At 35.9% G+C, this 66,798-nt stretch overlaps 1 protein-coding gene across 1 annotated transcript; it reads left to right on the top strand.

The window, feature by feature from the left end:
• Positions 1-6,971: 6,971 nt before the first annotated feature.
• On the top strand, positions 6,972-55,524 carry LOC121431035 (elongation factor 1-alpha 2-like). The gene is made up of 7 exons (XM_041628536.1): positions 6,972-7,148; positions 27,387-27,588; positions 30,020-30,199; positions 39,136-39,432; positions 40,200-40,350; positions 52,131-52,387; positions 54,984-55,524. The coding sequence occupies exons 2-7, from the start codon at positions 27,445-27,447 to the stop codon at positions 55,341-55,343; spliced, it is 1,389 nt and encodes a 462-aa protein (XP_041484470.1). The 5' UTR covers positions 6,972-7,148; positions 27,387-27,444; the 3' UTR covers positions 55,344-55,524.
• Positions 55,525-66,798: the final 11,274 nt, after the last annotated feature.

Raw genomic sequence — 66,798 nt, 5'->3', positions numbered from 1 at the left:
CCCCCGATTCGGCCAAAGTTCATTGACCCTAATGACCTTTGACCTTAATCATGAGACCTGAAACTTGCACAAAATTTTCAGTGATGCTTGATTACTATTATGTCCAAGTTTCATGAATCAGATCCATAAACTTTCAAAGTTATGATGGGAATTCAACAGATATCCCCAATTCGGCCAAAGTTCATTGACCCTAAATGACCTTTGACCTTGGTCATGTGACGTGAAACTCATGCAGGATGTTCAGTGATACTTGATTAACCTTATGTCCAAGTTTCATGAACTAGGTCCATATATTTTCTAAGTTATGATGACATTTCAAAAACTTAACCACAGGTTAAGATTTCGATGTTGATTCCTCCAACATGGTCTAAGTTCATTGACCCTAAATGACCTTTGACCTTGGTCATGTGACATGAAACTCTAATAGGATGTTCAGTAATACTTGATTAACCTTATGGCCAAGTTTCATGAACTAGGTCCATATACTTTCTAAGTTATGATGTCATTTCAAAAACTTAACCTCAGGTTAAGATTTGATGTTGACGCCGCCGCCGCCGCCGCCGTCGGAAAAGCGGCGCCTATAGTCTCACTTTGCTTCGCAGGTGAGACAAAAATGTGATTTAAACAATATGAGAGCAACACACTAATCTCTCTCTCTCTCTCTCTCTCTCCACACACACACACACATACACCCTCACGCACACACACACAGACAGGTATATATATATATATATATATATATATATATATATATGTATGTGTAAAGTTATTTCTTCTCCCATACAGGTACTGTATCGAAGCAATAGCTTTGATCCAGCTGAGGCATGGCGGATGGTCATTGTTGTAAACCCACCTTCACCCGACAAAGGAAATTATAATTGGTATAGTGTCGAAAATCTGTCTAGCTGACGGTCAATCGAATGGGGTTCGGCCTAGCCACAAACCCGTCTATGTGTTCTAGTGGTTAAGGCACCGGCGTTCAAATCTGGGGGCCCGGGTTCGATTCGATTTCCGGAAGAGACATTTTTTCGGCATCACCAACTTTTCCAAAGGGTAGATAGCTCTGGGGAACCTTGATTTAAGCTACGCCTACCATTGTCCTCTTCATCAATTTCTTTACAATATTTATATATATTATATATATATATATATATATACACACATTTTTAGTAGCTCTCTTAATAATACCAAAGAAAAGTTGAAAATTCCCCTTAAAAAGTGAACAAATGGGCAAAGAAAAATCACTTTTTCTCATGAGGGGTTAGGTCTATTTCAGTTTGGTTGCAAAAGGGGTTATGTCCACAAAGAATGTTTTTGGAAAAGAATATTTTAAAAAATATGAAGATGAGCAGATTTCATTAAAGGTCAAGTCCACCTCAGAACAATTTTGATTTGAATCAATAGAGAAAACTCACACAAGCATAATGCTGAAAATTTCATCGAAATCGGATGTAAAATAAGAAAATTATGACATTTCAAAGTTTCGTTTATTTTCAACAAAATAGTTATATGAACGAGCCAGTTACATCCAAATGAGAGAGTCGATGATGTCACTCACTCACTATTTCTTTTGTTTTTTTGTTTGAATTATGCATTATTTCAATTTTTACGAATTTGACGATTAGGACCTTGCCTGAAGCACAAAATGTTAAAATAATGGAATTCCACGTGTTCAGGGAGGAATGAAACTTCATTTCACATGACAATGATGAGAAAATCAAAATATTTCATATTTCATATAATAAAATACAAAAGAAATAGTGAGTGAGTGATGTCATCAACTCTCTCATTTGGATGTTACTGGCTCGTTCATATAACTATTTTGTTGAAAATAAGCAAAATTTTAAAATGCCGTAACTTTCTTATTTTACATCCGATTTTGATGAAATTTTCAGTGTTCTGCTTGTTGAAATCTCTATTTATTCAAATCAAGTTTTTGTTGGGGTGGACTTGTCCTTTAATATCCCATTTTATGTTCACATAGTGGGGTATCATAAAAATTTAGTTTCGCATAAGAATATTGAAATATGGAAGAATAAAAAAATTCTTGGAGTGGACCTCACCCCTTTTGCAACCAAACTCTTCTGAAGAGCTCATTTGTCAAAAGGGGTTAGGTCCTTTTTTCATAAATTTTATTGTTTTCTGTCTCAAAACCCTTAGATTTTAGTCGCTCTGATGATCACAAAGAAAAAGTGGCAAAGAAAAATAACTTTTTTTTATTTAAAAGAGATTTGATTCAACTTTTGATTGCAAAAGGGGTTAGGTCCAATATGATAGTATTTTTAAAATATGTATATTAAGAAATTGAAGACAGGTAGATTTCTTTTATATCCAATTTTCTGTTCACATGATAGGGTAGTACATCATGACAATTTAGTTTCTCATAAAAATATTGCAATTAGTGAGATAGAAAAACATGATTTTTCTCGACCTAACCCCTTTTGCAACCAAATGATTCATATATATATATATATATATATATATATATATATACATTTATATATACAAATAATACCATGGATATTTTCAATATACATTACTCAATATTGCTCTAAAATGAGATCAGTGTGCCTGTGACAAGAGATTAGCTAAACTCTTGTCACAGGCACACTACCGAATTGCTTCTTTGATTTTAATAGTTGGAACATCATCTATGCTTTGCTTTACCATGTCTTCTGCGATTTCTTTAATCGCAAATCTCATTCTAGGGAAAACTAAGCAATTAGATTCTGGGTTTTGATTTTAGACTCAGACACCATAAAATTTCGCTATGAACTTTTGAATTTGGGTGCTCTGTACCGTTAATATTTATAAAAAGTGGATTTAACTAGCTAATTTTTTTTTTTTTCACAATATAGGAATTTGTTTACAACCACTTTCTGTTCTTCAAATTTGGAGTGTTGTCAATCGTGAGCATACGAACGCAACAAGAATCATTCGCCAAAGCTTGTACACAATTCGGTGTTCTCAAAACTGTTTTTATTACATTTTATTCATTTTATATGTAAAATTCCGATTATGTGTATAGAGTGAAATTGTATTGTCAATGTTCCCCATATTTAGCATTTAAATGTGTTGTAAGATATTCGAATCCAAAGTGAACTTCTGGATTTGACTTAAAAGATTTCCCCTCTCTTTATCTTTGATTGGAAGCAAGATAAGTAGATTTCATGATCTGTCTTACTTTATAATTTCATATTTTCAATTAATTATGTATGCCAATTAATCACATAATTCACTTCCATGCCCTTTTCCTGACCCCCCACTCCCCTGTAGGTTCTCCGTCTTATTTCTTAGGTATTGTTCGTATTTATTGTTGTTATTTTTTCACATTTATGTACGTTTAAATATTATGTATTTGAGTGTCCCACTCATCGAGCTTTTAGGGGCACCCCAATCATTTAAACTATATTGTACATTCATGTATGATTTTTTTTATATATATATATATCTTGGTTTGTATATTGATTTATAAATGATTGAATGAAATGAATTGAAAAAAATGTCAGGAATGTCTGTACATACCCTGCAGTGCTCCAAATATAAAATGTTTTTTTGTTTATGTTCATTTGTTTTGGTCAATAACTACTGCTGAATAAAGCTCCTAATTTGCTACAGAAATCCCACTTTGCAGTATTTTCAAACCATTAAATTCTGGGAAAGATGTTTGTTTTTTGACCTCTCACTTTCTTATTCGCTCTAAAACTGAAGTACAGAGAAACTTGAAGATTCCATCGAATATTCTAATGATTGTTTTCAATTTCTTATACTTTAGAGTTTTTTATACATAACTTTAACCACAAAAAATATATTTTATCCCACTTTACTCCGTCCAAGTTTATCTGTTTTAAATTCATACTTCTTCTTTTCCATTATTCATAACCAAGATAAACATGTTATTCTAAACGAATAAATGTTAAAGCATAATGAAAAAACAGAATTATTCTAACAATCAGCAGTTTGGAGTAACCTCTGTAGGTTGAATTCAAAATGAATGATTTTGATATTTTAAGGAAATGGGTCTGCATTTTACGTGCTATTTCGTCTGTGTTAATCCCTACTAATTTTTAAAATAATGTTTGTTCTCATATATTGATAAAAAGCATCTTATGCACTAAAAAAAAATGGGGGAAGAATTAATTTATTCAACATTAATTTTACCCTATCTAAATTATGGAGCAATTGTTTGGGGAAACACACACTCAACCTAACTAGATAAAATATTGCTTTTACAAAAGAAGGCATTGCGTGTTATTTTCAACTTGTCCTGGAGATCTCACACAGATGAGTCGTTTTTAAACAATAACATTCTGAAAATAAAAACACTGTACCAATATAATTTAGGTCAATTCATGTATCAGTTAAACAATAATATGTTACCACCCATATTTAATTCTTCATTAATAAAAACAAAACCCTTCACAAATATCCCACACGTCAATCCGATGTATTTCATTTACCACTACCCCGGACCATCCTTGCAAAATCAATGTTTACTTTTGAAGGCCCTAGACTCTGGGGAACTATTAATAGTAACATCAAATATTCTCCAAGCCTTAATTCTTTCAAATATGAGTTCAAAAATTTCTTCAAGATAACCATTGAATTTAACTCTTCATCACTCAAACTCTTGTATTTTATTAATCAAACATGTTTATCATGTCACGTACACTTTTACATCTCTTTCGTTTTCCTGTTGATCGGCGAGGTCCGTCTGTGAGTGCTGGGGCTGGATTCTGGAGACCTTTAATCTCTCTTTTTCTCATTTCCTTTTCTATTTTTATTTCCAATTTTTCCTTTTAATTCAACTGGTCATGCTCAAGTTGTTTTTTTATTTTTTTATATGCTAAACAACTGCAAGAATATTTATTAGGAGGCTTCACTCTACAAGCTCCGCTTTTTAGCAGCCTCCTCCATTTCCAACCTGATTTGTAATAATCTTGAATATAATTTTCTGTACAGGAATATTTGAAATATGTTTAGTTATTTATATATGTCAACATGTACAGAAGAAACTGTAATTGTTGAAAATGGAAATAAACGAATGAAATTATTCCGTGGGAAAATGAGGAGATCGATTTTTGCCGTGTTGTTTGGGCAATAGATGCCTCTCATGGTCATTCATATAGGCTCGATGAGCAGATGCAGTGTTGCAAGTTTTAAAACCGTGTATAGTGTAAAACGAGCTCGTCTTTGGATATATATCGGTAAAGCATGATCATTTCATTAAGTATGGTATAGAAATGCTGACATGCAGACAAAGAAAATTGATGACGTCACACGTCGGTCTTAGAAGAGATCAAGATTTGGTTTTGACTAAATTGAATGTCCATATAACAACACGAGTGTGTGCATGTGAGGGGTGGGTCGCTGGCGTGTGTGTGGGTTTTGTTTTAATAAACTGCTTTTGGGGGTGTTTTTTCTGTTTGTTTACCATTTTAACCCATCAACCGATGACCGTCCCGGTTAAGATAACCATGTCAATGAATTCATCATCTTATTGCAAACCGTTTCATAAAGTAAACGCATGATTTGAAAAGATCCAATTCGGCCAATTAAACTCAAGTTGTTTGAGCAGGGGATAGGAAATATCCTCTACTACGAGACTAAGCTCGCGTTCCATCCGAAAAAAATTTGAGTGCATGCGACCGCACACACACACGCCCCCCATATGCCGAATAATATCATTACAAATGTGTATGGGATGGGATGTGTGCGTGGCCGAGTGGTCTAAGGCACCTGGCTAGAAAGCATTAGAAAGTCCGAGGTTCGATTCCTGGCCACGGCACCTATGCCCGTGAGCAAGGCGTTTCATCGACAGTCCTCTTTTATCCTTCATTCTAAGGAATAGAAATACTGTATGCAGTATTGGTAATTAGGTGTGCACTTTTCGGGGGTATACTGGGGTGTGTGTGTGTGTGGGAGGGTGCATTTGTATGTTTTTGTATAGATGCATGCTTGCTTGTATGCGCTACATAGATGTGTGGGTGCATGATGGTGATGACATTGCATAACGTGCATCTTGTATACGCACGATGGTACAATCAAGCTGGGAAACATACAAAAATATGGCTTCAGTGTGTCTAAATTTAAATAAAAAACATCCAAATAGTGAACTTTATTCTTGCATAGTCAGAAAACCCCCCATCTAATCTTTGAGGTAAACCTATTGAATTGTTTGGGTTTAGTATTGTTACGGATTCCTCCATTTCCATTTCCCTAATTTCAGTTGTAATTAGCCGGTCTTAGTGGGGCAAGTTCACTGCATAGACTACGTAAATCTCTTGGTCTAAATTTTAGATGGAAAAATAGAATTCACCAGCTTTAAAAAATAACTTTTTGGGATCCGTTTCGTAGAGAGGTAGAGCTCTTTTTTTATTATCGCAGATATTTTTTTACTGTTTATTTTTATTTTTTATTGATTGTTTGTCGAACACTGCTACGTCAATAGTATTTTCTAAGCATTGAATGGGTGGAGATGTGCGTGTGTGTGAGGCTGTGTGGGTTGCACGCTTGAGAATATCATTTGAAAAGAATATTCCTGGTGTGTGTACATTATCTCTCATGTATGACTGCCAGACATGCAATCTCAAGGTGAACTATACGGGGGCGAATGCATTTGTTCGCCCATTGCGTGACTGAAAATTATAATAAATCTAATGAATCGTGATCATCATCAATGGCATACAGGGGCATTGCCGGGACTTTTGAATGGTGGGTGGGGGAAGGGGGCAAAATAGCATAAATGTGACGTTATTTTTTTTTCTCTGAATTTATTTCTATAGGGGTATATATGAGTGTAACCTGGCCCTGTCCTGATTACTCCATTTTATACTATTATTTGTTCTGCATTTTTCTTTTTATTTGTGTATAATTATACACCGTGAATGCTTGAACATCATCATAGAGGGGGGGGGGGTCACACCCTGCAGCCTTTCTAGCATCCCCTGTTTGGGATTTTGATCCGGCATTGCGTGGGATAATGCAGGGGAGCGAAACAACCAAACGGTGTAAATTCTCTCCAACTGTTTATGTGACTTTTATTATGAGAGAGAAGGTATGAGCTGATCACAGGCAAATGCAGGATTAGACGGAACTATTATCAACCGGCGTTCAAATTGGAACTTAAAAATCACTCCAAAGCGCAGGTATGTTAAAAAAATATTCATGGAACTTTCTATACAAAACGTTTTTAAAAAATCTTCCGGACGTTCCAAAATGAAACGCACTTTTCCACACCTATTTTTTTTAAAGCATCAGACTGATTAAGTAAAGACTATCTTAGTACTCCATAAAAATACCTTATCTACTTTCACAAAGCTAATTTTAAACAAAATTGTGAAATAGTTCGTACAACCCACACCACAGAAAAGGTTTGATACCATAGGTAGTTAGTATGGACCCTCTAGATCACTGCTAGGTAGGTACTAGTCTCAAATTGTATCACTTTTTTTCTACAGTCGAATTTATAGAACGATGTAAACTTTTGGACTTGTACAAATCAAAGCGATAAGTAGATCCTATATATTTGAAAAAGTCCTGCAAGTTTTAGAATGCCTCAACAAAAATCGCTGCTTCTTTGAGATGCATATACATTAGAATTACCGGAACCTAGAGAGTAATGTTATATTGTTGTGTAATTAAAGGTAAATTTATGAGAAGTCATGACATGACAAAAAAATATAGCTACTATTAAAGGGTAGGGGAAATGAAGTGTACCATACATATATCTGCACCAAAACCGGTATATCTTTGGAGAAAATATGAAAATGATCCTGAATGATATCTCCTGTCATACAGCAACATGTGAGCATATGTATATAGAGATATTTAAGCTCTAGACACAGGATAAACTGACAAAATACCAAAGTTCTATAATAGGTAGATGCAGGAAAATGCAGATGTTGAAATAATTTGATGTGATTAAACATGCCATATTTTATGTAGATACCGTAGCATTAATATTTTTTTGATTGATTATATTATGGAATAATACTTAAAGCGAATGTCAAAAAGTGCTGTCATCAGATTCAATTGGTCAAATACCCTAAACATTAAAGTGAAAGTGTAATCAAAAGTCACACATAGTCAATCAAAGTTTCTTATTGACTACAGTCTCATCTGAATAACTTCATTACTGAACATTAAGCATGTAATCGTTCAAATAAAAACCATTTCAATAGTTATGGGATATCACTAGCAGTCATATGATTATTTAGACTTTCAAAATATACAGATCAATCAGGACTGCGTATGTAAAACACAATATTACATGACACATAATGATTCTTAACAAATAGTATGTTGACTTTACCACAGTAAAAAGGTAAAACTATTGCAACTAATTATTGCCGTTTTTGCACATACATTTAAATATGTAAGGATTAAAAGATATGACTAAGAATAAAATTAACAGAGAATGTATAATTAAAATTGAAAATGATTTCTTTTAGAAAAAAATCCTAGGAGATTTATATGAAGTGCAACAAAAATCTGTAAATGTACAAAGTGGGAAGTTGAAGGATTCCCGTATGTAGAGGACTTTCACGATGAGAAGTTGACTAATAAACATGTTTAATAGTGAATGTATTTCTATACATGCTGTTGAAACGGGTGGACTATCTTTCAGTCAGCTCCAACCCCTTCTGTGTCATACGTGTGTGACAGAGGATTTGACACTCCTCATTTGCCATGCACAGGCAGGCTTCGGTGCACCCTAAGCCATATTCCTTGCAAGTACAGTTGGATCTACTGCAGGTTTTGCATCCACAGCGGGTCAATTGCAATAGACCAGTAGCTGCTGGGTCTATAGTCATGAGAATTTGCTGAAGGGTGCCACTGTTAAGTTCCCAACCATGATTCTCTGCTGGTGGCAAGTCTTGGACAGAAACGAGAGATCTTTTTCATATATAAGCTTGGAAATTTGCCCGTCTCATATGAAGGAGGAAGCTATTTGATGTTGGAGGAAGTCCTTCGTTTCTTTTCTGTTTTTGGCAAAACAGAAAGTATCTGACATCATTCACGCTGGAACCTGCATTTGGGGCAGTGGTGTACAAGTTACAAATGAATTTCTCGCATGTTTTGAGAACATTGTCAGATATATCTTGAAAATTGCCAACTTGTCCAAGAGCTTCTTGATAGCAGATGTGACCAAGAAGAACCTTGAAGGCTTTCTTTTTGCCGATCCCAGCCAAAGAACTTGTCGAGTCACACCCAGTTACTGAATGAAACCCAGGGGTGGTATTCTGTAACTCTGTCATAACTTTTGTCATAAATTTTGTCATTTCTCTCCGAGATGTGACACCGCTATGATTGTCACAAATCGGTATTCTGAACATTGTCTTTTCCCTGTCATATCTCTCAAAGTTCCCAACCATCTTTTCGGAAGCGAACCAATCAAAATCATCGTTAGTTCCCAGTTGGAGCCCTTCTAGCCAATAGGAAAGCCCCGTGGCAGGTAGGGCGTATCCCCAAAACAGTTGCTGGCATCGCGCAACTACGCGTATATTGATGCGCTTAATTACAAAGAGAGACAGGGAGCTGTGAAGAATTTTAGAGGAGAAGTAGAAAAGTAAGGAAAACAGAGAGAGAGAAAAAAAGGAATAAATATGTTGGGCCTAACTAATTGTAGCATGAAAAAATAATTTTGAAAATTGTCATGGAAGATGAGTGAAACTAATACCACAATCTAATCTAAATAATATAATTATTTGCTTGACATTCAGTCGGCAGGGTATGGGGATATTTGGTACTAAAAGATATGACAAAATTTATGATTGCTACCCCCCTGTCATAACTTTTGTCATATCTTTTGCTTGTATAAAAGGATTACGCGCATTTAAAGCCGCGTATTTTTGCTGCACGCTAAAGAGAAGAGACAAAATTTATGACAATTTTGTGACCAAAGTTATGACATCCACCAGAATACCGATTTTGTCATACCTCTGAGATAAGATAAAATATGGAGAAAAGACAATGTTCAGAATTTCGCCCCTGGTCTCCAAGTTGCTCATATATGGAATAAATTGCAATATACCGGAGATTATCTTTGACTCCAGTGCGAAACCAAAGCTCTTTAGAGCCAAGCTGTGCGTAATGAGTTTTGCAAAGCACTGCCACATCAGTGTCGGGTGACTGTATGACAATCCTCTGATGGTCCAGGGATGCATGCTTGGCATGTAACAAAAGGCGTGTATCAGCCTCTTCATGGTTTGAAAAGAGTGCATCTATACACAACAAAAAAAGTAAGTCCCCCCTAAATCAAAGTGCTGTAACTTTTGAACCGAATTATTTTGAGATATGATATTTCATGGGTGGTTTTATACACTCATGAAGCAGCTCCTGGGGAAAAATGAGATTGATCGGTTGAGTCATGCATGAGTAATTAAAGATTGAATTAAAAATGACCATTTTTGAAAGTCACAAGAGTCGTTTTTCAGATTGTGCAAATACAAAGTTGGGCAAAAATTGTTTTTAGGTGAACTTTATAATGTTATGCTGTTTTACTATCCATCATTTAACCATTTCAGACCAAATTTTGATATCGTATGTTCATGGTTGAGTGAGCACGATGTATTGCAGGGGCCGCGGAAGCGGGGAGGGGGGGGGGCTGGGGGGCTTCAGCCCCCCCCCCACTTTTTTCCATAAGCAAGTACAAAAATGTAATACGATTGTGATTTTTGGCATGGTCAGCCTCCCCCCCCCCCCCCACTTTGAAAACTGCTCTGCGGCCCCTGTATAGTGACGTGTCATCATAGGGTTTTGGGGGTATTATCTTTTACAACTTGTTAGATCATGTTAAAATTTGAAAATGTTGATGGCTCCCCGATTATAGGCCCCTCCCCCATTTAAAATTCTGGATCCACCACTGATCTGTCCATACATTCAACTGATCCTGAGAAATTGTTAGGAAAAGAATACATTTATGCAGTATAAAGAGTATTCATTCCTAAATTTTCGAATGTGCTCGCTCAACCATGAAATGGCTAAAGTTCGGAAAGTGTTTGGTGATAGAAATGATGGATGATAAAAACAACAGCAATTAAAGACACCTTTCAAACCAAATTTGCCCCCAATATTCACTTTATTACCCTTTAAAATGAGTCTGTGACATTGAAAATACCAATTTTCCCACTTTGATGCGTGCTCACTCATCCATAAACAAACAAATCAATTTCATTTTTGCACAGAATTCTGCCCATAGGTTGATAAACATTACTGCCAAACGACATTGCTAAAGACAGTCTTGAAAAAAAGTTCCACCATATTGAATAAGGGGTTTACGTATGCTTTAACAAATATGAAATGAGGGTTTGTTTCATGGACGGTTTTTGTTACTTCTGCCAACAGTTATTTCATGAAACTTCGCACATGGCTTCAGAGTAACACTATCCAAAATGTGCGCACACCAAAATAACCATTCGATTCGGTACAGAGCGGGGCCAAGGCCTTGAACTTTCTTCTCATTTGCATAATTTTCGAATATTGTGTGCTCACTGATGCATTAAACATCGGGATTTTCATAAAAATCAAATCAAATGAACTGTGAAAGGAGTTGTGTGACAGATATCCATAGTTACAAATTGCAGTTTTTCCAATAACGTAAAAAAGAGCTAATTACATTCCTCATGTTCATTCAAGCGTAAATGTTTAATTTGACACCTTTGAATCATTGAAGCATGTTGATTGGTCATGAACATAACAAAAAAGTTGAGAAAAGATCATTTTCAGTTAGAAAAATGAAGCAATACTTGCCTACGATATTTGAAAATCGCATTTTTTGTTTCCATTAAATGTTCATTGAACCGTGAAACGGTGAATATTGTTGGAGATAGTCTTCCCAAAAATAACTCATCATATTCTAGCATTTTTCATTGAAAGAAATGTGTAAAAATCCAATTATAGCAAATTTGGACTTGAGTTTATTCAACCGTGAAATTTAGCTTAAAAAGTTGTATCGTCTTTTAGAAAGTACCCTTTCCAAGCCTTCTGACTAGTTTTCATGATGAGAATGTCGAATTAGTTCCTATACAATGGAATCAAAGTCGTGATATTTTGCTTGTGACTTTTGCAAAGTGACATTTTTGCCTTCTGACGGCGCTCACTGAAGCATGACGTAAGATACATCCACAACAATTACTCATAGGGTAGCTTATAAAATTACCTACACGCTCATGTAAAAATATATCAAAAACTCGCATAGGTTCGGAAATTATTGATGTTTGTTTAGGGGGGGGACTTACTTTTTTTGTTGTGTATATATCAGTGTGCTTTCCTCTGGTTATCAAACTAGCCTTGTGACTGTCATCTTTGAGTCCACCACCGATCACCATTTGAAGTCCCTCAGTTAAAAGATCCTGCCCCATCTGGATCCATGTCTTAACCAGGAAATCACAAAGACTTTGCTTATTATCTGGGTTGGCTATGTACTTCTGCCATTGTCTTGGGATTGGAGTGTGTGGCCCTTGGATTCTTACTTCAAGAGCGGAAGATGCTCCCCGCTTTGAACGCTCTCCAGCCTTTATCGATTGTGGAAGATACCGGTCAAACACAATGTCAACTCGAGAACATCCATTCCTTCCTAGTGAAGATGTAATTCTTCTGAAATGAGTAGCTGCAAGTTCCCCAAAAGTTGTTGCTCCTCCAGATTTCATCATTTGGACGACAGCCATTCCATCAATGACATAAGCAGTAGAAACATCAGGTTCAGGGAGTGGAAGGTTAGGCAGCACATCACCTTTCTCCTGTAGCACACCTACATGTAGGCATACGCTCTTGTTTGTCTTTCTTAGACTACCATCCATATGAGCAATTGAGAAGGGAACAGTTGATAATTCATAGCCAAGCACATCCTTCAAGTTTACATCTCTTGCTTTAGCAGCAATCACTAGGCGATTAAGTAGATCTCGGTCTGCATTGACAGTTATCACCTTTTCGGCAGAAGCGTTCACTTTACGTTCCTGTGTCATGTGAGCAAACGTCTTGATTTGAAGTTTTGGAATAGGATTCCAAAATGAGACATTATTGTTGTTCAGCCTTTGGTCAACAAACTGTGTCATTTGCACAGTTCCTGCTTGATAAGCATCAATTAAGCGTGATGCTTCATTGGGGGACATGACCATGCCAGTTGCAAGATTCAACAAAACATCAGAATCATCATATGTGAAAGGATTGGTTATTAATCCTGCAGAAAACTGTTGCAATGTCATCTGAACATCCTCCTCATCTCTGATTATCCTTGATGGTGATCCTTCTTTGTGTCTCCCTCCACTTTCTCCCATACTACACATCTCTTTTACTGCTGCGGTAATAGATCCTCGTTGATGACATGTCAAGAACCACCTCTCCAGTGCCCCAGGCTGTTTGGTGATTCCAACGATTCCACCCCTTGTCTTGGAGTCCAAGTTGATCGACTGTTCGAGAGCCATATCTGTAGATACTTTAGTAAATGGCTGACCAGAACGACTGATTGTGTGGTTTCCCTTCATAAACTCGGCATATACCCGATGGTGTATCTTGTGAAGTTGTTACATATCTGCAACATAGATAGGAAGCCACCGGGAATAGTTGGGTCTATCCCTGGCAAAGAAATGGGGAATCATGGCTGTTCTAGTCGGGAGATGGAGCTGCCAATTTCCTGTTCTCTCTGCACGGATGAATTCAAGGAGAAGTTGAACCATTCTGATGTAATCATTCCAAAATCTGAACAACTTTGAAGATGATTCTCTTTCTTGTTGGAACCTCAGGAATTCATCTTCCATCGCTCGAATATCTGTTTTCAAGCTGTTGAAAGCATCGATGGCCTTTCCTTGGTCGTCCATGGCATTCTGAACAGCTGCTATGCTTTCTACTAAGGACTCTTTGTCGATGGACTTTGACCTATCATCTCTCTGATAATACCATGAGGTGAATGCATGCCACTGCAAACGGAACAGGGCTTCCATCGTCAACTTGTGGGCCCGGACACCACGGTTATAAGCTTTGTCCTTCATGGCAGATGATATTGTAGCACTTCCGTACACACCTGACTCAATCAGAAGATCTTCAAGACTAGAATTTTCAAACTTCTTTCCCAAAAGTGCCAAGTAGCTCAAAATGATGTGAAATCCACCCATCCGCACTACCATGTCACCAAACTCATCATGCCTCCGCCATTGAATCTCTTTGGCTTTCATATATATAGCCAAGTCGAAGGTAATGACGGATTCCTTCTGGCCAAGACTTGCCATCATCTGTTGGAGATTCTTGGTAACAGTGAAAACTGTGTTGAAATCATTTGGCGAGCCACTGATCATAGGACAATATTCAATAGTGGCTTTAACGGAGGTGTGTTGATCAACCAGAGCATTAAACGTACTCCAGGCAGGTACTTTCTGTTCACCTGGGTGACCTTGAGTCAAACTCACTTCAAAAACCTTTGTTGGACACGATCTGACCATAGCCCAAGCTAGGTCTAATGAATGAATCGACTGACAATCATTTGTTATCTTGAACCAGTCAGCACTGATCTTCCCAACAAAGTTTCTTGGTGGGGGACGTTTTCCGTAGAAATTTAATTCTATGAGAGTTTTCTGAATGTTGGTTGTATCCAAAGCTCTCTTCCTCTTCGAATGATCTGCATGCACAGATGTCTTTGGCACATGACCAAAGAAACCTTGCTGGTAGAGGGCCAACGTTGTTGCATGTGTTGTTGATTTACCATCAAGAGTTTCCTTGTTTATGTCATTATTGTCCCCTGCTGTTTGGACAAAAACTCCTGGCATTATATTATCAGGCACTACCACCCCAAACAAGTCTGATTTGGCTAAGATCTCCTTTGCCATACTGGTATCCATCACTTCCACATCATAAAACGAACAACAGTGCCCCGTTCTATTCAGCATTGTTACCAGTTGTTTGGACCCCGTGAGATGACGTAGTGTGATACCCAGTCCCACATGCTTTGGCATTTTAACTTGGGAATGAGATGCACAGTACACAATGTCTTGTGCCAACATCAGTTTACGTCTTTCATCTCCTGTATTGGTGCAAGCTGCTTCTGAAAACTCATCATTTTTTCAGGATTTGCTATAACCAATCGAAGAAGACGGTATAGGCTTTCAGGAATTACAGATTTGGATGTCATCAAAGATACGTCACATGCATTTGGTGGCTTTATTGAGATGCCTTTGCATGTCATGATATCTTTTTTAATGATCTTTGCAACATGGTAGAGAAGCCTATCTGTATCTTGATCATTGATTATGTGCTCTGATAAATCTGATGGGTTAGTTTAAGTAGATGGTTTAAGTGATTTGCGTGTTGTAGCATTGTCATTACCATATGATGATTACTACTATTGTTTGTTTCAGCATATCTGAGAAGCCCACTTGAAGTAGATGTTGTAGAACAACAAGCATCATGGTCAATTGAATGCCTCATATTTGTGGATTTCAAAGATGATCTTTTTTGGTATGCAGTATTTATTACTGCCTGAAGGGAAATGAAACTTGCATATACCAATTCGGGCATGGTTTGGTCATGTGGTTGATGAAATACTACTTCGTTTTCAAAGTATTTTTCAAACGAAGCTTCAGTTTCTGTGTTGTGTAGTTTTGTGCTGTAGGTGCTGATACATCTCTCTGCTTTAAGTAGCCCTGATATTTGACTAATAGTGTCATCATATCAAAGGCTTTTTCAGATCTAAGTTCAGATACTATTTCATGAATTAAGTCTGAAAATTCTACCTTACACAAGTCTTCTCTCTCTTCATGCAAAGAGGTATGCTTTAGATTTGACTTACTAACATATGATGAGTGACAAGTCTTGTGATATTTTGCTTTAGCAGCAATAAGATCATCACTGACGCTATCAAGAATAGCTATCATTCTATCATCTCCCTTCCCTACAGCAGCATCCCTAATAGTTTTGCTCACTTGGAATGTACTAACATTTATCATTTGTTTCACCTTTTTATGTGTTTTCTGTGCACAAAAAATGCACTTTGACCAGTCGATTGGTTCTGATTGTGATCTCAAAACTCTGGTACATTTGGTTGGAGTTTGTGAACTTGCATTGGCACTAATCATGGACTCTTCAGAAGGCGTTGGTGATACAGATAATCTTCTTTTCCGAACGTACTTTAGATTATGTAAACTCGTATATGATGAATAACAAGAATGGTGCCAAAATATTTCAATTGTCGTAAAACCGGGAATGTCATTTTCCAAACGCTCATAGACAGAATCTTGACGCTGATTGAGAGCACCAATAAAATTCTCTATAGAATTATCTTTTGCCTTTCTGAGTGCATCATTATTAGTATCAATCTGACATATAACACACTTCTTGTAATTAGTCCCCTTTTTATTCTTGTGTCCCGGAAGCAGAGATATCGTTGAAGCATCAACACTGGCAGGATCCACTTCAGCATCCATTCGAAAGAGATATCTGCAAAAAAACAAACAAATGTACAAGGCTTATACAAATTGAATTCACACTACTGATTACTCATTTATTATTCAGTAGTCATACATCATATAGTATAATATCCATATTGATTTGAGTGATATTTATTGCTGATAGGAAGTGAAAATATGAAGCTTGCAGAAACAATATTCTTTAATGTTCATAAAATCTAATTTTACCAGATTGACTGATTGATTGCATGGTTACTGAATAGTAAATGATTGATCAAGAAATTAGTATGTGATACTTCTTACCGGCTAACGTCATCAAACAGCAAAAGGCCTTCATCTAATCAGGAACAGGTTTATTGGCTTTAGCTGTGATTTTGTCATTTGTCACTAAATCTACATGATCATCCTAAGTGTAAAAAAGAAAACATGAATATCATTGCCATGTAGGTATAATTTATTAACATATTGATTTATATTGATACCTTTGTAGCACATAAACTCATTAATGAAAATGCCTATATATGTAATATTATTTCATTGATTCAGGATAATAATTCTTTGAATAATAATATCTATATATATTATGGGAAATTGATGGGATGCTGTATCATCTTGTGTGATATTACAATGTGAAAGGCCTTATTGTTTTGGGGTGTACAAAAATTGGTCGGACATATATTTATATGTTCTCTGTGATCCACGCTTGCATTCTCGTTCTTGCCCCCCCCCCCCCCTCTCTCTCTTTATGACCCTTTCTCTCTACATATATATCTATGTGTGTGTGTGTGTACCTACCTCTCTGTCTGTCTCTCCTTACTTATCTTTGCCCTCTCGCTCCCCTTTCAGTACTTTAATCCTTCTCTCTCCCCTCTATTCTTCGTCATGTCTTTATTTTCTTTTGAGTTTTTAGTATCGTCCCATATCTTTTTCATCTTTTTATTACTTCTCGCTTTTACTCACCATCTTATTATTATTCCCATAAAATATTGTATTTTAACTTATCGTATTTATCCTTGCGAATGAGTCCCATTTTTCAAATGTTTAATATATTATCTTAGGGGATCCACGCTCTACAAGCAATGCTTTTTAGTGGATCGCTCATTTCCATATCAGATTTTGTTAAAACTATTTTACAAATGTTTTGGAACTTGTAATTGATTTGTAATCATTGTTATCATATTTCATTTGTATTTGTTTATATCTATAATGTATGATTGATTTGTATTTGCATATAATGTTGATAATGAAAATATAAAATAAACTTGAACTATAACATAGCAGAATATCACACCATGTAATGACATCATGTCAAGGAGACTTAGTTCCAATTTATAACCTCTAATATCGTCATATTATTTTTCCTTTTTTCTACCATCTTCTTAACCCCACCCCCTGACAACCCCCTGCAAAATTTGCATAAGGCCTGGTCACACCGCCCGAGCGTTGTTGGAGCGGTAGGGAGAGAGGGTCGAATTTCGCTCACAAAATTGGGGGGAAAAAAAAAATCGAAATCGAAAATGGTGAACGGTAGCGAGCGGTGGTTATTTTTTCTCTCCGCTCCACGACCGCTCCAACAACGCTCGGGCGGTGAGACCGGGCCTACCTGAATAGACTGAATAGAATATAAATACAACTTAGGCATAATGTTGCTTCTTAACATATTGTGGTAATATTTTTATTTAGTCTATATTAAATCAAATAATATTACTTTCCAGTTATAGGGAGATATAAGATGATTGCTTTTCAGGACACCTCTAATCAAAGCTTCAACATCCTCTGCCATCTCATTAGATTCTGATTTACATAATACAATTCTGGTGTGCCACAATGAAGACCCATGGTGATGACAATAGACATATGGATTAAGAGTGACCTATTCACTGATGTTCAATAAAGAACCCTCCTATTATTCCCCACCCTTCATCAATGAAACTCTCATTCCAGTCAGTTACTTCCAAATTTCTAGTATTTTCCGGTCTCCTACCTGACCCCTAAAAAAATGAGGGCCGCAAAAACACACACAAAAAAAAACAAAAGCAAAAATACAAGCTCATTCCACATAATGCCCCTTGGTCACATTTGCTCAATGGCGGCCGTACGGCGAGTCGAAAACAGCTGTCTTATTCAAACCACCTATGTATAGCTGGTACAAAAATGTTAAACCGGCTGTTTTCGACTCGCCGTAAGGCCACCGTAGAGCAAATGTGACCAAGGTAGTACACACACATTCAATATGCCATATATATGAATACACACAAACATTAATAATAAAAAGTAATTTGAGGAACTTGCCTGAAGAAAGTTTTTGCAGATAACACAATTTCAATTATTTTGTAAATCAAAGCAATTATGGTCATTATTTTTTTAATAAGGATACGGCAAGTCACATTTTACCTTCCGATTTAAGGTTCTTGATTTTTGTTATTTTACGTTATAGAAATATGCCAGTAGAAAAAGATGATACCACAATTTTTGACTACTACCTAGCAGTGATCCAGGGGGCCAATAGTAACTACATATGGTGTCAAACCTTTTCTGTGGTGTGGGTTGAACGAACTCATTTTCAACGGGTCTGTTAAAACGTCATTTTTTGGCTTGCTCGCTTCGCTCTCTCACAGCGTTACACAAGTTTTGCTCCATAGGACATGTCTTGCCCCTCAAAAGTTTTAACTCATTACGCTAGTGGTAATGCATTTAGTTTATATCATATCATAACGCCCGAATACACGTTATTCTAATTGATTCATGTAGTGTTGGACCCCATATACACGGGACCACAAGATTATGAATAGTCGCCCAAATGGTGGTGAAATGTTTATGAAATTTTATATGTTGCTAATATGTTCAACTAGTTATGAATATCATATATTTAAGTCCACTGTAGTTTCTTTTTTAAACGTACTCTTTCCTCCAAACCCGGCTATTAAAAAAACGTAACTGATAAACTTCAAATCTAAGACCAAATTTCCAAAGTTTCACCCAGTAAAAATATGTCTTTTTTAAAGATAATACTACTACCCCTACTAACGCGTGGGTAAAGCAAACATCCTTTCTCCAGACTTGGTTACTATTTGAAAAATAGAATAATTTTTACAAATATTCTAAAACGAATACCATATAGTCTTATTACTGTGGAACAACATGAAGACCGATTGTCGAAGATCGACTTTCCTCCAGACACAATTATTTCAGGAATAAAAAATCAATAAAACTCAACCACCAACAACGAATCTAAGAACCAACAATCCTCCAAATTAAGACCATGCATGTAGAAAAGCACATGTTCAGAGCGTTGTCTTTATTCCAGACCCGGTGATTTAAAAATGATTTAAACAATCCTAAAAACAAAAGACTCATATTCTTATTCTTGTGGAATAACACGAGTATTATGCTTAGTCTTTCGTCTGGACCCGGTTATTCAAAAGATAAAGAAATATTGAAAAAAAAATGACAGGAGACCAATCTTCAAAATTAAACCCACTTAAAATGCTTGGGCTTAGAGTGTTGTCTTTACCCCTCACCGACGTATATTATAACTTTTGAAACGACCGGGTCTGAAAAAAGACTTTGGACTTGCATTATAATTTTTGAATTAACCGGGTCTGGAAAAAAGACTTTGGACGTATATTATAATTTTGAAACAACCGGGTCTGGTAAAAATACTTTGGACGTATATTATCATTTTGAAAAACCGGGTCTGGAAAAAGACTTGGACTTGTACTGTAATATTTCATTAACCGGGTCTGGAAAAAAGACTTTGAACTTTTGTGCTCTTTGAACGCATTACTATAGGATATTAATTTAGAACGAATTCGCCAAAAATCACTTCAAATTTATTACATTTGTGGGTAAAGTCATTATTACATTTGTGGGTAAAGTGCATTATTACATTTGTGGGTAAAGTGTTATTACATTTGTGGGCGTTATTACATTTGTGGGTAAAGTGTTATTACATTTGTGGGTAAAGTGTTATTACATTTGTGGGCGTTATTACATTTGTGGGTAAAGTGTTATTACATTTGTGGGCGTTATTACATTTGTGGGTAAAGTGTTATTACATTTGTGGGCGTTATTACATTTGTGGGCGATTATTACATTTGTGGGTGTAACAGGGCCCCTGTGAGATTTTGGTCCCGGACTAAAACAATCAGGTTTTTTTTCATTTACATAATGCATTTGTTGTTTATGTTACTCATTCTGTTTTAATACCCAAACAACTTCATGACTTTTTAAAATTGCTAATGATGTTTTAACAGATGCACTGTTCGGGTTCAGACCATGTCACTCGGCGATTTCAGCACGTGGCGCACTTACTCATTCATAGCTAAAAGCCATCGGTGAAGGGTTATTAGTCGTAGTGCTCTTTTTATACGTTATATGATAATATGAACAAAAATATCTATAACTGTATGTCTATAGATCAGTAACACATCAATACTTTTTTCATAGATTTCTAATAATTACACATATATACATATATATATATATATATATATATATATACATACACAAAGAGAAATGACATATTGAAATTTGACATACAGAAAGTACAGCATAATGCTATATAATGAAACACAATGCATAAGTTATCTATTTATCGAACATAGATTAGAAAGTAACTAAATGTAATGTTCATGATGTTAGAGATATATCTTTGATGTACGCTGGAGTTTAGATAACTTGAATGACAGAAAGAAAATGTGATTGATGTTAAATTCATTTATTTATAATGGCTTTGATGAACTTACAAACATTATTAATATGTTTTCATTATCAAGTTTCATTATGAATATAAATTTGTCTTCATCGTTGCTGTCTTTAAAGTGTTGATAAATGTGTGTACATTACATTCTATTATTGTGTGATACTCATCCCCAACCCTTCCTGAATTACAATTATTGCACGTTGTTAAATGTGAGGGTATTTTGTCTGGGCATCTATGTCATCCAGGTTCAGTTGGTAAATTAATGGGAACTTATTCTAAATCCATAGATGTTTTCCATATTTTGTAATTTGGACAGTCAATAGATATTTCTCTGTTTGTATATTCTTTTTAAAAAGTTTATAATTTCTATTTTTTTTGTTCAACATCATTTACTCGATTATTACATAAACCCAATAAGAACTGGCGATGAGAAAAATATCTTCAACTCTGTTTCTTTTCTACTACTCTATCAATATCGACTATTTCACCTAGTTAAAAAAAATATTCACATCTAAATATACATCATATTTCTAAAGAAGGTGTTGCAGATTTCCTAGCCAGCATTCGCAATTATTCTCAGTTATCTTTTGTTTTCTTTGAAGGAGTGATGTAGCAAAGAATCTTTATCAATACTTCTCATTCGGGCATAACATTTTCCCTAATTTTCCTTAAATAAATTTTTTCGGTAATTTGTGACAACAATGGATACATTCCAACTTCTGCCAGTGTTGCTAAGTGGCTGCTACTGTTGTTAATTCCTATGACATTATTGTTATGGGCACTTATTTTGTGTTCAATATTTGTCTGAATTTTCCAATCAAATTTCTACATGAATTGATTTTTTTTAAGTTTCTTAATTCTTCATTCATTCTTTTCATGCATTCGATTAAGTTTTGTGTATATTTTGTATATTTGTTTTATATGCATGTATTTATGTTTTAAGGACCCCATGGAAGAACAGTGGTATCTTATTGATACCGCTGAAATGGGCCGTCCTCCATCTGCATGTTATGTTAAATAGATCATGTATATATTTTATCTTTTTATATGGAAATAAATACAAACAAACGTTTGTTTGTATTTATTTCCATATAAAAAGAATGATATTATATAAATGTTAAATTGTAACAAATCGTATTAATCATATAAAATAAGGAGGGTGGCCAATTCCACGATAATAAATGATATGTCCCTCAAAGTTTTTCGCGCCATTTGTTCCCTTTGGCTTCGTTCTATTTGTTCAAATTTTGCTTCCTATTCATCCGTGAATTTTCCTGTGAATAGGGCAAGTTGAACCGTGAAGGTTTTTTTTTATGCCTATGCTTTTGGAATTTCTAAACAGGGTGCCAAATATATGTGTGGTAAAAACATATTTTTCCAGTTATGCACGTTGAATGTAATGCCAGACTGCAATAACATTATCTCTATAACAGGAAAGACACAGTGGGTTCATTATTCATGTCGGTACAAGGTTCAAACTTACTTTATTAATGAATTCAATAATGAAACCATCATGACCATATGTGCTCAAAAGTCAGTCTGCAAATAACGACCGCCGTTAGAATTTCGAAAACATATTTTATATGGGACTAGTTTAGCACAAACATACTAATTGAAATGTGAAATCTTAAAAATTATTTTGAAGTTATAAGTCCCTGTTCTGTTTGATGTGGATATAATGGTTATCGGATATTTCAAAGGCCATCTATAACCAGTAATTTAGACATAGCTTGATATTAAAGTCTATTTAGATTATTCCTGAACTTCCATTTAATTTTCATGTTCAAATTTCTTATTTCATTTAAAACAAAATAAAAAATCAGGAAAATAAAGTTAGGACAAAAGAATGGAGTAATTGCAATAAAAAAATATATGCATCATCATAACAATTTAAAAAGCTCCTTGGCATTTTAAGAATAATATACAATAACAAATATCAATAACAAAAGGAGTATGACATTAAACTTCAGATTTCTATTTTGCGAAACTTTGATTTGCGTTGTATGATATCGTTCATGGATTAAAAAAAAACGAGAAATAAATTAAAATCTTATTCCTGCAGACACTTTCATCATAATGCGACCGAAAATCATCTTTTGATTAATCTCCTATGGAGATTATTGTATCTCGCTGTAATCTTTAGAATAAAATTAGGAAGATGTTTTCGGTCACTTTACTTTTGAATATTTTTAAGCACGTATAGAAATGGTTTTCGGGTGCAATTTTGTCGGGACTTCACTTAAAAAAAAAGATTACAGGCTCTTGCGACAAAGAGGATCTTGCAGCTCAGATTTTTTTAAATCAATTGTTACCAATATCTTTAACTTTCATGAGCATTTTAGAAGAACCAATTTATATATATACCGAAGAATTCCATGACTTTACCCCAAGCGATGATCGATAACAATGACAAAATCACATCTTATACGTGAGAGGATCCATTTTGAATGGATTCGAGCTCAAGCTGGATAAAGCGGAAATGATTTAAAGTGGACTACTTCACCACAAAGATCGAGCTTATGTTGCTGAATAAGCACGATGAATCAGTTACAGGGGAAGTTCACCGTGAAGAAAAGTTTGCTGTAAAAATAGTAGAAAAAAAGATATTGATGAAGGTTTGAGGAAAATCGATTATAAGAAAGTTTTTAGAATTTTAAGTTTTGGATTTGTGACTTCGTAAACGAGCAGCTGCTTCATATGTTATGTAATATAAAATGCATGAACTTAATTTTCTTTAATGGTACCTGGTGACTTATTTTTGCTTTCTTTTCATGATTGAGTGTGAAATGCTTTGCTATTGATATACCAAAGGTACATTTTTACAATATTTTTTGTCAGGGTGAACTTCCCTTTAAGTAAAAAGAGAGAATCATTTGCGCCAGCTATCGGTAGCTTTTCGTCAAATGACCCATTTTGGTTAATATTTTCATCTGACAAGTTGTCTGATTTGACAACTTCCCCCTGACTCTGATTGGCTGTGAACTTCTGTTACTATGGTAACTATCGGATAAAATGGGACTTGTCGGATAAAACATCCGACAAGTCCTTTCACGAAACGCTCCCCGATCACTAACCTGAATATTATCTGGACGAGAGGTCACCCGTTCATTGGTTATTCAGAAATTAAGTCACTGTTGCGGAGCGGCCGCCATCTTGACAACATCAAAAAGCCGTCTGCTTTGCATTAGAAGCAAGGGCGGAAATCTCTCCCCAAAGGTAGGGATGACCAGGGGCTGGAAAATTTGACAAACAGAAAAGACAGATTATCACCCCAAATGTTAGGTCATTTCGAACAAAATAAATTTGACAAGCAAAAAATAGAAGTTATCACGTTTTATTCGATTTTCAATGATGTATATTTTCCATTGTAAAAGACCAAAATTGTAGGGGGACATTTGATATTGTGCCCCCTACTATATTTGTAGGGGGACGCGTCCCCCTGTCCCCCCGCCCTGGGATTTCCGCCAATGATTAGGGGCGGCGGAGCGAAGATGAAACTGGAGGGGGGCACAGAAAAAAGGGCACCTTTTCTTTTGAAAAAAAAAGAAATATAACTTATCTGCAATGGTGCTATGGGGCAATTTTTTTTGAGAGGCTACATATGTCGTATCACGTTCATGTATACGAAGCTGCGAGCAAGCAAAAATTTTGATATTTTTATAATGAAAATCCACTTTTGCGATAGATTTTGACAACTAATAAAAAATGCCACCCTGTTCTTTTTCCTTTCATCTTTTTTTTCGTCTTGAAAAATTTGGGGAAGGAGCAAGAGCCACCCCCCATCTGTACGCCTCTACTTATCTACCCCAACGTAAGTCAAGAAACTAAGGCTTACACGAGAAATGGCACTAAAACCGGTCCTCCTCAGGTGAAAGGGGCAAAGTACACGTTCGTAAGGGGGCATTTTTCTTGCGTAGAAAGGGCAATTTTCAATGCTTCAAGCAGATCGCCGCCTCTGATTCAGTAAGTAAGTTTCTGTGCAAATCGTTTCTGATATGCCTCAATATTAATTGTTTGTAGTCAGTTAAGTGTGAACGATTTGCTAAGCTGTTGGTTTCAAAGAGACAAGTTTCCACTCTTGCCATGCACGAGTATCAAATTTATAGTAAAAGTATTTAATAATTGAGAAATCTATCTCTAAAAACGAGTTTCCTCTTTTCTTTTTTTATGTATACATTATATGATATATTCTGTAAACTCCATTTTTTGCAGCGGAATGTGATGAATAAGGATATTTTACACGTGAACAGAGTATTGATACTGTATATCTTAAACTTCGACACGTTAAATTGCGGGGGAGAAAATGTTCGAATATGAATCGTAAAACTTTTCATGTTAGAGCACTTGAAGGCATGAATTTGATACTACATACATTCAATGAATATACGTCCTTTTTTCTTTGACGATTTTTTTTTTGGGGGGGGCGGCTTAAGAACCCCCCCCCCCGCAGAACCGCCACTATTCTGGCATAATTCACATAAAAAAGTGACTGAGAGTTTTGTCGATTGATTGATTGGTTCAGTTGAAAAGAATATATTTCAGTCTAATTTTTCAACAATGACAAATACAAAAAGGCCAAATATGCTTTCCTAATAAAGGTTTTCCCGTCCAATTTCATCAGAGTTGCATTTAAATTAATGAAGGACGTTCAAATTCGAAATAATTCGTCCACCCTCTGCATACATTCAGTTTCATTTATTCAGCATTCAATTCCGTTCTACTGAATATCATTCCATTGAATTCTGTAGAAATTTAATTCAGAGAGAAATTATTTCAAATTAATGGCCCAAATATGTCATTCAATTTCACGAAGACGAACTGATCGTTTAATTTCGCCTAAAATACCATATTCAATTTCATTTCTCGGCACACATATTTGCACTTTAAACGTCCAAATTCAGATAGCATGTTTCTGTGTTCATTTTCGAAATTACGTAATACAATATTTTTTTTAACTATTCCCATCTTTCTACTTTTTCTGATCTTTTCAGATAGAATAATTTTATTCCATTGTTAGATAAAAACGTAATTCATGTAACATTTACATGATATGGTTGTAAATGGTTATTCTTTCAGTAATTGGTGAGTCGGTGCCGGGGCGGATCCAGAATTTTTCTGAAGGGGGGCACATTTTCACGAGGAATTTGACTAGCAAAAAAGAGGGCTTTAAACAAAGAATAAGGGTATTCCGTCCACGAAAAAAAAATAATAACTGTGCCTCTCAAGGGGGGGTGGGTGTGAACCAGCTGTGCCCCTCCCCCTGGATCCGCCAGTGAGTTGGTGGATGACCTATATAAAAATGGTAGGTATATGAAAGTGGAACAAAAACGAGTTGTTCCGATGATGGTTTGTGAGATGGATGAAACATTTCAGTAAAATTGTAAAGATCCAATTTAGAAGTAAAACCCATTCCATGATTATTGAAAAGAAGTAAAAAAAACAATAAGAAAAACATCAACGAAAACACTGTCCACCACTCAGCATATGTTGAAACGCCATCACTCTTCTGTCAGCACACATATTTCAATCAGTAGGCCTACATATTTCGGCTTAGGTTTATTTTGTACATATTTTCCAACCAATACAGTATTGCAATAACTACTATTTTAGGTAAGGTATTGATATGATTTATCAATTTTTTGTTAGAAATAGTATCAAGCTTTCTGATATGTAATCACTAAATTCGTTAATTGTTAATATCTGATCTTTGTTTTTTTTTTTCATCCTTAAACAATAAAATGGGTTACCGTTCCAGCTCGGTTAGCACCCTGGCTGACTGAAAGCCTTATATAACTAAATCAGAAAAGGTTTATCGGTTGAGCCAAGTTTTGAATTGGAAAAACTGTCACCGACAATCGACCCTTTGAAGAAGATTTCATCAAGATTTCTTTATTTCCTACAGACTTGGGCAAGTTTGGTGAAAAAAGATCGTGCAGTATGTTTTAGACAATGCAGCCAATCCTATACCCATCTGATTATTTTGGCTTACGGAAATAGAATGATATGATAATTGGGCTAATGTGATATTTTCAGTTATGTTATTGTGAAGTTGATCAATAATTAATCTGCCAAATAGTTCAAATACTTTGATTGGTAGGACAGGTATTGGTCTAATATTTTGTCATCACTTTAGCTTCTTTCCATCTAGTGGGGTCGCTACCTGTATCTGCGAAGATGAACGATGTGCTATTAGAATAGCCCAGAGTTCGGTTTGTCTTTTTTTATAAAATTTTGTGGGAATTTTTCAAAAATAACAAATGTTCTTTCTCCGTTGTATTTCCTAGTATTGCAGAAAAAGTCTTCTGATTCTCTGTGTTTCATCTGTAACATCAAATATCTATCATGGTTAAAGAAAAGATTCATATCAACATCGTGGTTGTCGGCCACGTCGACTCCGGGAAATCTACCACTACCGGTCATCTCATCTACAAGTGTGGTGGAATCGACAAACGTGCCATCGAAAAGTATGAGAAGGAAGCTGCCGAGGTATTGACCCAATTTACGTCGTTCAGTATGAAACTGGTCTTTTTACACAGTGCAAAGTATTATTATATTCAAGTTTTCCCATTTTATTCTATTTCTATTCAACATTCCATGTACAAATAAGTAATAATAGCAATTAACAATGAGTAACAACATCCAAATCTAGGCTGCATGCTATTTGGGGAGAAAAAAATCATAAAACCAAATTATTTTTTTGTCAATATGTCGTGTTTACACACATATACACTCTCCCTCACACACGCACATCTTCATACATTCACATGTACACACACTCCCTCCCTCACACACACCCTCCCTCACCCACACACCTTTTTACACACAAATACACTCTCCCTCTCACACGCACATCTTCATACATTCACAAATACACGCCCTCTCTTCCTTACCCATACCCTCACACACACACACACATTTGAGGTTCTTTGCAGAACGATTCTAAAGGACTGTTTAGAACACCTTTCTGCTCTTTAAACAATCTGAAAAGGTTCAAAATACGGGACAGAGAAGGGTTCTAAAATCTATAGCAGTGTATTATATGCAAAAAAAAAAGAACTTTCACATGAAGTAGAGAGTTATGAAGAGATGTTAAAGAGGCTATATAGCAATAGACCGAGGCATAACACCTAGGAGGTGGAATAGAATTCCGGGAAACGAATAGCGCAAGGTGGTTTTTCCATGACAAGCCTACGCACATTAGAATAGAGGCAAAATAATCATTAAGGTAATTAGCTATATCACTGATGGGTAATAGTTATCACATTAATAGATAGGCTAGGAGGAGTGGAGGCTGCCTTCTCTCTTCAGTCAAGTCCACCCCAGCTTTTTTTATTTGAATCGAAAGAGAAAAATCTAACAAATATAACGTTGAAAACTTCATCAAAATTGGATGTAAAATATAAAAATATTTATGACTTCTTTTTTACGATTTGCTTATTTTTCACAAAAAGTTATACGCACAACTCAGTGATATGCAAATGGGAGGGTCGATGATGTCCATCATTCACTGTTTCTTTGTTGAATTATACTATTGTTTGGATTATACAATCTTTTAATTTTGACATATTCAACAATACGGACCAATAACCATAAACTGTTTAAAATAATGGTAATTCAATATGTTCAGGGAAAAATAAAATTTAGTTTCACATAACTATCAAGATAAAATCAGATTTTTTGATATTTCACATAATAAAATAGATACATTATAGAACTAGAGAGTGAGTGACGCCATCAGTCTCGTCATTTGCATACCGAACAGGATGTGCATATAACCATTTGTAAAATTAAACGAAACTTAAATATGTCATAACTTTTTTATTTGGCATTCAATTTTGATGAAAATTTCAGTGTTATGCTTGTTGGATTTTTCCCCTTTTATCAAATCAAATTTTGTTGGGGGTGGACTTGTCATTCACAAACACCCAGAAATTTTCAATGTTTTCATTGAAAAAAGGCAAATCGTATGCTCGGTTCTGTATTGTCAGTCTCTAAGTCTTTGACCGCATCTTCCATATTCTCCTTGTTCAAAACAATCGTTCTTCGATTCTTAAGTACGGTGAACCAGCTTGGCACTTGCATACGAAATACCTATCCCAAAAGGTCGAAACAGTTTAGAGACGAGCCACCCGCATAATACTTAAACAAAGAAGGCAAGAAATGTCCTATCATGAAAGATTACTAAAACTCAACTGGCAAACATAGTCACGGAGGAAATTTTCACTACTAATTTATGTTGTTTTGGCTTTCTATGGTATTGTACGTTGTGATGCAGTTAGGTGTTCCGTTGTGATTAACATTCGGCATTTGGAGGTCGTGCAGTTCAACCACCTCCGAGCGCGAACAAATCGACTTCATCTATCAGCTATCAATTCTTTTCCCCGTTACTGGGATGAATTGCCGGCAAGTTTGCGCTCTGGGGTGGTTGTTAACTCACTTGTTTCCCGGGCTTGTTTCATGGACAAATGAGCTAAGGAACAATTTATGCTCACCCAGTAATGAATGACTGTATTCATCTTTGCACGAGTTTATTATTTATTTAAACAGCTAATTTTGATATTCTAAGTTAAGATGATATCAAGTAGACCTATGTTATTCTATTATGATTAATCTTAAACCTTTTTGTTCATACCCACTCTTTTATACCCTTCTGTTTTGTAAGCACCCACTGGATGGGGTCAAATAATGGTCTTTATTGACTACAGTAATCCAGTTTACTTTATTTGACCCTGGCAGTCCAGTGGGTGCTCAATCTATATTCTGTTCTGTCTATTATGTGTTGAACTACACTGTACCAGTTTCTTATACTTTTTATTGCCGAAATAAATAATAATAACAATAATTAAGCATGAATATCGTGTTTCTTTATTTTGCAAATCTGACAATTCATTTCCTAACATTTTCTTTCTGCGGCCAGATGGGAAAGGGATCTTTCAAGTATGCCTGGGTTCTCGACAAGCTGAAGGCGGAACGTGAGCGTGGTATCACCATCGACATTGCTCTCTGGAAATTTGACACAGAGAAGTTCAAAATCACTGTCATTGATGCTCCTGGCCATCGTGATTTCATCAAGAACATGATTACTGGAACCTCACAGGTGAAAAAATAAAGATTAATCTTAACACATAAAAGGTGAACTCCACCTTAAAAGTAATTAAGTTGAATCATTTTGTACACAAATAAAAATCCAAAATTTTACCAAACATAAAGATGGTAGAGGACGCATGTGCCTATTTGTAGAAAATCTGACAAGCATAAACAACGAGTCAATATATCAATTTCGCCCAGAGGCGGATCCAGGGGCCCCGGGTCCAATTCTATTTGCAGAGCAAAAAGAAAAAAGGGGGAAAAGTAGAAGAAGACGATTAATTAAAGTAAGGTTATGGGAAGACTTGGAAAAACAAATCTTTTATATCACAAAAATTCTCGCTCGCGCCTCGCGCTCGCATTGCATGTTCGATGTCTGAGAAACATATCTTGCTCAATAGGTTGATATGGAGCTTCAAATGTCAAGCTTTGTAATCAATATACAAAGCAAAATTCAGCTCGGACATCGAGCTTTCATTATTTTTGTTTATTTACAAATTGATTTTTTTAAGTGCAGCTGTAAAGTGTCCGTTTTATGGTCTGAGTATCAAAATTTTCAGCTCGTGCTGCGCGCTCGCATTATTTGTCAAGTACGTACATAATCTCATTTCAGTCTCCTTTCTTCACACAAATAAAAGCAAACAGAATTGTTTGTTATATTTGTAATCAATTTGTTTAATTATTGTTTTACTCTTGGGAGAGTGCGGTCACCGACACCTCAAAAACAAACAACACAGTCGTTCTCAAATTAACAACACCTCGAAAACATAATGTAACAACTGGCATCTAACTCAGCTTGCATGCTGATTTGAATTACTCAGACTATTCTAGTAATCGTCATGATTACACATTCTAAAGAACATTGCTCTCGTGTATAACATGTAAAATGGTTGCATATTCATGAAACATCAATATTTGAAATCTTAGTGATCGTATGTCAATTACACTGAACGATTACGTATGAATTTCCTTCATAATTAGAATAATGAAACGATAATCAAATATTTATGAATTATCGAATCTTAGAAATTGAGTTATCATTCAACTTGATAACTAAGATTTTGCTTGCGTACTGCAAGCAAAACCATGGACCTTGAGATAGGCGAAAACAGAGCTAAACCAAATAAGGAAAATTCTCTGAAATTCCTATCCGACCCCATTAAGGCGATCGAGCGAACAAAGAAAATAGCTCCAAGGTCATCCTACATTTTTACTAACCCTATCTGATTTTGGTAAGGAAATAAATTTTTGACCACCTAAAAATATGGTTTTATAAATCTCTGTGTTAAGGGAAAAAATATGCTACTTCCCTGTATGGTGTGATGACCGCGAATGAAAGCTAACCCGAAATCTCCCTTCCACCCAACATAGCAACAATAGCATGTTGCGTAACCACATGCAATTCAACATTCCCCCTCAAATGAGATAACAATTCTCTTTCTATACAATGCTAAGAGAATTTTACAATCTCATTTCAGTCTCCTTTCTTCACACAAATAAAAGCAAACAGAATTGTTTGTTATATTTGTAATCAATTTGTTTAATTATTGTTTTACTCTTAGGAGAGTGCGGTCACCGACACCTCAAAAACAAATATTGCGAGGTAAAAGATCGAATGGGATCAAAATTAGTAATTATACTTACTAGTAGTAACTATAGTATTAACATATTTGTACGTCAATGTTGTACATTTTGAACTTCCAAACTATTAAAAGTACAACCGTGAAAGTATTTACTCTTTGTCTTTACGCATGACAAACCAGGATAAGACGAATGTGACGAAAGATCTATTACCATTTTCAGCACAATGAAAATTAAAAGAAAATTATCCCATACAAACAAAATCAGCACGAAAGAGCTGGACCTTTTAACAAATGATTAAAACGTTTGAATTCAGAGATTCATTGCTCTTGCAACGGATAATTTGCTGGAAATGGAATCTTTTACGTATATGCCCTATGCCGTGCAAAACATCTCTAATTAACGAAGCTTGAAGCGGCTTCCGATGCTCCGCCAGCTCGTGCGTTCCGAGTGTGGAAAGATATCGAAGAAGACGAAGATTAGACGCAGATGCGTCCTGGCCCCCTTTATCTGCTATACCATCTGAGCTAGTTCTGAAGACGTTGCTGGTTCTTTTTGATGATTTTGATTTAGTTAGGCTTCAACGAGATTCATCAACGGCCGATTTGATAAGCTATCAGTAGGAGGTGGTGAGGTATCGGCCAGAGTGTGTGACCATCGTATACTATTTTTTTTTTTTTTAGTAATCTTTTATTCTCTTCTCTCATAAAACACAATTGAACATAGTAAAATATAACATTCATTACAAAGTTTGATTTGAACTTACAAATATTATGGTTACATTTGACAATTCTTAACAAAAATGAATTTAAACAATGTCATAAATAAATTCTAAATCAATTCAATTTGTTGTAAGTGTCTGATGTACATTCTTTTCTCTTACATTTTTATATATACATAATACATATGTTAATTGAAGCGAAAAAAAAGTACAGCCTAAAATCAAATTATTCACCATTTATCACAAAGAAAACTCTGTAAAGAAACCTGTAAGTTTATTAAAATATGGGATTTATGAGAGAAGAATTACTATTGATAATCTTCGGACCTTCCCGCACACTCACATCCCACCCCCATCACACTCAAACCGATTCACGCACAAACACCCCCTGCCCACACACCCTTACACACACACACACACCCGCACACATACCCTCACACACACATACCTCCACCAGATCAAATGCATTTCATCTGTCCGCATAAGTGTTAAGGCAGCTGTCATGAAAATAAGTGCATATCATGCATTAATTAAAAACAAAAACAAATGGATTCTGAGTATGGCGGTGTCGATCGGAGAAATGCTTGCTGCGGATTTCGCCAAGTGTTGAACGTATAAGACTAGATGTACTGGCCTCACGGGAAATGCTTGTAGATCGTGTTGGTTTGTGAGTAACTTCCGACGCTTCCAGTCCCTCCAGTACTTGCCCATAGTAGCAGGTGCCTTGGACCTCAAAACGGAATCTTGTGGAGAGGACGTTAACTCAAGAAGATACATGTTGGTTGTAATCTTTGTGTCTGAAGAACTGATTCGGCCCATGTTCCGGAGATAAGAACATTATTCTGAAAAAGAAATGGCAGTAAATGAAGTTGCAAATCGGGACAATTTTCTGACAAGACTAAATGGCGGACGTGTATTACCGCTCCCATTGCTTTCTTTGATACCAAAGACAAAGGATTACACAGCTTAAGACTTGAAAATATTTGCAACATGTATTGCTGCTATTATCGATCAAGGTGTGGAAGACAATTGCTCGAACTATAAATGATGTAGTTTCGCCGATTTGGCTATACTTTGGCTATAATTATTGCTTAATTTATCAAACGAATTTCAAAGATAATGCCGTAGGTCATAGAATAAAAAACACTGAATATCAAAGTCCAATCTTTGACTCTGAATATCAGCCTATAGTGCATATAATATATCGCAATTGTTATCCAAATTATGTAACTCAGTTCGTCAACAATACAACTACATAAGTCTTCATGACGTCAATCTTTGTATAAGCATATGCCGCTCATGGGTTAAAATCCATAACTGTCTTTGTATAAGATCCATTACTATTTTGTATAAGCATGTGCCGCTCATGGGCTAAAATCCATAATTTCTCTTTGTATAAGATCGATCACTATTTTGTATAAGCATGTGCCGCTCATGGGCTAAAATCCAAAACTGTCTTTGTATAAGATCCATTACTATTTTGTATAAACATGTGCCGCTCATGGGCTAAAATCCATAACTGTCTTTGTACATGATCCATTCCTATTTTGTATAAGCATATGCCGCTCTTGGGCTAAAATCAATAACTGTCTATGTATAAGCATGTGCCGCTCATGGGCTAAAATCCATAACTGTCTTTTTATAAGATCCATTGCTATTTTGTATAAGCATATGCCGCTCATGGGCTAAAATCAATAACTGTCTTTGTACATGTTGTATAAGCATGTGCCGCTCATGGGCTAAAATCCAAAACTGTCTTTGTATAAGATCCATAATTATTTTGTATAAGCATGTGCCACTCATGGACTAAGCATGTGCCGCTCATGGGCAAATAATGTGCCGCTCATGGGCTAAGATCTTTAACTGTCTCTAATAGGCAGGGTATACTTTGAGTGCGAAATATTTGTAATTCTGAAAATCAAATCAATCATATATACCATACAAAATGAATAAATGATATAGTGTTTAATTCTGTCTCTCATGGATCCGAAATTTACAAATAGTAAACGTATCATGCAATCGTAAAAGTTTTTTGTGTCTGAAACTTCAGAAATTAATTCAAATTACCATATTGTCACTCGTGGAAAAGAGGAGTGGACTCATGCCATTGGAAAGTCATATCTCAAAACGATTAATTTGAAAAGTAGGACCGTTAAACAAACGCATGTCTGGTTTGTACCCAATAACCTGCCCTCTGCGTAGTATGCGTAAATCTTGAATGGTAGGCAGCACGATATGTGCTGACAAAAAATTCCGAAAATGACCGAAGTCTGGCGAAAGGACTGGCCAAAAGGCAGTCTAGGGCCATTGAGACACTATGACAGTCCCAGATGACAGTGCGGATTGTAATCCGATAAGGTTTTTGTGTCTGAACCTTCAAAAATTAATTCAAATTACATATTGTCACTCGTGGACAAGAGGAGTGGACTCATGCCACTGGAAAGTCATATCTCAAAACGAATAATTTGAAAAGTAGGACCGTTAAACAAACGCTTGCCTGATTTGTACCCAATAACCTGCCCTCTGCGTAGTATGCGTAAAACTTGAATGGTAGGCAGCACGCTAACAAAAATTTCCGAAAATGACCGAAGTCTGGCGAAAAGACTGATCAAAAGGCAGCCTAAGGCCATTGACGCACTATGACAGTACCGATTGTAATCCGATAAAGGTTTTTGTGTCTGAACCTTCAAAAATTAATTCAAATTACATATTGTCACTCGTGGACAAGAGGAGTGGACTCATGCCATTGGAAAGTCATATCTCAAAACGATTGATTTGAAAAGTAGTGGACCGTTAAATAAACACTTGTCTGGTAGTATGCGTACAGTAAATCTTGAATGGTAGGCAGCACGATGTGTGCTAACAAAACTTTCGAAAATGACCGATGTTTGGCGAAAGGATTGGTCAAAAAGCAGCCGAGGGCCAATGCACAGTACCGATTGCTTTATACTCTTTTTTTTTGCATTAAATACTATATTTATACACAGACACCGGTGGGCATACCCAATTGTTCTTTCCGGCCCAGTCTTGCGTTAAACACTCAGCAGGTTCGCAACTGGAAAACGTGGTAATTGTGAATTAGAATATGATGCAAACCTATCTACCGAAAGTGGACCGAAACGTCTATCGATAATGAATTTTTCACGATTTAAAGACCAATCATCTGCCCGCTGGTTTGAATCGCGCGGAAGCCATTCTGGCTCGAAAGAAACATTGAATTCCAAACATGTGTTGTATAATTGAATACTCAAATCATGGAAAAAATATGTAGTGCTAGCACTGAAATTATTCTGCACGAATTTTGGCTGTCGGAATACCATTTCAACTTATAACCAGAGACCCGTAACCCGAAACGCTAGCGACTGATTATACTAGCATGCTGAGGTAGCAGAACGAAAAGACTAGATGGTTGCCCATTGACGGAATCCAAGTTTTTGTGCCAAAATTCAAATTCGACCTTATTACCTGCGGAGGACAAAAACTACACCTGACCAGGAATCACGTGACTCCACAGTCCTGCGCATGTGTATTGAGAAAAGCCTGCGTGGCGGTGGACCCAATTGATTCGATTTCTAAAATCAGTGCGTGCAGCGCAGTTTCTCGAACAGATCGAGACAAATTGGTTGGGGACAGCCAAAAGATGACTTGATGGAACCTGTGTTTTCTGTATCTTTTCTCTCTGGTAGGGAGAATTGCATAGAAACTGTATAAATCAGCAAGCCTAACCATTGACCCGATTGTTTGGAGATAAAAAAGGCTTTTAGACTCGCTGACTTTAAGTCCTGACAAGGCAAAATCTTTTCGAACAATCTGACTTGCAGCTAGAGCAGATACCCTATACCCTACTTGATGGCCCATAGAACGCCATCTTGTGACTAATGGCATAAGCATTTTCGTGAAACAATGACTAGCTGTATATTGAGACCTTTTGAATGGTAAAACAGAAAATGCAAAGTAACGGGTGCCAAACTCCCTAAATTCCCATCTAAAACCTAAGAACATCTACATCTGATGCACTCACACTAAGATTCCAAATTGAAAGTTAAGAAAAAGAAATTACGTGAAAACATGTCCGTCAAAATTCAGTTCTTCGTATTTGAACTGTGTGAATTGATATACGTGTCTTAAGTCTACCACAAGTCAAAGTTTCTTTCCTTCCGATACCATGAACGGATTAACATTAGTGGTGGAGAAAAATGCTCTTTTATACTTCCCGTTTCTAGCTTTTAGATAGCTTTTACAACGAAATCTGAATGATTTAGGCTAGAGGATAGATCTGTTATTTTTCAAATACGCCCTAGGTGTTAGGGTCAATCATGTTAATTGAACAGGTAACATAACCGTGATTTCAGATGTCGTTCACAAATGTCGGTGAATTGAAATGATCATACCAGTATTGTTTACATCGTTTCAAACGGCCTACAACCCCGACAAATTCTGAATTCAACATGGAAGAATTAATCTCATACTCTTTTCCAAACGAAAAAGAAGTATTTTCGGTACTTATCTTTTCAATTGAATCTTATGGTTTGTTTCCTCCCTGAAGAGCATCTCCGCTTCTCTGAGAACACTGGAACTTTCCGGTATAGATTAAATTTGGTGAGTTCTTCGATTTTTCCACACCCGTCTTCGTTGTGATCGAATTGGCGCTGGCAGCCCATTTTCGTAAATGATTTAGAGGTTGTCTTATAGCACCCTTCACTGCAGCGTCGAGCTGCATGCTGGATTCTTCAGATAAATCGCTTTTCAGCTTTTCCAATTTAGAACCTAGTACTATAGCAACGAAGTCCAGATTCACCAACGATTCATTTGGGTTGGAGTTACTGCACTCGGGTTGTGCATTTGTATCCATAATGTAGTTGAGAGCGAAAAAAAATATGCTACTTCCCTGTATGGTGTGATGACCGCGAATGAAAGCTAACCCGAAATCTCCCTTCCACCCAACATAGCAACAATAGCATGTTGCGTAAGCAACAATAGCATGTTGCGTAACCACATGCAATTCAACATTCCCCCTCAAATGAGATAACAATTCTCTTTCTATACAATGCTAAGAGAATTTTACATTCTCTAGTCTTCATGTATTCCGCAGATTCTCAAAATATCCGTTTTCATGTCTGATTGTCAAAACCATTTTGATTGGTGAGTTATGTATACCCTATATTAATTCTATAACTATAACTATTTAAAATTCCCTTTTCTCGGCAGTTTATCAATAATTTTGTTTTGGGATTTGCGCTCGCATTAATTGTTAAAAATATATTAACCCTGCATCATATCCATAATGGGAAAATGAATAAAACATCCAGATTGTCAGGACCTGATAACAACAAATTTAGTGATCCCTAAGGGCTTAATAGATTGATAAGATAACAAATTTTTCATGCATTCCTAACAATTGAATTGTCCCTTTTTCAGGATGGAATATCGACATTACGTCCGATCCATATCCACTTCACAATTTTCATTTCCAGTGCTTGAAATAGTGCTTAAATTGACCGTTTTTCAGATCAGAATATCAAAGATTTTCTGATCGCACTTCGCACTCACATTATTAATGTAGGAAAATACCCAATTACCAATATTCATGGTTTAAATCTCATTTTTTCCGCTCGCGCTTCGCGCTAACATTGTTAAAGGACAAGTCCACCCGAACAAAAAGTTGATTTGCATAAAAGAAGAAAAATCCAACAAGCATAAATTTCATCAAAATCGGATGTAAAAGTTTCACTTAATTTCTCAAAATAGTTATACGCTCATCCTGGCTGGTAGGAAAATGAAGAGACTATGACATCATCCACTCACTATTTATTTTGTATTTTATTATATGAAATATTTTCATTTCTCCTCATTGTCAAATAAAACAACGATTAATTCCTCCCTGAACATTTGGAATTAGCATTGTTTAATACTATATGGTTCAGTCAAGTTGGTCCTTATTGTCAAATCTATAAAAAATGAAATATTGTATAAACCACTGTTTTGTGAAAAATAAGTGAAATTTTAAAATGTCAAAACTTTCTTATTTTACATCCGATTTTGATGACATTTTCAGCACTTTGCTAGTTCGATTTTTCTCTATATTTTTATATCAGCTGGGGTGGACTTGATCTTTAAGTTATATACATATCCTGTTCATGATCACTTACACTGCTTAAAATTCTCCCTTTTAGGTCAGAATGTCGAAGATTTTCAGCACGCGCTTCGCACACGCATTATTTGATTGTTCAAAGAAACAAACACAAATTAACTTTGAACGGTCGATCGGGGAGATTTAGGTGAACCAAAAAATCCGCCTCCCTATAGCGAAAGCTGGATCCGCCCATTATTTTTCCCACAATTTTCTTGTGTGAATCTTGTAAAAAAAAACTTTTATCACAATTTCCGAAATAAGGATGGTCAACTTAATTTTTGAGGGTTCAGTTGAAAAGTCGAGGTACACGGTACAAGCACGACGTCCATCCACCTTTTAATGACAGTGACCCCCGGAAGTGCTTTTCAGAAGATTTTGGGCATTAGAATTATACGTACTAGGACGGTTTTCTAGTAAAGTTTTTTTTCGGTTCGAACCTCTAAATAGACTTATCATTGTTTCTTTTATTTCATTTGATATTGTTACTTTTATTTTATTTGATATCATGTAGGCCGACTGTGCTCTGTTAATCGTAGCTGCCGGTGTTGGCGAGTTCGAAGCTGGTATCACCCAGAATGGGCAGACTCGTGAGCATGCCTTGCTGTGCTATACTTTGGGAGTCAAACAACTCATCGTCTGTGTGAACAAGATGGATAGTTCGGCGCCCCCGTATTCCGAGAGCCGTTTCAATGAGATTGTAAAGGAAGTCACTGCCTATATCAAAAAAGTGGGCTATGATACCAAGGCTATCCCCTTTATTCCCATCTCTGGATGGCACGGTGATAACATGCTTGAGCCTTCTGCAAATGTAAGTCTTCGAAGGGGAATCCAGCACAACTGGGGAGTTGTGGGGGGGGGGAGATAAATCAATTCATTTTTTTTTTCAATTCAATTTAATCAGTGAAGGAGTCTCTGCAAATTTGGAGAAAAACAATTGACAAACAATACAATTGTTTTCATTTTGGTTGAATTGTAAGAAGGTTCAGGTAATCACTTACCTAGAGGAGTAATTTGCTCGGAGACCAAAAATGATTTAAAATACTCAAAGTAGTACATATATCATTTTACTTTTTTATAAACTGGTTGGCGAAGGGACATTAAGTGTGGACGGTATGTGCAGCACGTAGGAGGGATCACGTTTAATTTAAATTCCTCCCCAGCTCTTTGTCATTTTGTGAAAATCTTTATTGCACAGTTCAGTTTAGTTTATTTCACTTCCATTTTCCGATAATAAACATAACAAACATACATACATATGTATAAATGTACATAACAGAATTAGTGTCATAAGAATATACTTCAATAATTAATTAACAAATTCGTAGGAAATAGTCGGAGTATATACAATTCTTATTGTTCCAAACACATTTTGATAATTAGACAAATAATAGATTACAGTCAGTATGTGAAAATGAAAAGCAAAGCTTGTAATGGTAAGTCCCTTGGGATAAATTTATAGTAATCTTAATCGTATGTAATTAAAAGTAAAGTAGGACAATCTTGACCAGTTCTCGCTGGCGAGAGAAAATTTAGAACAGAAATCAGTCGTGTCATTTGTCTACCCAATGCTTACAGATGCCTTGGTTCAAGGGGTGGAAGATAACACGTAAGGCTGGAGACGCAAGTGGAATTACCCTTTTTCAAGCACTTGATGCCATTGTACCCCCTTCGAGGCCAACAGAGAAGCCTCTTCGACTTCCTCTCCAAGATGTCTACAAGATTGGAGGTATGTAGGAAGTCAAGTACATGCAGAGCTGCAAAGGGCCGCTACTGGAGCACAAAAATCAAAGGGAAATTCATGGGGAAATAAAACCATATCGTCGCACGCACCATGAACCGTCCTCTCTGCGCACTTCGATGCGACAGTTAAAGGGGAAGTTTACCCTGAAGAAAACTTTGTTGTAAAAATAGCAGAAAAAATAGTAAAAAATATTGGTGAAGGTTTGAGGAAAATCCGTTAAAGAGTAAGAAAGTTATTAGAGTTCAAAATTTTGGATTTGTGACGTCATAAACGAGCAACTGCCCCATGTGTTATGTAATATAAAATGTATGAATTTCAAATTTTGTATGGTTCCTGATGACTTAATTTTGTTTTCTTTTCATGATCGGGTGTGAAATGATTTGTCTATTGATATACAAAAGTTACAGTGAAAACCATTTTCAATTTTCTGAGAAAATGACATTTCATTGATTTTTTACCATTCGCTATGTAGGAATGCTGCTCGCATATGACGTCACAAATCAAATAATTGAAATTCTAATAACTTTTTAATTATTTGATGAATTTTTCTCAAACCTTCGGCAATATTTTTTATTATTTTTTCTGCTATTTTTACAATAAACTTTTTGTCAGGGTGAACTTCCCCTTTAAGCGCAATGTATCTATTCCACGAACCGTCCTCTCTGTTACGTTGCCCACTGTGGAGTAAATAATTAACTTCAAGAAAATATAAAGATACGGGATGAAACTTTGGAACCTGAACTTTTTAACGAAGACAGTGGTAAATAATTTGCTCTCCTTGTAGGTGCACTTATTGCTGGTTTAAATAAAATCTTTAAATGCGTTTTCTTCAAAAGTAACTTTCGCATCGAAGTGCGCAGAGAGGACGGTTCGTGGTGCGTGCGACGATATGGAATCAAGGAAGGGCTCGTTTACTTGCATATTTTATGATATGACCGTCTGCTATAGGCCTAGACCGATTTGGTTCGAATTCTATTTAATGGTAATTTCTGAATGGGGGTGTTGCTTATGGTTACACTTCGTAATTCCGAAGGTTCTTTATTTCGAAGGTTCGTAAGTTCGAAACACGTAAATTGCCTATACCTCGATGTTCCTTAATCCAAAAACGTAAATGGGTTCGTTAATCCGAACATTTATGGCGTTATTCCGAAGGTTCGATAATCCGAAAAAGAATGAAGGTGCGATGTTCCGACTTGACCAAAGTTTGTTGACCCTAAATGACCTTTGACCTTGGTCATGTGACCTGAAACTCGAGCAGGATGTTTACTAAAACTTGATTACCCATATGCCCAAGTTTCATCAACTAGGTCCATATATTTTTTAAGTTATGATGTCATTTCAAAAACTTACCCTTCGGTTAAGATATTGAAAAATAATTCTCCAAACATGGTCTATGTTCATTGACCATAAATGACCTTTGACCTTGGTCATGTTACCTGAAACTCAGGCAGGATGTTCAGTAATAGTTGATTAAGCTTATGCCCAAGTTTTATGAACTAGGTTCATATGTCATTTCAAAATCTTAACCTTAGGTTAAGATTTGATGTTGACTCCGCCGTCGGCGTCGGAAAAGCGGCGCCGTCTCGCTCTGCTATGAAGGCGAGGCCAAAAGGAACCAAGATGTCGATCGATATAACTTGCCCTCCATTCTCCTAAACAATTCGAGAGCCCCATTGAATAAAAAGGATCACTTAGAAACTGTCGCCCAACTGAAGTCCGTTGATGTAATCGCTAGCTATCTCAGATACATGGCTAAGACAAGACACACAACTTGATCACTTACATGTATCTATGAACGGTTTTCTTCTCTTCTCCATGTTCTCAAGACCCCGCATTGGAAGAACCGGTGGTGGAGTCGGGTGGTATGTCCAGGAAGAATTTCGCCTTAAATTGGCTGACACCTATGTCCCTGAAGATATTGAAATAATGTTTCTGATCCTGAGACCCCCATACTGACCGCGTTCCTTGTCATGCATTATTATACGTGTGATCTATTCCCCCTTAGAATAATAATAACTCAGACATGTCAGATGCGTATACAGTGCGTATAAAAAAAAAAAAAACGGGAACGATCTTAAAAGTCTATATAATTTTCGTTAAAAATTATATGATCTCTATATTTTGGTGTTAATAGGTGCTCTGAAGTCTTATCTTTCAAATGCCATTAAAAAAGTTTAGTTTCGTTCATGCTTGAGCGAACATAGAATGATTTTGTCTGGGGTTAAAAAGGAGACTTGCGCCAAAATGGCATAAAATGATAAATATGATGGTAATACTTCTTGCTAAGCACCAGACTTCCTCCTAACCTTTTCCTTATCTTTGCCATAACTTTCGAATTATCTGGTCAAAATTTATTTCCAAATCTTCTTATTTGCTTGAATATTTCTGCCGTTGTTCCTTATTAATATGTTCTCTTTTAGCTTTGGATAATCCCTCTTTAGGCAAGAACAATTTTTTTTTAATCCGAAGTATGGGAGAGCGTATTTTTTCCAAATCCTTTCGTTGTGTGCTACGAATCATGGCTGAGACACTCAGAAATAAGAGTGTTCATTACATTTAGATTATGAATATTCATCAGATTCCGGTTGTAGGATTTAAATTCTCCAATCATCAACTCCATCATCATTGCCATCATTGTCATCATTTTCATCATCATCATCATAATCACCAACAGCAAATTCGATTTTACATTCATCCATTATTAGTTTTTTTAAACTTCATCCTCTCTTCATCTCATTACCATTACTACCACCATCTTGCTGTCACGACACAGAAACTTTACATACAAATCACATGTCATAACAATATTCTGAAGTTTTTGGTAATATTTAATATTCCTCCTGAGTAATGACATAGACATTTTTTCTATTTTCAATACAAACAATATATCATCTGATAATAACTATTACTCAACTTAAGATTTACTTCTAGATTTAGAGACATGGAACATAAATTCAGTTTGCTTCATATTAATGCTCGAAGTCTGAACAAAAATTTTGAGTCATTGGAATCATTACTTTTCACTTTAAACAATTTCCAATTTTCCATTATTGGTGTCACTGAAACATGGCTTCACAATACTTCACCTAACATATTCAGTTTGCAAAACTATAATCTCATCAGTGAACATTTACAATTCAAAGTAAGGAAAGAAATATCATTAAAACAGAGTGAAACTGTATTCATAGAAATCACGAAGCCAAAAAGCAAAAATATAATTATTGGATTGATTTATAGACCCCCTCATGATAAAGTAAATTTATTTTGTGAAAAGGAAGAGAAACAAATATATTTAATGGGTGATTTTAACATCAACCTGTTATCCCAAAATAATGAACACGATTTATTCCTACACACAATGCATTCATTTGGCTATCATCCCCATATAGATAAACCGACTAGAATTGATAGCCTTTCATCAACACTTATCGACATTTTTTTAAATATATTAAACAGAGATATTACCAGCGGATTGTTAATATCTGATATATCAGATCATTTGCCGGTTTTTCATTTTGCGATAATGATATTCCAAAAGAAAATATACTCAAATCGACAAGGTATAGACAAGAATCTCAAAATAACATTGAATCGTTTAAAAGGGATCTTGCAATTGAAGAATGGTTGGATGTATTTCATGAGTCTAATCCAAACATTGCATACACAAATTTTAACAATAAATTGCAGATATTTTACGAGAAGAATTTTCCCCTGATATCACAGGTCAAAAGAAAGAAGGCAAAAATGCCATGGATTTCTAAAGCAATTTTAAGATCCATACGTACCCGAAATAAACTTTACAAGGCATTTTTAAAGAACCCTTCTATTCAAAACAAAAATAAATACAAAACTTATAGAAATAGACTAACTAATACAATTCGAGCTTCTCGCAAATTATATTATTCCGAGAAGCTTTACAAAGTCAAATCAAACATGAAAGCAACATGGGAGATTATAAATGATTTGATTGGCAAGAAACCCAAAATATTACCCAAAGATAATTTCACAGCTCATAATCTTGCGATAAATTCAGAAGATGTAGCAGATACCTTTCATTCCTTTTTTGTTAACTTAGGACCCTCTTTGGCAAACAAACTTGACAGAACTGATGAAAAGTTTGGAAAATTTCTTCCCACACCCATTAACTCTTCTTTATTCTTTAATCCAACAAATGTTCAGGAATTAATTGAAATAACAAAAAATCTCAAATCAAGCAAATCACAGGGAATTGATAGAATTAGTACTTCCCTTCTTAAGCAGATCATACACTATATTGCCTCTCCTTTGTGTCATATTTTTAATCTGTCAATTAGCACTGGAATATGTCCTGATTCCCTAAAAATTGCAAAGGTAAATCCTGTTTTTAAAAAAGACAACCCGCATGAAATAACAAATTACAGGCCTATATCTATTCTTCCCAGCATTTCCAAAATATTAGAGAAGATTATTTACAATAGACTTCATAAGTTTCTAGATACTTTTCATTTTCTAAATTCTAACCAATATGGATTCAGGAAAGGACATTCGACTGATCAGGCGTTAATACAAATATACGATAAAATTACAAATGCAATGGCAAATAAAGAACAAATAATAGGCGTATTCATGGACTTAAGCAAAGCCTTTGACACTCTCGACCACCAGATATTACTTTAAAAACTTGAAAATTATGGAATTCGCGGAATTACACTATCTTGGTTTAAGAGTTATTTGTCCAATAGAAAACAATATGTAATTCACAATAATGTTCCTTCTGATTTTCAGTTAATACAATGCGGAGTTCCACAAGGATCAATCCTAGGCCCCCTGCTCTTTTTAATATATATCAATGATTTGACTTCTGTAACACCTTTATTATCATATGTATTATTTGCAGATGACACCAATATTTTTTGTTCACATAATAGCTTAGAAACTTTAGTAGATATAATTAACCGTGAATTACCAAAACTATCTTTGTGGTTTAAGTGTAATAAGCTTTCACTCAATATAGATAAAACAAACTTTATATATTTCAAGCATACACACTTACATGGTAACGAATTTCCTTATGATATAAACATAGACAATATTCCTCTCAAGAGAAAAAGAGAAACAAAGTTTTTAGGTGTCACAATTGATGAAAATTTAAATTGGAATGAACATGTACGTTGAATAACTACTAGTATTTCTAGAAACGTTGGTATACTTTACAAAACGAAGAACATAATTCCACATACAACTCTTGTCATACTATACAATTAATTAATATTGCCTTATATATCGTATTGCAACATAGTTTGGGCAACATGTGCAAAAACTAAAATTAATACAATATACTTACTACAGAAAAAAGCAATTCGAATCTGTACTGATTCCCAATATTTATCACACACAAATCCATTATTCCATAAACTAAAGACTCTAACAGTATTTGATATAAATACTCTTCAAAGCTTACTACTTATGTTTAAGTACGTAAATAACATGCTCCCACCTTCATTCCACATTTTTTATACTCTGAATACATCTATTCATTCATACCCTACCCGTAACTCTTCAAATTTCCATTTAATTAACCCCAAATTGCTTATTGCGCAGAGATCCATAAGACACCATGGTCCAGATTTGTGGAACTCTCTACCAGAGCCTGTTAAACAATGTTCGTCTCTTCATTCATTTAAGGCAAACGTTAAATCGTAAACCTGGGAGTAAACATAGATTGATCGAATGGTTCGATTGGCATGCCGCCAATCACCAATCGATCAGCAAAATTTACACTAATCGAATGTTCGGCAGATCCCGATTATGACATTGGGAGAACTCGAATACCCAAGTAATAATAACAAAATGACAAGAAAACAATGATGACACTTCATACAGGTTTAAAAATTATGTTACCGAGATAATTTTTCAAAAATTATCAATGATTGTGTGTTGTGTCACATTCACAGTTACACACCAACATGAAAGCGCTCCGAATTTTTTTTAATCCCACCCAACCTTGCCCTCGATACACAAAATGAGTTCATTGTCTGCGTGCACAAAACAATAGGAAAACACACAACCAAGCTCACTTGAGCTGATTGGACCTTCGGATAGCCAATGAAATTTTTGGGGAAACAAAGAAGTAGGCACGTGGTTCCGTTATCAGGAGAGGCCATGACTTCAGAAATAAATTGACCCCTCCCCCATCTGTGTGTGTGTGAGGGAGAGAGAAAGATAAGGGTGGGAGCCGGAGAATTCCTTTCATGTTTCAAAACAATAATGCAACCTTTTTTCTATCCCCCTCACACAATGAAAACTACATTCCAACATGCGCCCGTCTTCACCGGTACTTTCTCGACTAGTCTCCAAAAATAGACCCAGTTATACATGTAGTTTCAATGATAAAAAATCGTAATTTTAAAAGGTATTCAAAATTAAATATTTTGCAAAATATTTTTTTGAAATACCTTTTGAAAATGTGTAGAATCGTGGGCAGTGCCACAAGTGGGGGCGGGGACATGGTGTGGGCAAGGGATGTAATTGTTCAAGAAATGCTCCACATGGGGTCAGTCTCAAAGAATAGTTCATGAATGAGTTGTTTACATCTTTGGGCTTTGGACTTTGGACTCGGCTGATCTGGGCTGATTCATTCATATGCAGGGGTGTGGAGGGATGCGTGCATAATACCAGAGTACCAGCATGGATTTAGGAAGGATTTTCATTGGAACAATAAACTGAAAGTTTTAATCTCATTTCATGTAGTTTCTTTTGATATAAATATCATGGAGAAGGGGGAAAAGGTCCTACTTTCATTTATTCTAAACATGTGACTTTGATGGAGATTTCTTCATGGGGTGGGGGGGATCACCATAAAGTAGGTCAACTATTGTGACTTAAAGACCTGATTCCCGACGAACAATCGAATCATTCGATTATTTTTTCAGGAAATAATTGAATGGTAAAAATGACAATCGTCCCAGGCCTAACATCCATGCACCATAGCGGTCACGCACAATTCTCAAACTCCTTTGCTATTCGTTCATTGTGTGCAGAGAGGGCGGGATAAAATTACACAGTACAACTCCTTTGCTATTCGTTCATTGTGTGTATAGAGGGTGGGATAAATGACAAAAAACAGTAGTACAAGTACATGTTCCTTGTATACAGCGCGTCCCAAAAAAATGTCCCTCTGTCATAGGACTGGATTAATTCTAAAATGTGGAAGGATTCTCAAATAAATGTTCATGAGTAGAAAGCTCATTTCATGATCTAACTTCTATGAAAATTTCATTGGTCGCGCTTCAGCGGTTTTGAATACACACTCTGTTACGTAACAGTGGTGCATTTTAGCCCATTCCAAGTTTGCAGTATTGATGCATTTCTTCATTTGTCTATGGCATGTTAACCCCCATTCTTACATCCAGGATCTTAGCAGGGATATTTCCCTAATCATATCCAGGCTCATTAAATCATAAACTTGAGCATGTTCAGAAGGACAAGAAACATAAAAATTAAGTTTGTTTGATGATTGATAAGGGGAATCAGTGCACCAATTTTAAAGAAAATGTGAATGATGGATGGGTAAAATAAGCTGAAAAAAGGGGAATCCACAAGTTAATCACCCTTTGCGCAAAGGATTTTTACCAAAGAAAATTTTGACTTTTTCTTTTAAAAAGTTACATTGAATTATCAAACTTGACCTCAGTAGCTTACTAACAAAAAAAAATATATTAAACCAAAGATGCAGTATTGTTGGAATTATGCATGAAACAGACATGACCTGTTGTCTCAATCATTGTGCATCTCCCGTTTATCAAACATGAAATGTACTGTCAAATACTGTTTTCGCCCTTCTGAACGAGCTTGGTTAGATCATGGAGATTTTCCTGGTCAGATCAGGGAATTCCTTGGTCAGAACAAGGAGATAGAGTTAATATCTCCTTGGTCAGAATGGTCAAAGGGGGTTGATATGCAAGAAAATGCAGAACACAGAGCAGTGCTGCATGCATGCAAACTTGGAATGGGCTGAAAAGCACCACTGTTACATAATAGGCTGTGTATTCAAAACCACTGAAGCGAGACCAATGAAATTTTTATAGAAGTTAGAACAAGAGATGGGCTTCCTATATCTATACATTTCATTGAGAATAATTTTTATTTTTGGAAGTTATTTAGCCGCATATCAGAGGGACATTTTTTTTGGGACGCGCTGTACAATGCATTTATTCCAAGTTCCACTCCCATCATATCAGTAAGCCCAGCTACCGGTAGGTCATGGAAGTAGGTCAATTTTTGAGTGCGTGATTTCTGATATTCCAGGAATCTCGATTAATCGAACTAATCGATTGTTTCCTCTGGCGAACAATCAAATGGCAAAAAGGGTATTCTTCCCAGGCCTACTTGGCATGCCATGAGGTAATTTGGATAAAGAATTAGGTGAAATTAATTTTCATGACATGTTACATGTTGGATGTCAAATTCAAGACTCAAAGCAATGCAATGATATGTTATCCTGTCCTGAAGTGATTCTGAAGAATAATGAAACTTTCTTTTAAAACCTTATACAGTGAGTGTTGTCAGACTATTGAAGTTCATTTTTTCTTAAGTAAATAATGTGGTTTGGTAATGAATCTGATGTATAACATCGACTATGGAAAGCCCCCCCCCCACGCCGCGAAACTGTAACACCTACAAATAATTTATTACATGCCCCTTAAAAAGTGGCGTTTGGTGCCCCTCTGTATGGCCTTGGTGCCCTCTGCTGCCTGGCTTTAGTGAAAAAGTGCCCCTCAAAAAAGTGGCCTTGCCCCCCCCACCAAAAAAAAATCCTATTTCGAGGCCTGTATCAGAATACTTGAAGTAAAATTTTTGTGTCGTATCCTTTTTATCGTGAATTTATTCCTCCTTCGATTTAGTCATTACCAACATGACCAATATCTTCATCATGACCATCATCATCTCCATGGCCTTCATCATCATCATCATCATATCACCGTCACCCTCAGCTATTTGAAAATATATGCCCATTCTGCTTAATAAAATGTATTAATTAATTCAATTAGTATAAGTTTGGGATTGTCATTTTTTTTCAAGCAATCTGCTTATGATGACAATCCTTCTCCTGCAAATTGTGAATATCATATAGTTAATCATTTTTGTCTGGAATGATCTTTTTAGTACTCTTTATTTATAATTCATGCCAAAAATGCTAACATATTATGTTTATTATGTAATGAAAAATGTATTATACGAATGTTATGGATGCAGAAGAAAACAATAAATCAATTCAAAATCAAATCAAATCTTATTGTCAAATCTATAAAAATGAAATATTGTAAAAAACAAAAGAAATAGTGAGTGATTGACATCATCGACCGACTCACCTAGTTGTGCATATCACTGTTTTGTGAAAAATAAGCGAAACTTTAAAATGTCATAACTTTCTTATTGAGCATCCAATTTGGATGAAATTTTCAGCACCATGATAGTTTGATTTTTATGTATATATTCAAGTCAGCATTTTCCTAGGGTGGACTTGACCTTTAAGTCTATAGATTTTGCTATTCGAATTGGCACCAAACAACTCCGTCAAAGTCTCATCTATGAACAATTCCAATGCAAATCGAAAAGATTCCACAACAGTCCACTCCCCTACTTCGTCGATCTGTTAAATGGCAAAAATAACCTTGATTACAGTAGTTCGCTCGCTCGACCATACTCACGTTTACTTTTTTATGCAAATTTCTTAATCAAATATACACTTTTTTGCCAATCTCTCTTTCTTTCTGATTGCCTGTAATTTTCATAGTCTGATTTCCTTTGCTCTGTTAAAAAACCCAAATACATTTCTACGTTTGTAATAACTAATGGTCATTGCATTTCCTTTGCATCTATCATTCCATCGATTGCTTTTTACTTATTTGATACAATGCAACACCTTACAGCCGCAATCATTAATCAGTAATGAATCATCTAATACTTGATCTGTAATTGGATTTTTGTTGACTTCCTGAATATGATTTTCTTTTGTTTTACCAGTTGATTTCATTATGCATTCTTCCTGCCTATTAATGCAATATTCAATTTATTGCGGTTTATAATTTCACCTACACTTAGAACTCCTTTATGTAATTAGATCCGTCATAATGAAAATCTTTGTGTAATTTAATCTATTATGTATTGAATCCATTTAAAAAATTCTGTATACTATCTTAAATGTTCTTATATTTTGTAAATATGAATATTTCAGCCACTGGCTGCCAATCATGTATTGCCATGATTACTACTCTATTCTATTATACAGTGCGTCCCAGAAAAAACGAAACCGAGATTTAGCGATCATTTATCATTACTTAATCATAAATAAAATAAACAAATGACCTACCAATTTAAAGCTTAGAATCTCCTCTTTCATCTGATATTACTTAGATTATTTCTCATTCACGCATGAGTGAGCAAATGTAATTTGAAGAAAGGATATCAAAAACTCATTTGGCGGGGGGTATCTGGGTTTCAAAAAGAAAACCACATTTTTGAAAAGTTCAATATCTCCTCTTTAATTTGATACCTAAATTACAAAAAATGGTCACGAAATAACAAAGTTCTGGTCATTTGAAATAAGGCTTGAATTTCAATAATTTCATAAAATGAAGAGGTTCTCCAGGATGGCTTTCAAACTCTCTCGACACTCTGTTTTGTTGACGATCAGCCATGCATTAAATCTTTTGTTCACCATGCGAAAGCTTCTGTGGGAAACCGGTGAAAACACGTTTATCTCATGAAATTATGGAAATACAAGCCTTATTTTAAATGAACAGAACTTTTTTATTTTTTGACCATTTTTTGTAATTTTGGTACCAAATTAAAGAGCAGATATTGAACTTTTCAGAAATGTGGTTTTCTTTTTGAAACCCAGATAACCCCCGCCAAATGAGTTTTTGGTATCCTTTCTTCAAATTGTTTTTGCTCACTCATGCGTGAATAAGAAATAACCTAAGTAATATCAGATGAAAGAGGAGATTCTAAGCTTTAAATTGGTAGGTCATTTGTCTATTCTATTTATAATTAAGTTATGATAAATGATCGCTAAATCTCGGTTTCGTTTATTCTGGGACGCACTGTATATAAGGCATAAGGGTATTGGCAATTTGCTGATTTATTTATGGCATGAAACGGGAACGACCACAATTTGGTAAAGATCAAGTCCACGCGATGAAAGCCTAAAAGTGCCACCCAGATGCTCAGATAATCATCTCTTCATGTCTACGATCCTTGAAAGAGATGATAAGATGACACATGGATCCAACTAGGATCCACGGATGACAAGATCTTTGATCTCGTGGGAGAGATGATCAGATGTCATGATCTCGTTACTTGACATGTCTACATCTTTTAGAAGAGAAAATCAGATGACATGATAATGGATCCAAGATCTTGTCATCTGATCATCTTCTCCACAGGATGTAAACACGACGAGATCCAAGATCATATCATCTGATCATTTCTCTCACAGGATGTAGACACGACGAGATCCAAGATCTCGTCATGTGGTCATTTTTTTTTGCTAGATGTAGACATAGCAAAATTATTATCTGAACATCTGGGAGACACTTTTAAGCTTCCATAACACGCACATGTGTACTCTTATTCCGAAGACGCAAGTCTTGAATATTCATATTTGAGTCCGGAACTCTTCGGGGAAAAATAATTCCGCATCCCGGCCACGTACTGATCAAGGCTAGTGTTATTGCAGATTCAACCATTATAATTCATTCATTATGTTGTCTTCTGATATCCAGGTATTGGAACTGTTCCAGTCGGTCGTGTTGAGACAGGAAAGTTGAAACCTGGTATTGTTGTTACTTTTGCCCCACCCAATATCACTACTGAAGTGAAGTCTGTTGAGATGCACCATGAATCACTACAAGAGGCTTTGCCAGGTGACAACGTTGGTTTCAATGTCAAGAACGTCTCAGTAAAGGATATCAAGAGGGGTAATGTCTGCGGAGACAGCAAGAACGACCCTCCAAAGGAAGCATCGGAATTTAAGGCACAGGTATCAGTAGCATGTCGTGATGAGCCCCAACAGTTCTAGTACCAAATGGCGTATCGGGCTAAAATTCAAACAAACTGCGAGCGCGAAACCTTTTTTTCAAGTTGTGATAGAGTGGCCATAAATATTCAGATATTGATATATGTATATTTCAGAAATTTTCCTTCCTATTCCCCTATGTTTTCTGGCTTTTTCTCAAATTCGGCCCCAACACCCCTCATCTACTTTCTGCCAGTGTGGATGATATCGAGAAAACTTGATAAGAAATATGGTGAAATTGATAATCAGCTTCATCACAATCCTATCAATAGCATCATCATGCCCAAAAATATTTCGGCACAACTTATTCAATAAAAAATAGTTTACTAACGAAAACATACTTCGGAACAAAAATTGAATGAAATATGTATAGACCAAATGTAAATAACAAGCATGGCACTGGGAAGCGGGGGTGCTGTGTGTATTATTCCCTAAAGGCAGCACCCCCTGGAAATGTAAATATGGCAGGTATGCTAAATAGCAGAAATGTAATCAAAATCAGCTCAAATTTATACCGAAATCCATTTGGGGGGATATGTTTGACGAACTTCTCGTCGTCTAAAGGACCTTCATTTGTACTGAACCCCCCCCCCCTTTTTTTTGCTGGAGAAATTTCAACCAGCACCCCCTGTTAAAAAAAAAACATTCCCAGGGGCCTGTATACAAGTACAAAATTAATTCCAGAACAAGTAAGAAAAAAATGATGAAGATATAATCTAGGGCAAGCACGTCAGAACCGTTATCTCTTGTTATTTGTATCACTTTCTCACCAGACGGCCTTTGAATGTGTTGGGTCTAATACCAGTGGCGTACCTGGCGTATTTCGTCAGGGGGGGGGGGCAAGCGACAACAATGAGCAAGGTGGAGGGGGGGGGGTAGTTTGCATGGACGTATAGGCACAATTTTTCAGGGGGGCTGATAATCATTACCCCAAAATCAACTTCACAGTTTTTAATTTTCGCGCGAGCGAAGCGAGCGAATGAACATTTTTTTCAATTAGCCTTTTTACATATGAAACTTGCAGAAACTATATACATTCGGTCATCCATTGACCAATACACGAGGATATTTGGGCATCTCGATTCCTCGTTGCCCTGCATTTTGCAGCAGCCCCCCCCCCCCCATACACGTTTGGATGTGTAGCAGGGGATGCCCAATAAAACAGTTGGGATCTTGCTACTACTGATATTTGCTATCGGGCAATTGCACTTTATTGTCAAAATTATTATTTCTTTGTATATCATTCTAGAAATGAAATGTGTTCGATCGTAATCGATACTGATTTTTCTTATCGAGTGGTAATTGCAATGTTTATATTATAATACTTCTTTTATTCCTCTTTGAAGGTGTTCACATTAATTATGTTCCTAAGCCTGCTCATTTGGAGACGTTATAAAATAGGTATTTGACATTGAAATCAGTTGTATTCATGTATTGATTTGCATTGTTTTATTTCCATATACACATTAAAGACAAAAATAAATGCATGCATTCACTCATAAAAAAATAAATACGAACGTGAAACTAGATACGGGGAAATCACTCATTCACTGGCAGGAATGTCAGAAGGTTGAGGGCATTGAAATTGGAAAAGTTAGATAGGCGGACGAAGGAATCAGGTACATCAGAATAACCAAAGGAATGTTAGGCCTTTACCCGACAGAATAAATCAGTACCGATTACTGACGTCCGACGAACAGTACTCATCTATATCCTCTATATCCAACGCAGGGGCAGATACAAGATTTTCAAGGGGGACATATTGTTAACAAAAATTTGACAACCCCACCCCCAAAAAGTCGTCACTTTCAATTTCACGTGCCTGACAATTTACACTAAAAATTATGTAAAAATAATAATTGCGAGCGCAAAGCGCGAGCTGAAATTTTCTTAAAATTTAGACCTAAAAGGATACCCTCTTTAGAAATATATTTCACAATCATTAAGTATGTTTTCAGTATAAATTTGATACTTATGGTAAAAGTGGAATCTCATCTTTGATATGATACCCGAAGTTTAGCAAATCGTCCCCGCATGGCAGTTTAAAAGCAATAAATATTAAGTCATATCAGAAACTATTTGCACAGAAACTCACGTGTGACTCTGAATCCACTCTCATTTCAGGGATCAGTGAAAGGAACTTAACGAAGAATACAAAAAAAAATGCTAATGAGCCAATCATCGAATGATCACGGTTGTCTATCACGAACCAATCATGTCCAATTTTTCTGCGCAACCTGATTTTGACATTAAAATTTCAAACTTTACTTGCACGTGAATCCGTGAACTTTTCGTCTCATAATTGAATTATATGATGATGTAAATAAGCGATCGTAATTTGGCTTTGAAGAAAACGGACATGGGAATCCCGGGGCTTTTTATCCGACAGTTGCCTTAGAAACAGTGACTCTCAGTCAATCAAAATTAAGGAAAGATGTCAGATCTGACAACTTGTCGGACGAAAATGTTGATGAAACACTCCCCCGGTTTCCTCTTTTCTTGGGCGCACTGTAGGCCTATATTCTAATATTATTTTACCGATATTATTTCCATTTTACAGGTAATCATCATGAACCATCCTGGACAGATTCATTCTGGCTATGCCCCGGTTTTGGATTGCCACACTGCTCACATTGCCTGCAAGTTTCAAGTACTCCTAGAGAAGATCGACCGTCGATCAGGCAAGGTTATCGAGCTAAACCCAAAGTCTGTGAAGTCCGGTGACGCAGCCATTGTTACAATGGTTCCTCAAAAGCCGATGGTGGTCGAGAGCTTCGTGGAATATGCTCCTCTTGGTCGGTTTGCTGTACGCGACATGAAGCAGACCGTTGCTGTAGGTGTGGTGAAGGCTGTCGAGAAGAAAGAATCGACAGGCAAGGTGACCAAGTCTGCTCAGAAGGCTACTGGCAAGAAGAAGTAATAGCCCGATGCATTCTACATCATGTACATGTTCTACGGAATGCCAAGGTGGGGGTATGCGCTTTACCAAGAAGGTCAATCCCGGGGTTCAATCGCTCAACAGTAATCAAGAAACATCATAATTGCATTAAAAGTCAAGTTCACTCCAGAAAAATGTTCATTTGAATCAAGAGAGAAAAATTTAAAAAAAAAAAAATTTCGTCTAAGCCGGATGTAAAATAAGAAAGTTATAACATTTTAAACTTTCGCTTTTTCACAAAATATACACAACAAAAAAAGTAAGTCCCCCCCTAAACAAACATCAATAATTTCCGAACCAATGCGAGTTTTTGATATATTTTTACATGAGCGTGTAGGTAATTCTATAAGCTACCCTATGAGTAAATGTTGTGGATGTATCTTACGTCATGCTTCAGTGAGCACCGTCAGAAGGCAAAAATGTAACTTTTCAAAAGTCACAAGCAAAATATCACGACTTTGATTCCATTGTATTGGAACTAATTCCACATTCTCATCATGAAAACTAGTCAGAAGGCTTGGAAAGGGTACTTTCTAAAAGACGATACAACTTTTTAAGCTAAATTTCACGGTTGAATAAACTCAAGTCCAAATTTGCTATAATTGGATTTTTACACATTTTTTCAATAAAAAATGCTAGAATATGATGACAGTTATTTTGGGGAAGACTATCTCCAACAATATTCACCGTTTCACGGTTCAATGAACATTTATTGGAAACAAAAATGCGATTTTCAAATATCGTAGGCAAGTATTGCTTCATTTTTCTAACTGAAAATGATCTTTTCTCAACTTTTTTGTTATGTCCATGACCAATTAACATGCTTCAATGATTCAAAGATGTCAACTTAAACATTTACGCTTGAATGAACATGTGGAATGTGATTAGCTCTTTTTTACGTTATTGGAAAAAGTGCAATGTGTAACTATGGATATCTGTCACACAACTCCTTGCGCATTTCATTTGATTTGATTTTCATGAAAATCCCGATGTTTAATGCATCAGTGAGCACACAATATTCGAAAATTATGCAAATGAGAAGAAATTTCAAGGCCTCGGCCCCACTCTCTACCGAATCGAATGGTTATTTTGGTGTGTGCACATTTTGGATAGTGTTACTCTGAAGCCATGTGCGAAGTTTCATGAAATAACTGTTGGCAGAAGTAACAAAAACCGTCCATGAAACAAACCCTCATTTCATATTTGTTAAAATTTTGACTTCCTCTCTCATAGACTTGTGTACATTATGGGTGCATATGTTTAAGCATACGTAAACCCCTTATTCAATATGGTGGAACTTTTTTTCAAGACTGTCTTTAGCAATGTCGTTTGGCAGTAATGTTTATCAACCTATGGGCAGAATTCTGTGCAAAAATGAAATCGATTTGTTTGTTTATGGATGAGTGAGCACGCATCAAAGTGGGAAAATTGGTATTTTCGATGACACAGACTCATTTTAAAGGGTAATAAAGTGAATATTGGGGGCAAAATTTGGTTTGAAAGGTGTCTTTAATTGCTGTTGTTTTTATCATCCATCATTTCTATGACCAAACACTTTCCGAACTTTAGCCATTTCATGGTTGAGCGAGCAAATTCGAAAATTTAGGAATGAATACTCTTTATACTGCATAAATGTATTCTTTTCCTAACAATTTCTCAGGATCAGTTGAATGTATGGACAGATCAGTGGTGGATCCAGAATTTTGAATGGGGGAGGGGCCTATAGTCGGGGGAGCCATCAACATTTTCAAATTTTAACATGATCTAACAAACTGTAAAAGATAATACCCCCAAAACCCTATGAAGACACGTCACAATACAGGGGCCGCAGAGCAGTTTTCAAAGTGGGGGGGGGGGGGCTGACCATGCCAAAAATCACAATCGTATTACATTTTTGTGCTTGCTTATTGAAAAAAGAGGGGGGCTGAAGCCCCCCAGCCCCCCCCCTCCCCGCTTCTGCGGCCCCTGCAATACATCGTGCTCACTCAACCATGAACATACGATATCAAAATTTGGTCTGAAATGGTTAAATGATGGATAGTAAAACAGCATAACACTATAAAGTTCACCTAAAAACAATTTTTGCCCAACTTTGTATTTGCACAATCTGAAAAACGACTCTTGTGACTTTCAAAAATGGTCATTTTTAATTCAATCTTTAATTACTCATGCATGACTCAACCGATCAATCTCATTTTTCCCCAGGAGTTGCTTAATAAGTGTATAGAACCACCCATGAAATATCATATCTCAAAATTATTCGGTTCAAAAGTTACAGCAGTTTGATTTAGGGGGACTTACTTTTTTTGTTGTGTATAGTTGCGCAACTCAGTGATTTGTTTTATTATTATTGTTTGAATTATACAATAATAGCAGCAAGTATCCGTGGCAGAACAGGGGGTATAGGAGTAATTTTTCTTTCTCAATGTGTGGGGTTTTGTGTGTGGGGGGGGGCATTTCTTGTATGAACATGCAACTAGACTACCTATTCACACTGAAAGCCAAGCAGTTTATTGATGAAATATATTCAAACAATTTGTGATTCACAGCAGACTTCTCTTTTAATATATATAGGAGGTTCAATTAAGTTAAGCATCTTGGGTTGAACTGTATGAGGAAGAACTTCAATAATCATTACAGAGTGAAATAAAAAATCTAACTATAAAATGGGAAAATTTAGTAGAACACGGTGTATCCAGTAAGCAGTCAAGAGGCAGTCATTGTGATAAAAATAATAAAGGACATTTCCCACAAGAAATAAAAAAATGACAAGCAAAAAAAAAGGTCTTCAAGTTTAATGGAGGGGGCCACTTGAGGGGGCAGTCTGCCCCCCCCCCTTAGGTACGCTAGTGGACAGAGGGAAAAATACGGAAAGAGACCCACACAGGGAAAATGAATGTCGGAGAGACAGACAGACAGACAGTGGGAAAATGAATGAGAGAGGCAGAGCATATGAGAAAAATGAAAGAGACAGTGGGGAAAATGAATGTGAGAGACAGTGAGAAAATCAGAGAGAGATAGAGAAATTATAAAGAATACAAAAGAGCAAGAGAGAGAGAAAAAATAGATGTTAATTGTAAAAAAGAAAAAGATAAGATGTTGTATGGCTTCCATGGGTTTTTTTATGGGTTTATTATAGGTTTAAATTCGTTTATGATGGGCCCAGTAGTTATTTATGCATTGAAATAATTGATAAAAATTTTAGAAAGTACACTGCATTTGTATATAGCTTATGGAATTCTTGTGATGTGTTTCAAAAGTTATATGTGCATGTTCACTGATTATTCAATATAATATTTAGTTTCATTCAAATAAATAACAATATTGATACGTGTATGTTAGATTGTGTCTTTTTAAAAAGAAATGTAAAACACAATGTGTAAAATATAATCATTTTAATTAAAGGCAATAACGATTCAGAGCCTTGATATGTATATATATATATATATATATATATATATATATATGTATATATATATATACATATATATATATATATATATATATTATATTAGAGGCATCATCAGGAGCTAAAAAAATCTGCACATAATAAGTTCATTTGTGTCGTGTCACTTGTCATTTAGCATCAGGAATTAAAAGAAGGACATTGATATAATTAATTCATTTGTAAATGAATTTTAGAGACATTAACTTTGTTGACCAGTGTTGACCAAATTGCAGAAGAAAATCTGATCAAATTTGCCCTATAATAAATAAAAGGGTTAATAGCCGTAAAATCTATTTAAGAAAATAACCAACTTGACTGAACAATAAAAGGATATAACAATGGTTTTTCCACATGTTCAGGGAGGAAGAAAAGTTCATTTCACAGGAGAATGAGGAAAAATTTAGATTTTTTCATATTTCAAATAAGACAATACAAAAGAAATAGTGAGTGAGTGACGTCATCATTCCCTCATTTGCATATTGACCAGGATGTGCGTATAACTTTTTTTATTAAGCGAAACTTAAAAATGTCACAACTTTCTTATTTTACATCCGATTTTGATCAAATTTTCAGTGTTATTCTTGTTGGATGTTTCTCTTTTTATTCATATCAACTTTTGTTGGGGTGGACTTGTCCCGTAAGTACTAAACTTCGATAAACAGGGTTTGCAAGTATATGGCACATTCTTCATTTCGTAATGATGTCATTCAATAAAAATGAGAAGAGCACTCATTCATGCATAAATCCATATATGGGAATTTCCTTTCAGATTCATGTGCATGTTAAGAGGGGAAAACGCCACTGACACAAGAGCGAATAATACATTACTTACGTATCTACACTATGCAAAAAACCCTCCAATTGGGATATACAGCCCGATATACAGTAAGCGGTTCCAAAATTAATTTCTTTTAGCTGCCGTATTAGCTGTTTGGGCTTTTTCTTTGTTTTTTTTTTTATTTACCTTTCCCCTTAGCATATTGGCGATTCCAAGCAAAAGCGGACACCCACCCCATAAAAAATATATTTGCTCTTTTTCAAATCCGGATCAAAATTTTCTATTAAAACTCATATGGAAGTTCATAAATATAATATTGGGGATCATAATGAGTCTCAATTTTTTCTTTAAAAAAAATCGGGTGTAGTTGGTTTTTTGTACAATAAAATTTCAGTTTTCATTCTAAAAATGAAAGTAATATGTCTATCAAAATTAGTCCAACTACGATTATTGTATGGTTTTTCTAGGTTAAGGCTTAATGGGCTTCATTATTTTGTGAAGATAGTGTAGTATAGGTTTCACAGTACACGGCTTTCTCGGGCAAGTGTTTGTCCTAAGGGACCACCCAAACTCGACGATAATGTGTTCTTGTCGTCCTCATGAGAATGAGCAAAGCGTGCAACTGTTGGTATGGTTGGTGCGCCGCCAACCATGATTTAAGGGAGCAGGTGGGTGTTTCATAAAGCTGTTCGTAAGTTAAGAGCGACTTTAAGAACGACTGGTGATCCTTTCTTACGCGCGTAACCATCGCTAATGAATATGCCGTTACCACAATAAAGGATCACCAGTCGTTCTTAAAGTCGTTCTTAACTTACGAACAGCTTTATGAAACGGCCCCCAGGAATTGTTGGCCGGTACGCGCGTTTCCGTTTTACACCCTGGCGAAGGCATTTTCTGGAAAAGTAGCCAAAAAGCGACTAGTGAAGAGTCTACGTCTACGTTTGTTTACATTATCAGCTGGGCGCGCGATCCAAAGTCCGCACCGAAGTTATCCGCAGAACATTACCGTACTTGCAAATGCAGCTGAGCCATAGAGATGTATATATTGACACTAGAGTAATCGCTCGCATTGACGCGCGCGTAATGCGGCTGTGATTCCATGTATTGCGCAGCCGCCATCTTAAAGAGGGCAAGAGCACGGATTTATAACACACGGCTCTATGGGAGAATATCACATATTTCACTTTTTTACACTATATTTTCAATTTAATGCTGTATGCAACGTTAAAATCACAAGGCAAAACATTTTTATGTTAAAATATATGATAACCATGCATATTTTATAAAGGAGATGGACTGAACATCCAGAAAACGGGGGAAAACGACGAGGCCGACTGATTCAATATATTAGCCATCATATACCGTGACAAGGGTGTCAGATAAGGTCAACTTAACACTTTAGAGTGTTCATATGTTCTCTTGATTTGGTGCTCATTTGACACTCAGTGTTCAAGCAATATACTGTATTGAAACAACACTTAGAGTGTAAAATAAACACCAAATACTCAGAAGTGTTGAAACAACACCGTGACAGGTGTTGGATAGAAATATTTTAACAAAAATTATTGTTGAAGTTACACTTCACTGGAGTAACTCAACACTGTCTGTTGTTGGGGTATTTAAAAAAAATACCCTAGTGTTAAGTTACACCGTCAGGCTGCAGGTGTTGAAGAACTTGAAATCGGACACCAAATGTTGTGAATCCGAACCGTGAAACAACACCAAAGCTGGTGTAAGTGGTGTTGGTATTTTTTTATTTTACACCAATGGGTGATTTAAACTTTCGTTTAAATGTTCGTTTCTGCAGGTGTTCGAGGGTGTCAAATGAACACCAAATGTTGTCAACTTCATAACATTCTCCGACTCGTGTTCAAATCGAACACCAAGACTGGTGTTGATATATTTTAACATCCTTAATGTTGGTAATCTTAACACCAGTGGCAGTGTAACTCCAACACCAGTGAGGTCCTTTATTGATTGGGCTGCTAGATTTAACACCCGTGGTGTTAAATATAGCTATAACGTCGCATAGTCTCCAATATTATATTTAATGGGATTATCAGTGATTCACCATATGATTTCTACTTTGATTTCCTCAAAATTAACTGAAAGGAGGGGAAACTTCAGACCAAGCCCTGATCTACATCATAGGTAATGCACGTACAGCAACCTATTTTCCCCCCGTTTTCTGGATGTTCAGTCCATCTCCTTTATAAAATATGCATGGTTATCATATATTTTAACATAAAAATGTTTTGCCTTGTGATTTTAACGTTGCATACAGCATTAAATTGAAAATATAATGTAAAAAAGTGAAATATGTGATATTCTCCCATAGAGCCGTGTGTTATAAATCCGCGCTCTTGCCCTCTTTAAGATGGCGGCAGCCCCGAACATGGAATCACAGCAATTTGATGAAGTCCGCCCTCTAGTGTCAATAATATACATCTCTATGAGCTGAGCTTATACTTTCCAGGTTCAATACGAATGTTTACCTTGATCATTTGCCTTGCCGATTTGCTGATGTCTGTCCATAGCTCCTTGGTCTGTTTTTCTCTCTATCTGTCTATATATCTATCTCTCAAATTCTATCTCTATCTATCTATGTAACTGCAGTATCTATCTATCTAATAATCTTCTCTGTCTCTCTCATTCTTTATCTAACATCTATCTATCTCAAATTGAAATTCTCTATCTCTCTCTATCTATCCATCCATCTGTCTGTCTTTCTCTTTTTCTCTCTCTCTACCTACCTATGTAACTACAGTATCTATCTGTTAATTTGTCGCTCTTCTCTCTCATTCTTGATCTATCTGACATCTATCTATCTCTCAAATTCTCTATCTATCTCTCTATCCATCTATCTATCCATCTGTCTGTCTTTCTCTATTTCTCTCTATCTATTTTTTAACTAGAGTATCTACCTATCTGTTAATTTGTTAATAATCTTCTCTGTCTCTCTCATATTCTTTAGTTATCTATTTAATATCTCTCTCTCTATCTATCCATCTGTCTGTCTTTCTCTTACTAGTCTATCTATCTATTTATCTATTTTTTTAACTTATCTATCTGTTAATTTGTTAATATTCTTTGGCTCTCCCTCTTTATCTATCTAACATCATCTATCTCTCATCTATCTATTTCTATCTATCCATCCATCTGTCTGTCTTTCTCTCTCTCTATCTATCCTTCTCTCTCTCTCCCCCTCTCCCTCTATATATCTCTGTCTCTCCCCCTCTCTCTATTTATCTATCTATCCATCCATCTCTCCCTCTTTCTCTCTCTTTCTATCTATCTATCCACCTCTCTCCCTCTCTCTATTTCTATCTATATCTATCTGTCTGTCTTGTCTCTATTTATCAGTCTTCTATATCTATCTTTCGGCAGCTTATAAGTGTACTACCAATCCATCAAACTTCAATTTGTCTTTCCATTAATATAAGTATCTGTTTATTTTGATTTTGTCTGTCATTCTATTCATTTAGTTAATAATTTATTTTTAGAAAAAAAAAACTATCATAAACAACGCGACTGCAAAAGCATGTTCGGATTTCACTCCTGACTGCCGCTCTCTCTGTACATGAAGTGCCGAGGAACTCTGTGCTCTGATCAGTAACTGTGCAAATTGCATGCGGTGGTGGACTCGCCTGTGGTCGCACGCTGCATGCAACCAGCGACGTGTGTAGACTCTTCACTAGTCGCTTTTTGGCTACTTTTCCGGAAAATGCCTTCGCCAGGGTGTAAAACGGAAACGCTCGGCCGGTACAAAAAAAAATGTTAAAACGTCTTTTTCGACTCGACTCGCCGTACGGCCACCGTAGAGCAAATATGACCGAGGTATTAGTACTGATTGCCAGTCTTTGGAATGAGTATGCAGATCCTTTTGCACAAGAAGTTACCCAATTACATATTTGAAAAAAACATGCTGTATTACAAATAGGAGAACACACGGTAGTCTTAATAAATGGAATTGAATACATTTATTCTGTTTCCACTTCGACGAAATTTACAATTTAAAGGGAAATACAACATACAGAAATGAGAAAAGCAACCCACTGGAATGCATTAAAATATCTAAAGGATTCATCAATATTTCCCATTCTTATTGCACTATGTTTGCCTTGTGATACTTGTATCAACAGCTATGTATTAATTTGTTCTGTACTGTATCATAATATTAAGGGCTATTTTAAAATTTAACGTACCAACTGGTTATCAAATTTATTTTACCATTTAGAATTTTCACGCAGTTACGGCAATAAAAACAAACATGATGATGAATTGTGATTATATATTTGCAGTAGTATTTTGCGTCCATTCAATATGAATGTAAAAATGAAATGATTATAGCCGAAGAATATCCACTAGTAAAATTGACCGTCAGTCATAAATACCCTTTGTCATAACAATGAATTGCAATTGACAGTGGTCATTGGAGTAGGCGACGGTTCTTCATGCCCCCCCCCCCCCGACGTGGATAACGCAAATGTACATGAGAAACCAACTAGCATGTAAAAAAGAAAGGGGTTTATAATGAAGTTTTAAGGCATGCAATATTTTTAGGGGGTTTGCAATAAAAGTCTACCTAAAGTTGACGTCATTTTTCCCCTAAGTATTATATGAGGTAAACGATAAATTTGAAAAAAAAATATAAAAAGTGTCCTTTTAAAATATTCCTTCCTCCTTATTTCCGTCTTTGTAGTTTTTATCCCCCTTCCAACAACTTGAAAAAAATCAAAGGGGATGCCCCCTCCCCCATGACGACGCTCTTGAACACGTTGAGTTTAATAGACATTCGGAAAAAAACATTCAAGGACGTCGACTTACATGACACAAGTTTTCTCGATTTTTGTGTACTCTTTTAAGAATTGAAAAGTAATTCAACCGTTCGGTAAGCTGCAGGTTATGAAAGCATGGTTAGGAGATGAATAGTTGTTACAACACTTGCAGCTGAATGGAAATTTAAAAAAAGACTTGCATAACGAATGAAAAACTTCATGCTAATGAGGATAATGGGATGCATACTTGACGCTTTGTTTTCGTCAATAACGTTTTTATAGTATGTATGTGTGTGTGTGTATATATATATATATATATATATATATATATATATATATATATATATATAGCTACTCTCACTGACGCTACATGACATTTTGACCATTTTATTTGACCGACTGGAAATTACGTTTAAGATCCCATTTTGGGAAGATTTTTATTTGCGAATTGCTTTTATAACTGCCGATTAAAGGGTCTAAAAATACAACCATGCATTGTTATCAATCCTGTCAATACGATTCGGACATAATAATGTAGGGGAAACCGCGTAGAATTGGAACACGTTATAACTTGAAATTATTAAGTCAGTCAGCAAACCGGTTACATAAGTAAAACAAAAAAGGAAGATATATCTTATGTCTAGGCACAGCTCACAACAGATATCAGCCATTACACAACTCTATAAGTAAGTTAAAATCACTTTTACCCGCTTCTTTAATACCTTTTAGTCGTTCCTAGTAGATAAAAATATCAAGTATACTACATATAATTGGTTGATCCTCTATTATGCTAGAAAGTAGCTTAGTAAGTGTGCAAACTTGTGAAGAAAAAAAATCTTGATAACATACAGGTTTGAACTGTTAGACGTAATGGCTGGCATATTCATTTCACCTTTTTTCTGCCAGCACGTTTGAATTCTTGTGTCCCATTGGGCGTCCCATTATGTTACTCCAAAATTAACTTTAAAAAAATCATAACACGATACAGCATAATAATAGGGTATCTTTAGTAAATATCTTAGGATTATGACCTAGCTTGACAAGATATTTTTAAAAAGTTAAAAGGATTCTTCCTCCACAAAAACGCACCAGATCTCCCCGGTCTCTAAGTCCACCCGATGCTTTATTCATATGAATTTTTTAAACAAGTACACACCTAGTTACCAAAAATGCAGGATAAAAGAGCATTGTCGATTAATTGCCTTGCTCACAGGCATAGGAGCCGCGGCCAGGGATCGAACCACGGACTTTCCACGTAGTCAAGCGCCTTAAGGCGACCGCACACCTTACGAATATTTTACTGTGTTATGTTCTACATCATCAAATCTGTGACTATGCCATCATCCTTCTTAGAATTTGGCCTTTGCTCCAAAATAAAGGCTTGCAATCTTTAAAAATGCTTATATTAGTATTCTTTCAATTGATTTAAACCTCAAATAAAATGATATGTTCCATTCACATTTTTAGAAAATGAGCAAAATGCGATTTGTTCCAAAATCGGATCATGAACAGTCGTAAAGGTGTGCGGTGGCCTTTAGACCACTCGGCCACGGCACCTCCATGTTGGTTTTAATCGATATAGAATGATAGGCTTACCCTTTGATAATAATTAATTACATCACATGTCAACAGATTTGACCAAATTCGGTAAACTTTGGCTATATTGTCCAAATTAACAAGTTTACCTCTTGAACAGTTATGTATCAAACTGCTCAAATAATCAACAAGATGATATTGAGGCTCGATAGGTAAGGTATTTTTGGGCATCATGATATCAACATCATCTGTCATAATCATCATCAACCAATCATCATCATCTATCATCATCATCGTCGCCATCATCAAAATCTTCATCACCATCACAATCATCATCATCATCACCATCATTATCATCACCAATATCATCGTCATACTCACCATTATCATCATTGTCTTCATCATCGTCTTCATCATTATCATCACCAATATCATCTTCATTAAAACATTCCACGTATCACCATATATGTATACCTGTAATCCTGATATCACAACATCATCGTCATCACAGTCAATAGCACTCAGTCACCCTTATACTTATCATCAGAAATCCTTCACTACACAAATGACACATGATGAAAACATTATTCTTATATATTTTTTTGGAAGAAATGATTTAAATAGGCAAACAAAATATAAGAATCACATAAATCAAATTACTGGTGAGTATTAAAAAATACATGTAGTAAAACTTGCAAAAAAAATAATAATACAAATGGGATGTACCTAAGTATCTTATAAAACAAAGGGGTTTTATGTGGGTATTGTTGGGGGAGCAGCATAATCATACTGAACTGTACTTAATATTTATTCTTGCATATCTAAGGAAACATTAAGAATATTTGAGTACCGTGAATGAAATGAAGAATCTGTGCAAACTTCAGGCAGATATTTAAG

This window comes from Lytechinus variegatus, chromosome 1, assembly GCF_018143015.1.
Source record: "Lytechinus variegatus isolate NC3 chromosome 1, Lvar_3.0, whole genome shotgun sequence".
Classification (NCBI taxonomy): Eukaryota; Metazoa; Echinodermata; class Echinoidea; order Temnopleuroida; family Toxopneustidae; genus Lytechinus; species Lytechinus variegatus.
Note: the sequence above shows the minus strand (reverse complement) of the source record. Positions and strands in the feature narration are given on the sequence as shown.

Excerpts from the sequence above, each read along its gene's own strand:
- LOC121431035 (XM_041628536.1), top strand. The coding sequence starts at position 27,445 with ATGGTTAAAGAAAAGATTCATATCAACATCGTGGTTGTCGGCCACGTC. Across the intron at positions 30,200-39,135 it reads TGATTACTGGAACCTCACAG|GCCGACTGTGCTCTGTTAAT; the intron begins GTGAAAAAATAA and ends GATATCATGTAG. Across the intron at positions 39,433-40,199 it reads TGCTTGAGCCTTCTGCAAAT|ATGCCTTGGTTCAAGGGGTG; the intron begins GTAAGTCTTCGA and ends CAATGCTTACAG.